Source organism: Nicotiana tomentosiformis, chromosome 2 (genome assembly GCF_000390325.3).
Source record: "Nicotiana tomentosiformis chromosome 2, ASM39032v3, whole genome shotgun sequence".
In the NCBI taxonomy this organism is placed as follows: Eukaryota; Viridiplantae; Streptophyta; class Magnoliopsida; order Solanales; family Solanaceae; genus Nicotiana; species Nicotiana tomentosiformis.
The window spans coordinates 119,369,817-119,441,905 of NC_090813.1; the positions used below are offsets into that span (position 1 = coordinate 119,369,817).

Genomic DNA, 72,089 nt, shown 5'->3' on the forward strand with positions numbered 1-72,089 from the left:
ATAGTCTCACTACAAAATTGTATGCACTCCAAAAGAAAGTGGCACCTACCATGGCTAATGAGCGGGGAGTAAAACCAAAAGTAATATTCGAGACCATATGAGTTGCACGAAAATTTGGCATGTGTGAGAACTCAGATAAGCTAAGTATACACGCAACAAAGGGCAAAAAGACCAGGAAAAGTAATTGCTTACATTTAAAGAAAGATGAGAAGGAACGGAAGAAATTATTCGATCAATAATCCAGAGTTAGTTACATTATGAACACACTTAAGATTTCGGAGTATTATCCATGCAGCATATATGTTGCCAATCATACAGCCATAGAAGACTTCGGTATAAGTTAAAAGAAAGAACATAGTCCAGGTCATAGACAAGGGATTGAATTGTTAAAAGATTATATCCTAGATATTCCATAGCGTCCATGAAAGGCTAAAGTAATACCATGAGCAGCAGATCGGAAGATAGCTTAAGCCTACATAAAGGCTAATCAGAAGGAAGAGGAAACTAAAGAGTTACATCAACGAAGTAAATCAGGAATCTGATTATTGGACCTAGAAAATTATAGACCTCGTGATTGAGAACATTACATGATCACTCTTAAATATCAGAGGTACAAGAGAGATAGTACAATAGCCATATTCTATAACGGCTCTACGATAAAGCCAGTCAGAAGAGTACCAGCCTCCTAAGAAGTTAGTATGAAGCTCTCACCGGATTGTGTATGCACCAGAGGTGCAAGTATTATAATAGAGCTTCAAGATATGGATGTAAATCATACCTATGTGGAAGGGAAGTTATGAAAGAGATAGACGAAGTGATGTGAGATTTTAAAGCAAGTAAGGTAAAGGTGAATAACGTACGAGATACTCAAGTGCAGAAGATGGTGAATAGTCCATACTGCAGATAAAAGTCTAGAAGCACGAGTATTCAGTACCTAGGAATGATAGTGTCATCGTTAGTAGCATATCTTCCAGCCTATGGTTTCTAGGTACCAAGAGACTTAGCCGAGAGAGTAAATAAGAGTTAGAGATAATGTGATGCCTCGCTTGATGTTCCAGAATAATACAAGGAAATCTATGGTGCAAGCAAGATTGCGAGCAGTATAAATGGATATATGTAGGTCGCAAGCTAAAGTATGGTAAAGCGACAAGGTTTTAGAATGACAGAAGTGAGGATAAGAAAGGGCAAGTGAGAAGGTGACGAAAATGGATAAGTCCTCAGGATTAAGCCCATGAAAACAAGAAGAGCTGATGGTTTCTATAAGTTATAGAAAGCTCAGTATAGCCTGAATGAACTCAAAGGAGTTGAAGACTAGTAACATTTAGAAGAGATGAAATGCTGCCCTGGTAGTAGAATGAGGGTGTAATTATGGTAAATGGTACAGGATTAAAATACCCACGTAAGGTGAATAACATGGGGATGCTATGAAATATGGTTATGGAAGCATGGTAATGCCCCCCCCCGCTCCCAGGTGGATCAGTCTAATCATTTCAGATGTTCCCCAATAAGACGTAAGCCCTAGTAATAATGTTTTACATGAGAAGTTTCAACTTATCAGTGGTAAATTGTAGATCAATATTGAGGTGAATCAATAATGGATGGACAAAAGTCAGAAATTATGAGATGAGATTAGGCCACCATTCTTAAGATGAACAGTAATGACGAAGCATTAAAGAACTTAGATTTATACATATAGGATAAACATGAGAGTAACCTGGAGTTTGGTAGTAGACCTCAGTAACGATAAATCAAAGTAAGAGTTATGGCAGTAAATTCATACGGATGGATAAACGGACCTATGAAATAAGGTATAACGATATTCGTAAGTTCAACAAAGTACCGAACAAAGAACTTCAGTATATTCATAGATGCCCAGAGGGACATCTTATCAAGCTCTGTATATGTTTACGAAGTGAAGCCTAAAGATTGGCTAAAAGCTGAAGGGAAGAGTCGCATAGGAGCACATGCAAAAAAAAAAAAAAAAGGTCCTACAGGCTGCATGGCAGAAGGTAGCAAGAGTTACGAGATTGGAAGAATTCCGACCACAAACCATGGTGTGAGAAAGAGGCCTAAAGGGGGGAATGCCTTGGCCACTGGATTTATTCAAAGAATATTTGCCTAAATGACAAAGAGAATATTAAAGTATTCGGAAGACATAAGTTATGAAAATGATAAGTGCATCAGTCAACATTCGAGGACGAATATTCCAAAGGGGGAATGATGTTACATCCCATATTTTCGTACTTGAAAGTACGCCATGAATAAATTGATGAAAGCTCGAAAATGAGATGTTACATCCCACATTTTTGTACGTTAAAAATTTCGTCATAAGTTAATCGACGTGAATTCGGGAATGAGGTTATTTTGAAATTATAATCATTATGCTATTTAAAACACGTGATGAGTAAATTCGTGAAGGAGAAAGGGTAAGCAAATCGCAGAAAAGGAATTTCATCAAAGTTTGACATTTTGGGATAAAATACCTGAGCTATAATACCCGATATTTGTGGGCTAGTACCATACAAGGTACCACATGGCCACGATAGTAAGGTATATAAAGTATGTTAAAAAGTGAGTAGTATTTTAAAGTAATTTGAGATGATTCTTAATTATATGGATAATTGGGTAATTATTGATTTTTGTGGGAGATTAATAATTAGTGAAGGATCTTGGATTGGATAAGCCTAAGAGGCAAAAACGTGGCAGCAAGTAAGGATTAAATAATGACTAAGCAAGTCTTGAATGTTAGGTGAAAAGATTTGAGAATTGTTTGGCCAAGTAATCCAAAAAGTAGGGCCCACTCAATTTGACAAAGAAATAACCTCTTTTCAATCATTAAATGGAAACGGGAAGTGCATATGTTTAGCAGCAAATCTTTAATAAGAATTCAACCAAAGTTGCTTATCATCTTAGCAACGTAGTTGCTTCAATATTCCATTCAAAACGGGAGATTTCATAGCATCTTCAAGCAATTCTTACAAGATTTCAACCAAACTTCTTGCAACCAAACAATTCCAGCGAGAACTGTTATAACCGTAGCATCGTAAAATTTTACGGTTCTAAAGGAGTATGGTGCAACCTATTCCAAGAATATCATATGGATTTTTCCCTACTCTAGGTATGTTAAGGCTATCCCTTCTTTCTTTTTGGCATGATCCGTACGATACAAATAAAACGAGCAAAATACGCAACTTTCATAAATGACTCTATTCATAGAAATACTAGGGGTGTCTATATTCTTGATTTCCCCATGTGAATTATTATTATATCCTCTGTTCATGGGTCTCATAAAAATACGTATTTGATAAAGTTTATCTGAAAGGCATATTGATTTTATGAGATTCGAGAAATCTTATTAACGTATTTCTTATACATTTGATGCATTTATACATGTACATTGACCCATGACCAGAATACATTATATACGCGTATATTATATGTATTTGGGATATGTGAAAAGGTTATAGCGTTATATACGCACCACCACCTAATCAGCTGGTATACATTGATGATTTGCCCACAGTGGCCGAAATGATATGATGGAATGCCCTCAGAGGCTTGATGATGTTATGAACACATATACCTATGCATGGTATGACATATATATGCATACGCATGATGTTATAAAAATGAAATGATTCACAGAGCTATGCAGATGTACATGTCGAGTCTTTTACTCCATGTTTCTCTCATGTCTATTATTTACTGATTTTCATTCCTTACATACTCGGTACATTATTTGTACTGACGTCCCTTTTACCTGGTCAAGAGTCCTCTAAGTAGGCGATCAGCTCAGCGGAAGATGTTGGTACACTCCATTTGTTCTGGAGTTTCATATGTGGTCAGTATGATTAGGACATGTACTGATTAGTATGGCGGGGCCCTATCACGACCTTTATGATATTTATGTACTCTTAAAGGCTTGTAGACATATGTCGTGTACGTGAAAGATTGTACAGCCTTGTCGGCCTATGTTTTGAGTTTATAAATGATGATGTTGGCCTATTAGGCCCGTATGTCATGTGTATATGATGATGTAATAAGAAAGATACATTACGTTGGTACTCGGTTGAGTAAGGTACCGGATGCCCGTCGCGGCCCATCGGTTTGGGTCATGACATGCTCGTCTTTGGTGTTGTACGGTATGCCCATAGCACTTCTAGCAGTAGTTCTGGCCAAAGTCACTTGGTGTTCTCAAGTTTTTTCCCCGTGATGTTCATTATTGATTTATTGGAGGATTCCACTCGGCCGTTACCTGCGGGGTGGTATAGGGTGGAGAGTATTTTTTTTATATGCCACTTCTTGAGAAATTCAGCGACCTTTTTTCCAGATAATTGGGGTCCGTTGTCGCAGCCGATCTCTTTGGGGAGGCCGAAACGGCACACGATGTTTTTCCAAATGAAGGTGATCACTTCTTGCTCGCGTATCTAAGCGAATGCTCCTGCTTCTACCCATTTTGAAAAATAATTAGTCAAAACCAATAGAAAGTGTACGTTACCTCATCCTGCAGGGAAGGAGCCGACGATGTCCATCCTTCACTTGATAAAGGGCCAAGGGGAAGTGACCGAATGGAGTTGCTCACCTGCTTGGTGGATCATTGGGACGTATTTTTGGCATTGTTCACATCATTTTATGAATTTTGCGGCCTCTTTTTTCATAGTGGTCCAGTAGTATCTTGCTCGTATGAGGCATCTGACCAGAGCTAGGTTATCCGAATGAGCACCGCAGTGGCCTTCGTGGACTTCTTCTAGTACATGACGAGTTTGATTCGGGCCTAAGCATTTTGCTAGGGGGTCGTCGTACGTCCTCTTGTATAGGGCATTCTGGATAATGTTGTACCTGGCTGATTAAATCCGCAGTTTCTTGGCTTCTTTCTTATCATCTGGGAGTACGCCGTCCTACAAGTATGAAATAATATGGTTGCGCCAGTCCCAAGTTAGGTTTATAGTCTTTACCTCAATTTGGTCTATTGACGAGTAGAGGGCGACTATGTTTCATTCGTCGGTTACCCTTTTGGTGGCAGCTGCTAATTTGGCGAGTCCGTCTGCTTTATTGTTTTATGCTCGAGGGATTTGGTCGAACCGGAATTCATCAAACTCAAGCAGTAATTTGCAAATTTCGGCTTGGTACTTTTGCAGCCTTTGCTTTTTGATCTGGAAAGTCCTTGTGACTTGGTTGACAATGAGCTGCGAGTCACAGTGTAGGATGACCAGCCTTGCTCCATACTTAAGTGCTAGCTTTAATTCTACAATCACTGCCTCATACTCGGCCTCATTGTTAGTCATGTCCGGACACCTTATGGATTGGAGAATTACTTTGCCTGTTGGGATCTCGAGTACGAGTCCGAATCCGGACCCTAATGCATTGGAAGCGACATCGGTGTATAAAATCCATTGATCTTGTGTTTGCGGGGAAGTTTCGACGACTTCTTTTGTTTACTTCAAGCATTATTTTTGCGCTGAAGTAGGTGACAAAGTAGGAGAGGACTTGTGATTTCATCGCAGTCTGTAGTTGATACGTGATATCATGCTCGCTCAATTCTATATCCAACTTAGCCAATCTTCCAGATAGCTCGGGCTTATGTAAAATACCTCTCAGGGGAAAAGTTGTGTGAGATGGGGTGACATTGGAAGTAGGGCCTAAGTTTTCGTGAAGCTACGACCAAAGCCAGTGCCAGTTTTTCGAGGTGGGGGTACCACGTCTTGGCGTCGATTAAGGTTTTGCTAATGTAGTAGATGGGGGATTATGTACCTTTGTCTTCTCGGACTAGGACTGCGCTTACTGCTACTTCGGATATGGCGAGGTAAATGAGGAGACGTTCTCCAGGTTCTGCTTTGGCTAACAAAGGTGGTGATGATAAATAAGCCTTTAACTCCTTTAGGGCTAGCACACACTCGGACATCCATAGAAAATCATTATCTTTTTTGAGTACGACAAAAATTTGTGACACCTATCAGACGATCGTGAGATGAATCTTGACAGGGCGACGATGCGGCCGATTAGCCTATGAACCTATTTTTTGCTGGTTAAGTGCTCTGGTATTCCTTCTATGGCCTTGATTTGATCAGGATTGACCTCGATGCCTCTTTGTGATACCAGTAAACCTAAAACTTTTCCCAAGGTGACGCCGAATGCACACTTCTCGGGATTTAGTTTCATACAGTATCGCCTGAGTATGTCGAAGGCCTCTTTCAGGTAGTCGATGTGGTCTTCTTTTCGTCTGGATTTGACTAACATGTCGTCTATGTTGACCTCCATGGTTTTGCCAAGTTGGTTTTTAAACATTCTTGTCACCAACCTCTGATAGATTGCCCCCGCATTTTTCAGTCCGAAGGGCATTACCCTGTAGTAATATATTCCTTGGTGGGTGATGAAGTTAGTTTTCTCCTGATCTTCCTCCTCCATGAGGATCTGGTTGTAGCCCAAGTATGCATCTAAGAAGCTCAGTAGTTCGTGCCCTGCTGTTGCATTAATGAGTTGGTCGATATGGGGTAGCGGTAATGAATCTTTGGGGCATACTTTGTTTAAAGCCGTAAAGTCTACGCACATCTGCCACTTTCCGTTCTTCTTTTTTACCATGACCACATTGGCAATCCACTATGGATATTTTGATTCCATGATGGAACCATTTTCTAACAATTTTTCAACCTCCTCGCGGACTGCATCGTTTATTGCGAAATTAAATTTTCGCCTAACTTGCCTCACCGGGGGGTGGAATGGGTCGACGTTCAACCTGTGTGTGGCGACCTCTTTCGGGATACCCGACATGTATGCATGGGAAAAAGCAAACAAGTCCGCGTTAGCAGTTAAGAAGTGACAGAATTTACCTGGTTCTTGAAGCTTGCGGTCGATGTAGGCTATCTTGCTGTGGTCGTTATCCTTAAGTTGGATGGAGTCGAGGTCTTCTACGGTTGATCCCATGGCGTCTACTGTTTCGGGATCTCTGATGACGCCCGCTTTCTCATCATAGCTCAACCTCGACATTGTTAATTGCTATGCATCCTCTGCTTTGCCCTTCATTTGTTGGGTGTATGTACAATCCTGGGTGATGCGATAGCATTCTTGAGATGTACGTTGTTCTCCTTGTATGTTGAATACTCCCATGGGGTTGGAAATTTGATGACTTGGTACAATTTGGAGGGGATAGCTTTCATGGCATGTAACCAAGGTCGACCTATTATGGTGTTGTACGTCGTATCCTGGTCCATGATGTGGAATGTGGTTTCAAGAGTGATGCCGCCGGCCAGGAAGGGGAGTGTGATTTCCCCAGATGTTAGTTCAACTGCATTGTTAAAACATGTCAGCGTGATGCAGCGCGGTACTATCTTATCCTCGAGTTTCATTTGCGTAAGTACTCGGGGATGGACAATGCACGTGCCGCTCCCATTGTCCACCATTATGCGTCTTACATCTGTATCTAATATCCGTAAAGTGATAACAAGGGCATCATAGTGAGGGAAAACCAAACCGTGGGTATCTGACTTATCGAAGATGATACTTTCTTCGAGTTCGTCGTATCGTTCATGAGTGATTATCTGATTGATCTTGTGAGTTGTGGTGAACTTTACGCTGTTGATCGAAACGTCGTCGCCGCCCCCGATGATCATTTGAATGGTGCGGGTCGGTGAGGGCAGTTTCAGTGGTCCCTGGTGTTGTTCATGTCCTCGAGCAAAGTTTGTCCTTCCTCGGTCGCTCAACAATTCTTTGAGGTGTCCTTGACGAAGCATGTTCACGACCTCCTGTCCTAGGGAAATGCATTCCTCGGTTTTATGACCTAACTCTTGGTGGAACTTGAAGAGGGCGTTTGATTTTCTAGTGCCGGAATCTGACCTCATCTTTTGTGGCCACTTTACTTTTTGTCCGAGCTTCTCGAGTGCATAGACTATTTTTGAAAGTGACACACAACAATTGTGAGCGGATAGTAAAGGGGGCATACCTCTCTCATTCCGGTGAGTCCCTGTCCTTGGCCTAGATGGGCCCTCCTCGTGGCGGGAGGGGGGCATGATGGCGTTTTTGACATAAGGCTAATGCATTTCTCGGTCGGATCGTGGAGCTGCAAGATCTCTCTTGGCATCATTTCTTCGATCCTTTCTCGTTTCGGCATGTACCGAGGTCAATTGATAGGTTGGCCCATTCAGGTCGTCTTTGTCAGCAGGGATCTCGGCAAAGTAGGCGTTGTGTATCTCATACCAAGTGGTTGGAGGATATTTCATAAGCCGACTTAATAGTTTTCTGGTCGCCCTTGAGCCATTCCTATTCAGCCCGTTCTGGAAAGCTGCTACAACCATTCCTTCTGATACATTCGGTAAGGTCATCCTTACCCTGTTGAATCGAGCGAGTAAGTCCCTCAATCCTTCTCGGGTTGATTGTATGATGGCAAATATATCGTTCACTCTTACTTCTGCCTTTTTAGCCCCAACATGGGCCGTTACAAACTTGTCGGTCACCTCTTCGAATGTTTCAATAGAGCGTGCGAGCAGCTGTGAATACCAAGTTAATTCTCCTCCGGTAACGGTCTCGCCGAACGTTTTCAACAAGATGGAGGAGACTTGTTCTTTGGCGAGATCATTGCTTTTTACCACAGTGACATAGTGAGGTACATGATCTTCGGGGTCAGTCGTACCATCGTAAATTTTCAGTTAAGGCGGCATCTTGAACATCTTGGGTATGACATGTGGGGCGGCTTCATCACTGTAGGGCTTCTCGACGAACCGACCAGCGTCTCTTTTTGGCAAGAGTTTTGGGGCACCCGGTATTTTGTCGACCCTTTCTTGGTGTTCTCTCATTTGATCCCGAAGCATTTTGTTTTCATTTTTCATTTCTTCTATTTTCCTCAGAATGGCCATGAGGGTATCGTTACCTGCATTATTAATATTGTGAGTGATACCTGCTACTGAAGGGGAAGGGTCGTGCTGCTCGGCCGCTGCTGGCGCAATGCAAGTCTCTGCATCTTCTCTATCTACCTCCTAAGTGGGCTTGTTTAGGATGTCGGTCAGCGTATTTGTCAGCAAGGCCTCGAGTAGCTTCTTCACCGCTAGTGGCGCCTCTTGCGCTGTGGACGAGGAAGCTTCTTTACCACGGGATGCTATGATACTGACGGGAGGGAGGGGTGATCTACTCCATCGGGGAGAGGTGATATGCGTTGTGTCTTTGCCTTCTATTTCGGAGACCTCATTGATGATGTTTAAGAAGTTGTTAGTGAGATCGGCCACTGCCTTCATCCTTTTTTCTCCTTTTTCTGTCATGTCAGGTCTCGGTGTACAAGGAAGTAGGATCCTCTCTCTTTTTTTGTGAATTATGTCAGTTTTAGATCTAGAAGAAACTAAAGATTCAACTAAAGTATCTTTAATCTCAACCGGAAATGAATTAGCATCGTTGTCATCCTTGTTTTCCCCAAATTACACTTGTAAAAAATTAATAGCGAAAGGGATATTTCTCGTAATACCTTCCTCTCCTCCATCTAATTGACATGGAGCTGCCATATACCTCAAGTTTTCAGTTTCAACATGTTATCGTAGCGATCACTCAACTTTTTTTAGCACTTGGCAAAATTGAATGACTTTTTGGTTATAAGAGTTTTTTTATTTTATATCGAGGTGTCCGGTCGAGTTTATATGTATCTCAATTAATTTTACGGGATACATGTCACCTTCCATCAGTAACAAGTATTAGGTAACTTTGTCTAGCAAAACTTGGATAGATGAAAAGAACTAACACACTGTTTTTTGTCTTTATTGGTTGTAAGAATTATTTAGTGACTTTTCGTGATACTTACCAAAATTGGGTGACTTTTTTTTCATACACCTAATTTAGTGGCTTCGGTTCAATAATATGTAACTTATTAAGTAATCATCTGTGAAATTAATTAACTGGCTCCCTTAGTCCCTTTATGTCATGAATTTTCCTTTTCATCTCTATCTAAGCAAAGCAAAAGCAATGTGAGCCCAAAAACATATTGTTTAGTTTGATTAGTTTGATTTGATCATATATTTTCCAAAGGATAAATACGAAAAATGAAATTTCAAGAAATATGCTTGAAGTTGACCCCTAATACATCTCATCAGGTATCAAAAGCTAGCCTTGGTTGGAAATTAGGGCCCCAACTTATTCTCCCTTTTATTAAAAATAATATCCTGAGAAAAGAAAAAGTTAAAGAGATCATATCACGCAACAAAAACTCTTTTTTTTAATTAGAAAAAGTTATTCTACCATTTGTTTTATTCTACCATTTGTTTTAGACAAGAGTAGGTTGTTACCGCGGGACCACCCTCCAATTCCAATCAAGAAGTTGTGAATTCGAGTCACCCCAAGAGCAAGGTGGAGAGTTTTTGAAGGGGGAAGCCGAGTTTCTATCGGAAATAGCCTCTCTACCCCAAGGTAAGGGTAAGGTCTGTGTACACACTATCCTTTCCAAACCTCACTAGTGAAATTATACGCGTTATTGTTGTTTTATTCTACCAAGTTATATGTGTTTGGCCTATACTATACTTGGCATGATATCATGCAGTTGCATAGCCATATACAGTGAAGGACGGTTACATGAATATCTTTCGTCCAAAATTTTATATATAAAAAATTATATTAAGTGTATATATAAAAAAAACCTTGACGAAATTTCTGTATTATCCTTTCTTTTTCTCTCTCTCCTCTTGTTTTGTGAAAACTATGTATACGAGTATCTTTTGGATGAAGCTCGGGATGGTTCCGATCCATAAACAAGGTATTCTCTATACGATTAGTATATCAACAGCCATTATTTAAGTATGATGAAGGAGGGAGACGTCACTCATTATCTCCATAATATCAGTGAACACTAAAAATTATACTACTATACTTTTAAACTTTTAGGCTCGTTTGATACTAGGATAAGGAATATTTAAGTTCAAAATTAAATTTAGCAAGAGTTTATCTCATGTTTGGTTGGTAGAAAAGTACAGTATAATTAGGGCGGCCCGACGAATTTTGTGGCCTAAAGCCAAATTTTATGAGGGGTCTTAATTTTTTTAATTTTTTTTTAATTTGAAGTCCATTTTTTTGTATGCTGAATACTCCCATGGGGTTGGAAATTTGATGACTTGGTACAATCTGGAAGGGATAGCTTTTATGGCGTGTATCCAAGGTCGACCTATTATGGTGTTGTACGTCGTATCCTGGTCCATGATGTGAAATGTGGTTTCAAGAGTGACGTCATTGGCCAGGACGGGGAGTGTGATTTCCCCAGATGTTAATTCAATTGCATTGTTAAAACATGTCAGCGTGATGCAGCGCGGTACTATCTTATCCTCGAGTTTCATTTGCGTACGTACTCGAGGATGGACAATGCACACGCCGCTCTCATCGTCCACCATTATGCGTCTTACATCTGTATCTAATATCCGTAAAGTGATAACAAGGGTATCATAGTAAGGAAAAACCAAACCGTGGGTATCTAACTTATCGAAGATAATACTTTCTTCGAGTTCGTCGTACCGTTTATGAGTGATTGTCCGTTTGATCTTGGGAGTTGTGGCGAACTTTACACTGTTGATCGAAACGTCGTCGCCGCCTCCGATGATCATTTGAACGGTACGGGTCGGTGAGGGCAGTTTCGGTGGTCCCTGGTGTTGTTCATGTCCTCGGGCAAAGTTGGTCCTTCCTTGGTCGCTCAACAATTCTTTGAGGTGTCCTTGACAAAGCATGTTCACGACCTCCTGTCTTAGGGCAATGCATTCCTCGGTTTTATGACCTAACTCTTGGTGGAACTCGCAGAGTGCATTTGATTTTCTAGTGCTGGGATCTGACCTCATCTTTTGTGGCCACTTTACTTTTTGTCCAAGCTTCTCCAGTGCATAGACTATTTCTGAAGGTGACACACAACAATTATGAGCGAATAGTAAAGGGGGCATACCTCTCTCGTTCCGGTGAGTCCCTGTCCTTGGCCTAGATGGGACCTCCTCATGGCGGGAGGGGGCATGCTGGCGTTTCTAACATAAGGCTAATGCATTTCTCGGTTGGATCGTGGAGCTGCAAGATCTCTCTTGGCATCATTTCTTCGATCCTTTCTCGTTTCGGCTTGTACTGAGGTCAATCGATGGGTTGGCCCATTCAGGTCGTCTTTGTCGACACGGATCTCGGCACAGTAGGCGTGGTGTATCTCATCCCAAGTGGTTGGAGGATATTTCATAAGCCGACTTAATAGTTTTCTGGTCGCCCTTGAGCCATTCCTGTTCAGCCCGTTCTGGAAAGCTGCTACAACCATTCCTTCTGATACATTCGGTAAGGTCATCCTTACCTTGTTGAATCGAGCGAGTAAGTCCCTCAATCCTTCTCGGGGTGATTGTATGATGGCAAATATATCGTTCACTCTTGCTTCCACCTTTTTAGCCCCAACATGGGCCGTTACGAACTTATCGGCCACCTCTTCGAATGTTTCAATAGAGCGTGCGAGCAACTGTGAATACCAAGTTAATGCTCCTCCGGTAAGGGCTCGCAGAACTTTTTCAATAAGATGGAGGAGACTTGTTCTTTGGCGAGATCATTGCCTTTTACCACAGTGACATAGTGAGGTACATGATCTTCTAGGGGTGGACATTCGGTATTTAAGAGTTTTGGTTCCGTATTTCGATATTCGGTTTATCAATTGTGTATACCAAATACCGTACTAAAGTATTTCGGTACGGTTCGGTATTTTTTATTTTGGTTCAGTACGATTTCGGTTTAATACATATTCATGTATCGTACTACTAAGTGCTAATAGCCTAAGCATTAAGCAAAAGGCAACAACACTAAATAATCAAATCCGCCATTCTACCTAACAAAAGGTGTGTAAGTAAAGCAGCACCACAACACTAAATAATCTGCCAACTGCCATTCTACCTAATAAAAGGCAGCAAGGCAGCAACACTAAATAATAAAATAAGCAAGCCAGAAACACTAAATAACAAAAGGCGTGTAAGAGCACATGATTATCACATTCACAGCAAGTACATGCCTGATTATCACATTCCTAACAAGTACTTGAAAGGGAAAAGAAGTGAATAAATATCACAGCAAGCTAAGATAGTAACAACTACTAACGAGTAGCAGCAACCAGCAGAATTAAACACAGTGCAACAAAAACATAGAGGGCATCCCTCTATTCAAGTTTACACTAATAGTCTTAAATCAACTTAGTCTTAATTCTTAAATACGGATTTCAGGAAGACGCTCAAGACAACGCCTAATATGCTTCCTTAAACAATATGTGCCATCCCTCTTTGGATGAGCATTAGGAGCACGGGTCATGATTGCACTTGAACCTTAAAAAAAAAGATAAATCATAAGTTAGAATATTATTTTTTTTGATGATAATAAAACAAAACTACAAAAGTATATCACCAAACAAATAGAGTATTAAACTTACCACTCAAGTTGCAAGTTGCAACTATACATCAAACAATACTAGTAGAGCTTCCATTATTTTCCATATCTAAAGATAATTCGACCAAATATGTCATATAAATAAACAAGTATGATATATTATTTTGAACTAAAATACACACAAAATATTAAAGCTTACCAAACTCGAGTTTCTCAAGATACTCCCAGTTTTCTTCAACACTAATAGGATTCTTCTCTTTGCTAAGCCAATCTTGAACACAAACAAGAGCTTGCACACATTTAGGAGTAATGAACTCCTAAATGAATCAAGAATACGGCCACCGGTACTAAACATACATTCCGACGCCACACTAGAAATTGGAATGGCCAACACATCACGAGCCAACTCTGAAAGAATAGAAAATCTAGGAGCATGTGTTTTCCACCAACTTAAAATATCAAATTCTCCACTAAAAGGCTCTTGTTCTTCAATAATGTATTTATCCAACTCCGATTTAGTACCCCCACTTACATTGTCTTCCTTTTGTTTCTTCAAGTGAAGCTTCGTCCTTATTAATGATGCAGTTAAAATACTCTCACTAGATGTATTAGATGTGTTAATAGATGAAGTAGAACTAGATAGAGATTGAGGACAAGATCCAGTTGAATACTTTTTTAGATACTCTTCAAACAAAGAATTCATATAAGCATACACCTCAGCATTTATTTTCTTCCCTTTTTCCTCCCCAAAAAATTCTTCAAGTGTAAGGCTAACATATTCAAATTTGTTACGTGGATCCAAGACGGAAGCAATAAAAATTATTTTATTCATCTTTTCAGGCTTACCCCAATACTTCTTGAACTTTTCTTGCATCCGCTCAACCATTTTTCTCAAATGCTCATCCTCACTAATTAAACACATTTTCAAATGACAATAAAGTTCAGATACTTCCTCAAAATGAGAATTACAAGTGACATAACGTGAACCTGAAACTTTTTTGGTGAGCTCGTGAAATCTTGCAAAAAACGCTATCACATTCCTCATATTCACCCAATCATCAGATTCAAGAGGACTTGCACTACTACCATCTTCACAAAGATGAGAACATAGATAAGCAGAAAATCCATCATCAAAAAGATGAAACTTGTCAAAGGCCTTTTCAAAGTTTTGTGCCGTATCCAACATAAAATAGGTGGAATTCCACCAAGTAGGAACATCCAAACATAATGTTTTGGTACATTCTACCTTTACATGTGCACAACACTGTTTAAACTTTAAGGTCCTTGCAGGCGAAGATCTCACATACCTCACAATATTTCTAAGGCGTGTGACAGAAGCATCAATTTCTTTCAAACCATCTTGCACAATTAGATTTAGTATATGAGCCATGCATCTCATATGAAGATGTTTACCACTCATCATATTAGTTTTCCACATATCTAATTTTTTTAGACAATTCTTTGACTGTGACATCATTTGAAGAAGCATTGTCCACGGTAATAGTGAACACCTTGTATAATTTCCATTCAAGCAAATAATTAGAAATAGCTTTAGCCATCTCTTCACCCTTATGACTAGTGATAGGGCAAAAAATTTAGTATTCTTTTATGCAACTTCTAATCTCTATCAATGAAGTGGGCTGTCAAACACATATAATTTATTCTTTGCAATGAAGTCCATATGTCTGTTGTGAGGCAAATTTTTGGTTGTGCTTCTCTAAAAGACCTTCTTAGATTTTGCTTCAATTCACCGTAAACTTCATAACAATCCCTTGTTATTGTTCTACGAGAAGGAAGACGAAATAATGGTTGAGTTATTCTCATAAATTTCATAAAGTCTTCCTTTTCTACAAAGCTAAATGATAGTTCATCAATAACTATCATCTCAATTAAGGCCCTCCTAACCACTTCTTGATCAAATTTCCAAAGCGATCCTCCATTATTTTGGCAAGATTGAAAATTTATCTTTGTTTGACTATTATCTTTATCAATGTAAGGTGGGTATTCTTTGCATCTAGCCAAATAATTTTTCAATCCTGTTGTTCTATTCCTAGACGTATTAGCAGCATAAGTTTGCTTACAATATCTACACTTTGCTTTACCGACCCCATTTACCTCAAATTTATCAAAATATTGCCAAACTTCGGATCGAGGTTGCATGGCTTTTCTTTTCTTAGAATCTTGAGTATCAATTGTGTTGGTGTTACTATCTTCAGTAATAGGTAAACTTTTAGTTGAACCGGCATCACTTACTCTACTTTCATCGGCCATCTATACAAAATTAAAATAAATATAAACACAAATTGAGACTAGAGTTGAGTTTAGATAATCAAAGTCTAAAATGGAGGTTGACAAGTATTTGACAAGGATATCTACGAGTTTCTGGGCTACTGTTTCCCTAACATAATTTTGTAATCTCACTAGAGATATATTTATGTGATTATCTTTCACTAGAAATACTAGTAATTGAGAGCAAGAAAAAATAATATTATGCAAAGAGTGGAATCTGGAAGTGAGTCTTCATGTCAAAGTTAGTAACCTTCTATAAGACAATTAATGTAGACGTTCAGTTTCCTTTTTTCTTTTACAAATATAGAATTTGTTAGCTGATTTTATTATTATATCAAATGAAGATAATCAAAATAAAGTACGCCACCTAACAAGAAAATGCATCTTTGCACGCCACCTAGTGAAAGATAATCACATAAATTCTTTTTGCTTGCCCACCCCTAGTTTTCACTCATTCAAATCTTGTAGTTTAATAACTCTACTAAAAAACTAATCCCACTCTTTACATGTCACTGGAATCTTTAGGTTCAAAGTGAAATTTTTCAGAACTTGTTTATGAAGAGATTAGCCATTAAAAAAAAAAAAGTGGCAAAATAAAGAGTTTTTCTTATTCCAAGAACTACCAATTAATCTACCATAAATTATTATAAAAAACTGAAGATTGAAGAATAAAAAATTATGATCCTTTTGAAGAGTTGAAGATTGAAGAATGAAGGTAAAAAATAAGGAAACCAGCAGTCACACTTGAGAGTCATCAGTGCCGAGGTCGTGAAGTCGCCGTGACGTCGTCTGACTCGTCTCTATCGCGCCGAGGTTCTCACTTTTCTGAGTTCTCTCTCACAGTCACAGCTCTTTGCCTCTTTGGCTATGTTTTTGTTTCTCCCTTTCTAATTTCCTGTAGTGAAGTAAAACTAGGGAAAGATTAAAGAGGGTAAGAGTTGGGCCTTATTGGATTGGGCTGGGCACTAGGGCAATGTAGAGAATTAGAGATACAACATATTGGGTTGGGCTGGGCAGTATAGGTCCAACATAAAATTCTTTAAAATTTGATATTTCGGTATACCGAAATTTCAAGATCCTAATATCGAAGACCGAACCATTATACCAAAATACCGAAAATGTAATACCGAATTATACCGAAATACCGAAAAAACCGAAACCAAAATACCAAATTAATTCGGTCCGATTTGAAATTTAATTTTTCGGATTTTATGCCCACCCCTATGATCTTCGGGGTCGGTCGTACCATCGTAAACTTGGGTATGGCATGTGGGGCGGCTTCATCACTGTAGGGCTGCTCGACGAACCGACCAGCGTCTCTTTTTGGCAAGAGTTTTGAGGCACCCGGTATTTTGTCGACCCTTTCTTGATGTTCTCTCATTTGATCCCGAAGCATTTTGTTTTCATTTTTCATTTCTTCCATTTTTCTCAGAATGGCCGTGAGGGTATCGTTACCTGCGTTATTAATATTGTGAGTGATACCTGCTACTAAAAGGGAAGGGTCATGCTGCTCGGCCGCTGCTGGTGCAATACAAGTCTCTGCATTTTCTCTATCTACCTCATGAGTGGGCTTGTTTAGGATGTCGGTCAGTGTATTTGTCAGCAAGGCCTCGAGTAGCTTCTTCACCGCTAGTGGCGCCTCTTCCGCTGTGGACGTGGAAGCTTCTTTACCACGGGATGCTGTGATACTGCCGTGAGGGAGGGGTGATCTACTCCATCGGAGAGAGGTGATATGCGTTGTGTCTTTGCCTTCTGTTTTGGAGACCTCATTGATGGTGTTTAAGAGGTTGGTAGTGAGATCGGCCACTGGCTTCGTCCTTTTTTCTCCTTTTTCTGCCATGTCATATTTCAGTGTACAAGGAAGTAGGATCCTCTCTCTTTTTTTTGTGAATTGTGTGAGTTATAGATCTAGAAGAAACTAAAGATTCAACTAGGATATCCCCACAGACGGCGACAAGTTATTTGACCAAAGAATGATTATTTTTGGCTAAACTAATTGAATATATTTGATTTGAGGTTAAGCCTAACTAATATTAATAACTTCATATATGAACTCAATATGCGATACCGATAAGGATAGAAGAAGATCTCGCATTCAAGTACTTCGAATGGCACTAAGGTAAATAAAGGGAATGATTCACCCAAAATCGAATAGGATAAAAACGGCCCTTCTTCTGGCCACGATGATTGATAGATAGATACAAGAATTTTTGAAGTCTTTCTTAGATTTTTTGTAAAAGATGTAGAAAGTTTTTTTGTCAAATAAGTTCTTGTCAGAGAGAGATCCCCTTCATCTGATCTCCCTCTTTCTATATACAGGGGCAGTCCCTCAATTAACCCTAAAAATACAAGTATAAAGAATAAATAACAGAATATTCTCTTAAAGGTTCTATTGCTGAACTGGCCATTAACTGCTATCTGATACTTAACCTCGGCCATAACTGGTTGCTCGGCCAAGAATCCTGTTAGTGATTTATCGACCTCGGCCAAATGACCTCGGCAGATTTTGACCCATATAATATGCTCTTTAAAAGAAGAAAAGTATCTTTAATCTCAACCGGAAATGAATTAGCATCGTTGTCATCCTTGTTTTCCCCAAATTACACTTGTAAAAAATTAATAGCGAAAGGGATATTTCTCGTAATACCTTCCTCTCCTCCATCTAATTAACATGGAGCTGCCATATACCTCAAGTTTTCCGTTTCAACATGTTATCTTAGCGATCCCTCAACTTTTTTTAGCACTTTTGGTTATAAGAGTTTTTTTATTTTAAATCGAGGTGTCCGATCGAGTTTATATGTATCTCGACTATTTTTACGGAATACGTGTCACCTTTCACCAGTAACAGGTATTAGATAACTTTGTCTAGCAAAACTTGGATAGATAAAAAGAACAAACACATTGTTTTTTGTCTTTATTGGTTGTAAGAATTGTTTAGTGACTTTTCGTGATACTTACCAAAATTGGGTGACTTTTTTTTCATACACCTAATTTAGTGGCTTCGGTTTAATAATATGTAACTTATTAAGTAATCATCCGTGAAATTAATTAACTGGCTCCCTTTATGTCATGAATTTTCCTTTTTATCTCTATCTAAGCAAAGCAAAAGCAATGTGAGCCCAAAAACATATTGTTTAGTTTGATTAGTTTGATTTGATCATATATTTTCCAAAGGATGAATACGAAAAATGAAATTTCAAGAAATATGCTTGAAGTTGACCCCTAATACATCTCATCAGGTATCAAAAGCTAGCCTTGGTCAAAAAGCAGATCACTGGCTTTTGGAAATTAGGGCCCCAACTTTTTCTCCCTTTTATTAAAAATAATATCCTGAGAAAAGAAAAAGTTAAAGAGATCACATCACGCAACAAAAACTCTTCTTTTTAATTAGAAAAAGTTATTCTACCAATTGTTTTATTCTACCATTTGTTTTAGACAAGAGTAAGTTGTTACCGCGGGACCACCTTCCAATTCGAGATTGTGAATTCGAGTACCCATAGAGTAAGGTGGAGAGTTTTTGGAGGGGGAATCGAGTTTCTATCGGAAATAGTCTCTCTACCCCAGGATAGGGGTAATGTCTGCGTACATACTATCCTCCCAAAACCCCACTAGTGAAATTATATTGGATTATGTTGTTTTATTCTACCAAGTTATATGTGTTTGGCCTATACTATACTTGGCATGATATTATGCAGTTGCATAGCCATATACAGTTAAGGACAGTTACATGAATATCTTTCGTCCAAAATTTTATATATAAAAAATTATATTAAGTGTATATATAAAAAACCTTGGCGAAATTTCTGTATTATCCTTTCTTTTTTTCTCTCTCTTCTCTTGTTTTGTGAAAACTAGTGCTATATAGAGTATCTTTTGGATGAAGCTCGGGATGGTTCCGATCCATAAACAAGGTATTCTCTATACGATAATTAATATGAATTATCTGTCCCTTTAATCTGCGTTTAATCCGCTAGAGAATCTTCCCTTTAAGCAATCTCATGACTCATAGGTAACACTCTCTTTAGGTAGTAAACAAATATTGTTTTGGATGTGGATGATTAGGTAAACCCCAATTAGTATATCAATAGCCATTATTTAACTATGATGAAAGAGGGAGACGTCACTCATTATCTCCATAATATCAGTGAACACTAAAAATTATATACTTTTAAACTTTTAGGCAGGTTTTGTATTGGGATAATGAATAATTAAATTTAGGATTAAATTTAAGAAAAATTTATCTCATGTTTGGTTGATAGAAAAGTGCAGTATAATTAGGGGCGGCCCGACGAATTTTGTGGCCTAAAGCAAAATTTTATGAGGGGCCTTAATTTTTTTTTAAATTTGAAGTCCATTTTTTTAAATTTTTTTAGATGCAAAATTATTAATAATTTTTTTATAATCAATTTTTTTCTAATAATTCTTTCTCAATTGATAATATAGCTAATTTATTTAACCTCTCTTCAGACATTATTGAGCTTTGTCAAGATTTTATCAATTTTAATTTCGAAAAACTTCTTTCTGCTGAAGCAACGGTAACATGAGTTATTAACATTATTCTATAAGCAATATAGGCATTTGGAAAAGAATCAAATCTTTTTATTTGATTGAGTATATCAATTAAACTATTATTTTCTAAAAGGGCAGCCCTGTGCACTAAGCTCCAACTATGCGTGGGGTCCAGAGAAGGGCCGGACCACAAGGATCTATTGTACGCAACCTTACCCTGCATTTTTTGCAAGAGGCTGTTTCCACGGCTCGAACCCGTGACCTCCTGGTCACATGGCAACAACTTAACCCATTACGCCAAGCCTCCCCTTCAAAACTATTATCTTCTAATTGTACTATTTTCTTTAACACTTTTAATTCAGAAAATAAATCTAAATTATCAATATCGGATTGATTATTATGCTTTAAGGAACACTCAAGATTAAGGCAGTATTTTTTCTAAATTTCTATTATCTAGTGATCTCAGTTTTTTTACGCTAAATAGAAAACAAAAAATATTTTTATATGCTTCGAATTGTTCAAATATATTTTGAAGTGAAAAAATAGTCTTGTCTACTATGTATAAATAGTAATTAACTCTGAAGGACTCTTCAAGAGATTTCAATATCAATATTCACGTCAAATTATTTTTTTCTATATATCACACGTTACTTACAAAGTTTGGATTTGATTTTCATTTCAGATGCAATTTTCTTGGCCGAAATCATACCAGTTGTAAATCCTTTTACCCCTTAACCTTTTAAGACACAAGTTTTATAAGTCTTTTTTTTTCTTAAACTCCGTGACGAGTCAAACAACATCATCTAAATTGAAACATAGAGAATATATAATATAATAGGTGTAATAAAAAATGGGACCAGTTGCTTTACCTGCTTTAGGGTAGGGCCGCCCCTGAGTATAATTAATCCCGAGATTAGTTATCTCAGAATTGTAGTATTTTTTTATCTCCATGAAAGGATAAAATAACTAATCTCGAAATAATTTGTCTCGGGATAACTTCTTTCCCACCAAATTACCCTTAGCATACTGGTAGTAAGTATCATATTATATGGCGTTGTCCATGGGACACATAATAATATGAATTATTTGCTATAAAGCATATCAAACCTTCAAAACATTAGGGACGGATGTAGGTAAGTTATCGGGTTCATTTGAACTCGGTACTTTTGATGCAAAATATAAATTTATATATAAAAAATTCACTAAAATTATTATGAAATAGTAGCTACAAACCGATATAACTTAAAAATATAATAGGTTCAGTGCTAAAATATCTAAAAGTTGAACCCATATAATTTAAATTCTGGATCCATCTCTGCAAAATAATAACATAGTATAGTTCCTTCACATATATCACCATCAATAAGTGAAAACATATAGGAGGGGACATGATAATTTACTTACTATACGTTTGTATAAACGAGAATGAAAATTAACATTTGTAAACCATATCTCATTGACAAATAAAGCTTTCTTTAAAATTTAAATAAACTTTGAATCACCTCATATTTTAACTTGCAACGTCCCTCTATACATATATTGTCCATCTTTCCAAGATTGCCCCTAGACGGAAAGAAGACTCATGCTTGACATATTGGAGAGCACTGTATAGACGATACACCGTTCTTCAGAAACAAAATATTTGGCAACCTTTAGAAATTAAAAAAAAATGGTAATAATTGTAAAGTAAATTTGGTGAGAAAACAATTTATAAAAGTCATGAGAGGAATGGTATAGATCCCATGTAATTTCTACTTTCGACATTGATAATGCAGTATTCAGTTTAAAGTAACCTTGACAAGGATTAAAGTTAATGGAGATAGAGAGAGAACTTGAGTGAGAACAAAAATAGAGATAGACAAGACTTATTAATCAAAGAATATAGTTTTGAAGATATCTTTTCAAACTGAACATAGTTTGAAAAGATTTTCCACGTAAAATCTATTTTATTTCCGTTGTTTGACTATGAATATTTATGCGATACACAGTTGGTCCCAACAATAATTTCTTTTGCCCTTTATAAAATTCACGTAAATCTTTTCCGATTTTAGTCCTATATACTTGATTTAAGAAGAGGGCCCAAGTAATACCAAATGAGCCAATTTTTATACTTTGTGTAAGTTTCACTCAATCCTAAATAATATAAAAGAGTGTACATAAATATATTTGGTTATCGAAATCAAACTTCAAAGAAAACGTGTGTTCAACAAATTATCCAAGAAATTAAATAAACATAAATTTGCTTACAAAAAGAGTAGCAAGCATTCTTCAAAGGATATATCCAGCTGCTGCTATTTCCTCATCCAACAATAATGGAGCTACAACTTTATTCCCTTGCTCTTGCCACTTCCCTCACATTACTTTTCCTTCTGATTGTGAAGTTATCTAAGAAATTAGCAAAAAACCCTAATCTAAACTTGCCTCCAGGTCCATGGAAATTGCCTCTCCTAGGTAGTATTCACCACTTAATAAGCATATTACCTCACCATACTCTGAGAGATTTAGCCAAAAAGCACGGCCCGTTAATGCACTTGCAGCTTGGTGAAATCTCTACAATAGTTATTTCGACTCCTCAAGCAGCCAAAGAGGTATTAAAAGTTCAAGACATCGCATTCACAAATCGCCCTGAGCTTTTAAGTGTCAAGATTTTGTGTTACAACTATTCGGATATTGCTTTTGCACCCTATGGAAATTACTGGAGACAAATGCGTAAGTTGTGCACGTTAGAACTCTTGAGTGCCAAGAATGTACAATCATTTGCCTCTATAAGGGAGGAAGAAGCATTCGACCTTGTTGAATATGTGAAATCAAAATCTGGATCCACTATTAACCTTACAGAAAAGTTGTATGCTCTTACAAATGCTGTAATTTGTAGAGCAGCATTTGGGAAGAGGAGAAAAGAAGAATCAGCATATTTTATGTCTTTGATAAAGGAAGTGTCTTTAATGGTAACAGGTTTGGATATAAGTGAAGTGTTTCCTTCACTCAAATTTTTGCATGCCATTACTGGGACAAAAGCAAAATTAGTGAAGCTTCACAAAAAGCTTGACAAGGTGCTTGACATGATAATTGAAGAGCATAAGGAGAACCTGCAATTAGTAAGCTTGAAAAAGAATGGTGAAGAAGAATCAATAAGAAAAGAAGATTTGGTGAATTTGCTATTGAGACTCCAAGAAAGTGGCACTCTTGAATTTCCCTTCACTGCAGACAATATCAAAGCAGTCATATCGGTGAGATGTCTTTAGTTTCTTTTTTCTGTTTTTTTACATTAGTCCATTCTAAATAAGTCGTATTATTATTCATTCTTCAAATGGCTGCATCTTATCTAAACTTCGGCTACTAAAGGGGTACGTGTTTGTTCATTATTAATAGAGATTTAAATTATATGTTACAATTTTTACAATGTGATAGCAAGTTATTTATTGTTTTACCAAATTATTAGTTTATGCTTATCGAAAAATATACATATACAATTTATTTAAAACCCTTTAGAGGAATTTATACATAATACAACTTCTTTAACATTTATTTATAAATTTACAACTGCTTTTAGAAAATTTCACAAAATACAATTTATTATAACTTTTTAACTTTTTAATTAGATTACTAAGTTCATAAACTCCTAAAATTTCTCCCCTAAACATGGGACACTGGCACAAATAAATTGTTAAGTGGTCGGTTACACATTACCTAATGTTTTAGACTCCTATAATATTTCAACCATCCCTGTATATTTCAACCATCCCTGTATTAATCATTAATACAATCAAAACAAATTCACTCTCAACAAAAATATGCCTTTTCAGTTTTAAATTATAGAAGGTTTTCATTTTTGTTTTCTCCCTTACAACCCCGACAAACCATACAAGGCTGGGGAATTTTGCAGCCGAAAGTGTTTGCTTTTCCCAAAGGCTTTTTGACAATGTATGATTTTATATTATATATACTATATATATATTATTATTATATATTTAATAATATATATATATTTTATTTGTTTCCCCAAGTTTGCTTTTTCTTTATCTCTCCATAGCAAAATGTCTTTACTTCCCCAAGTTCTTATATGATGTATTATTGTATATTATATATATATATATATATATATATATATATATATATATATATATATATATATATATATTGAACTGAAAAAAAGAAATATTATTAACAAATATACTATACTAGTATATACACACACACACTATGTATTACTGTATATATATATATATACAAACATTGAACTCAAAAAAAAAGAAATATTATTAACAAATATACTATACTAGTATATACGCACACTATGTATTACTGTATATTTTCTTTGGATAATGATTCCTTCAATGTATCCAATAAAACTTTGGGTCTTCTTAATTTGATTGATTAATTTTGCACAGTTAGAGAAACATGAGATTTCTTTTATGTATCAACGTGGTTATGAGATATTGTTATAATTTTCATCAATAATTAACAAAATGGAGAATGTTTAGGGGCTAATTATGGGATATGTTATTCCCCTTTAATAGGAAATTTGGTGTACTTGTAGGTATATTTTGGGAAAATGGTCGAATATACCCCTCTACTTTCATATATTATTTTTATTTAACCTCTGTTATACTATCAGGCTAAATTTACCCCTACCGCTATACTATCGGATCAAATTTACCCCTATAATCAGCAAACTTTTAAAAATACCCCTTGATATGTTAAGTAATATAAAATCTCCCAAATTTCTTTTATTTAAATCACTTGTTGTTGGTCTTCTTGGACCACTATTTTTCAAATAATTGACATTTACCTGCTTTCTGAATTATAGGAAAACAAATAAGAGAAAACTATCAAATAATACAACCGAATAAACAAAGTATAATAAATTAAAAAATCTAAATTAGGTAGCTTTTCTAAATTCTAAAAATATTTACAACATTCCAATTTTAATGAATTCATTACACCAAATGTGTGGAGACTTTGCAAGTATCAGCGATTGAACTTGAAGTTCCTAGGAGACTTTACATTGTCTAATTCAACTTTGCTTTAATTAAATGCATATACATTGTACACTCTTAAGTTAGTCGATCGAACTCTATACTAACCAGGCAATGACAAAATATATTTGCATATACATGTACATACATGATGATCAACTGCATATAATACATAATAAATAGACCCACTAAATTCTACGGTGTGTATATGATTAAAAATAAATAAATTCTATACCAATCTTATTTATTACAAGAAGAGAAATGGGTGCATTGCTAATTTAAAAAAATAAAAAATAATTTGTATAGTCTAGTAACTTTAGCATTCACATCAATAGTAAATTTTAAAAATAATGGAGCAAGAAGAACAACAAGTGATTTAAATAAAAAAAATTTGAGAGATTTTGGATTACTTAACAGATCAAGGGGTATTTTTAAAAGTTTGCTGATTATAAGGGTAAATCTGGCCCGATAGTATAAAGGTAGGGGTAAATTCGGCCCGATAGTATAACGAAGGTTAAATGTATACAATATATAAAATTAGAGGGGTATATTTGGCCCGTTTCCCGTATATTTTTATACATCTGTTGTAGAATATGTTATTCTATTATTAGTTGTAGATTAGGAAATATTTTATAAATTCCTAAGTAATTGTGAAAATTTCCCTTTTTTATCCCATTAATCATAGAACTTAAACTCTATTAATAGAAGCCTATTATCAATATTTTTTAAAACATTTACTAAAAGAATTGATAATCATCATTACTACTAATAGAAGTCCTCGGTTAAACCATAAAGTACTTTCTCTATTCCATTTTATGTGTGATTTTTTTTTTATTCGTTAAAAAAATGACGCATTCTATATTTGAAAATATTTAATTTTAACTTTCTCATTTTATTTTTAATTGCATTCTTTTATAGCCACATAAATTTTATGGAAGGTTTAAGACCATAGAGTTCAAAAGTTATTTTTCTAAATCTATTATATGCTGAATCAAACACCGTTACATAATTTGAAACCGTTGGATTATTTATGTAGGTCAAAGTTACAAGTTATTCATTTGATGAGTTACCCATAATTTGCAAGTTGCAAGTAGTAATAATTGTAAATGCATGCAGGACATGTTTGGAGACCTCATTGATGGTGTTTAAGAGGTTGGTAGTGAGATCGGCCACTGGCTTCGTCCTTTTTTCTCCTTTTTCTGCCATGTCATATTTCAGTGTACAAGGAAGTAGGATCCTCTCTCTTTTTTTGTGAATTGTGTCAGTTATAGATCTAGAAGAAACTAAAGATTCAACTAGGATATCCCCACAGACGGCGACAAGTTATTTGACCAAAGAATGATTATTTTTGGCTAAACTAATTGAATATATTTGATTTGAGGTTAAGCCTAGCTAATATTAATAACTTCATATATGAACTCAATATGCGATACCGATAAGGATAGAAGAAGATCTCGCATTCAAGTACTTCGAATGGCACTAAAGTAAATAAAGGGAATGATTCACCCAAAATCGAATAGGATAAAAACGGCCCTTCTTCTGGCCACGATGATTGATAGATAGATACAAGAATTTTTGAATTCTTTCTTAGATTTTTTGTAAAAGATGTAGAAAGTTTTTTTGTCAAATAAGTTCTTGTCAGAGAGAGATCCCCTTCATCTGATCTCCCTCTTTCTATATACAGGGGCAGTCCCTCAATTAACCCTAAAAATACAAGTATAAAGAATAAATAACAGAATATTCTCTTAAAGGTTCTATTGCTGAACTGGCCATTAACTGCTATCTGATACTTAACCTCGGCCATAACTGGTTGCTCGGCCAAGAATCCTGTTAGTGATTTATCGACCTCGGCCAAATGACCTCGGCAGATTTTGACCCATATAATATGCTCTTTAAAAGAAGAAAAGTATCTTTAATCTCAACCGGAAATGAATTAGCATCGTTGTCATCCTTGTTTTCCCCAAATTACACTTGTAAAAAATTAATAGCGAAAGGGATATTTCTCGTAATACCTTCCTCTCCTCCATCTAATTAACATGGAGCTGCCATATACCTCAAGTTTTCCGTTTCAACATGTTATCTTAGCGATCCCTCAACTTTTTTTAGCACTTTTGGTTATAAGAGTTTTTTTATTTTATATCGAGGTGTCCGATCGAGTTTATATGTATCTCGACTATTTTTACGGAATACGTGTCACCTTTCACCAGTAACAGGTATTAGATAACTTTGTCTAGCAAAACTTGGATAGATAAAAAGAACAAACACATTGTTTTTTGTCTTTATTGGTTGTAAGAATTGTTTAGTGACTTTTCGTGATACTTACCAAAATTGGGTGACTTTTTTTTCATACACCTAATTTAGTGGCTTCGGTTTAATAATATGTAACTTATTAAGTAATCATCCGTGAAATTAATTAACTGGCTCCCTTTATGTCATGAATTTTCCTTTTTATCTCTATCTAAGCAAAGCAAAAGCAATGTGAGCCCAAAAACATATTGTTTAGTTTGATTAGTTTGATTTGATCATATATTTTCCAAAGGATGAATACGAAAAATGAAATTTCAAGAAATATGCTTGAAGTTGACCCCTAATACATCTCATCAGGTATCAAAAGCTAGCCTTGGTCAAAAAGCAGATCACTGGCTTTTGGAAATTAGGGCCCTAACTTTTTCTCCCTTTTATTAAAAATAATATCCTGAGAAAAGAAAAAGTTAAAGAGATCACATCACGCAACAAAAACTCTTCTTTTTAATTAGAAAAAGTTATTCTACCATTTGTTTTATTCTACTATTTGTTTTAGACAAGAGTAAGTTGTTACCGCGGGACCACCTTCCAATTCGAGATTGTGAATTCGAGTACCCATAGAGTAAGGTGGAGAGTTTTTGGAGGGGGAATCGAGTTTCTATCGGAAATAGTCTCTCTACCCCAGGATAGGGGTAATGTCTGCGTACATACTATCCTCCCAAAACCCCACTAGTGAAATTATATTGGATTATGTTGTTTTATTCTACCAAGTTATATGTGTTTGGCCTATACTATACTTGGCATGATATTATGCAGTTGCATAGCCATATACAGTTAAGGACAGTTACATGAATATCTTTCGTCCAAAATTTTATATATAAAAAATTATATTAAGTGTATATATAAAAAACCTTGGCGAAATTTCTGTATTATCCTTTCTTTTTTTCTCTCTCTTCTCTTGTTTTGTGAAAACTAGTGCTATATAGAGTATCTTTTGGATGAAGCTCGGGATGGTTCCGATCCATAAACAAGGTATTCTCTATACGATAATTAATATGAATTATCTGTCCCTTTAATCTGCGTTTAATCCGCTAGAGAATCTTCCCTTTAAGCAATCTCATGACTCATAGGTAACACTCTCTTTAGGTAGTAAACAAATATTGTTTTGGATGTGGATGATTAGGTAAACCCCAATTAGTATATCAATAGCCATTATTTAACTATGATGAAAGAGGGAGACGTCACTCATTATCTCCATAATATCAGTGAACACTAAAAATTATATACTTTTAAACTTTTAGGCAGGTTTTGTATTGGGATAATGAATAATTAAATTTAGGATTAAATTTAAGAAAAATTTATCTCATGTTTGGTTGATAGAAAAGTGCAGTATAATTAGGGGCGGCCCGACGAATTTTGTGGCCTAAAGCAAAATTTTATGAGGGGCCTTAATTTTTTTTTAAATTTGAAGTCCATTTTTTTAAATTTTTTTAGATGCAAAATTATTAATAATTTTTTTATAATCAATTTTTTTCTAATAATTCTTTCTCAATTGATAATATAGCTAATTTATTTAACCTCTCTTCAGACATTATTGAGCTTTGTCAAGATTTTATCAATTTTAATTTCGAAAAACTTCTTTCTGCTGAAGCAACGGTAACATGAGTTATTAACATTATTCTATAAGCAATATAGGCATTTGGAAAAGAATCAAATCTTTTTATTTGATTGAGTATATCAATTAAACTATTATTTTCTAAAAGGGCAGCCCTGTGCACTAAGCTCCAACTATGCGTGGGGTCCAGAGAAGGGCCGGACCACAAGGATCTATTGTACGCAACCTTACCCTGCATTTTTTGCAAGAGGCTGTTTCCACGGCTCGAACCCGTGACCTCCTGGTCACATGGCAACAACTTAACCCATTACGCCAAGCCTCCCCTTCAAAACTATTATCTTCTAATTGTACTATTTTCTTTAACACTTTTAATTCAGAAAATAAATCTAAATTATCAATATCGGATTGATTATTATGCTTTAAGGAACACTCAAGATTAAGGCAGTATTTTTTCTAAATTTCTATTATCTAGTGATCTCAGTTTTTTTACGCTAAATAGAAAACAAAAAATATTTTTATATGCTTCGAATTGTTCAAATATATTTTGAAGTGAAAAAATAGTCTTGTCTACTATGTATAAATAGTAATTAACTCTGAAGGACTCTTCAAGAGATTTCAATATCAATATTCACGTCAAATTATTTTTTTCTATATATCACACGTTACTTACAAAGTTTGGATTTGATTTTCATTTCAGATGCAATTTTCTTGGCCGAAATCATACCAGTTGTAAATCCTTTTACCCCTTAACCTTTTAAGACACAAGTTTTATAAGTCTTTTTTTTTCTTAAACTCCGTGACGAGTCAAACAACATCATCTAAATTGAAACATAGAGAATATATAATATAATAGGTGTAATAAAAAATGGGACCAGTTGCTTTACCTGCTTTAGGGTAGGGCCGCCCCTGAGTATAATTAATCCCGAGATTAGTTATCTCAGAATTGTAGTATTTTTTTATCTCCATGAAAGGATAAAATAACTAATCTCGAAATAATTTGTCTCGGGATAACTTCTTTCCCACCAAATTACCCTTAGCATACTGGTAGTAAGTATCATATTATATGGCGTTGTCCATGGGACACATAATAATATGAATTATTTGCTATAAAGCATATCAAACCTTCAAAACATTAGGGACGGATGTAGGTAAGTTATCGGGTTCATTTGAACTCGGTACTTTTGATGCAAAATATAAATTTATATATAAAAAATTCACTAAAATTATTATGAAATAGTAGCTACAAACCGATATAACTTAAAAATATAATAGGTTCAGTGCTAAAATATCTAAAAGTTGAACCCATATAATTTAAATTCTGGATCCATCTCTGCAAAATAATAACATAGTATAGTTCCTTCACATATATCACCATCAATAAGTGAAAACATATAGGAGGGGACATGATAATTTACTTACTATACGTTTGTATAAACGAGAATGAAAATTAACATTTGTAAACCATATCTCATTGACAAATAAAGCTTTCTTTAAAATTTAAATAAACTTTGAATCACCTCATATTTTAACTTGCAACGTCCCTCTATACATATATTGTCCATCTTTCCAAGATTGCCCCTAGACGGAAAGAAGACTCATGCTTGACATATTGGAGAGCACTGTATAGACGATACACCGTTCTTCAGAAACAAAATATTTGGCAACCTTTAGAAATTAAAAAAAAATGGTAATAATTGTAAAGTAAATTTGGTGAGAAAACAATTTATAAAAGTCATGAGAGGAATGGTATAGATCCCATGTAATTTCTACTTTCGACATTGATAATGCAGTATTCAGTTTAAAGTAACCTTGACAAGGATTAAAGTTAATGGAGATAGAGAGAGAACTTGAGTGAGAACAAAAATAGAGATAGACAAGACTTATTAATCAAAGAATATAGTTTTGAAGATATCTTTTCAAACTGAACATAGTTTGAAAAGATTTTCCACGTAAAATCTATTTTATTTCCGTTGTTTGACTATGAATATTTATGCGATACACAGTTGGTCCCAACAATAATTTCTTTTGCCCTTTATAAAATTCACGTAAATCTTTTCCGATTTTAGTCCTATATACTTGATTTAAGAAGAGGGCCCAAGTAATACCAAATGAGCCAATTTTTATACTTTGTGTAAGTTTCACTCAATCCTAAATAATATAAAAGAGTGTACATAAATATATTTGGTTATCGAAATCAAACTTCAAAGAAAACGTGTGTTCAACAAATTATCCAAGAAATTAAATAAACATAAATTTGCTTACAAAAAGAGTAGCAAGCATTCTTCAAAGGATATATCCAGCTGCTGCTATTTCCTCATCCAACAATAATGGAGCTACAACTTTATTCCCTTGCTCTTGCCACTTCCCTCACATTACTTTTCCTTCTGATTGTGAAGTTATCTAAGAAATTAGCAAAAAACCCTAATCTAAACTTGCCTCCAGGTCCATGGAAATTGCCTCTCCTAGGTAGTATTCACCACTTAATAAGCATATTACCTCACCATACTCTGAGAGATTTAGCCAAAAAGCACGGCCCGTTAATGCACTTGCAGCTTGGTGAAATCTCTACAATAGTTATTTCGACTCCTCAAGCAGCCAAAGAGGTATTAAAAGTTCAAGACATCGCATTCACAAATCGCCCTGAGCTTTTAAGTGTCAAGATTTTGTGTTACAACTATTCGGATATTGCTTTTGCACCCTATGGAAATTACTGGAGACAAATGCGTAAGTTGTGCACGTTAGAACTCTTGAGTGCCAAGAATGTACAATCATTTGCCTCTATAAGGGAGGAAGAAGCATTCGACCTTGTTGAATATGTGAAATCAAAATCTGGATCCACTATTAACCTTACAGAAAAGTTGTATGCTCTTACAAATGCTGTAATTTGTAGAGCAGCATTTGGGAAGAGGAGAAAAGAAGAATCAGCATATTTTATGTCTTTGATAAAGGAAGTGTCTTTAATGGTAACAGGTTTGGATATAAGTGAAGTGTTTCCTTCACTCAAATTTTTGCATGCCATTACTGGGACAAAAGCAAAATTAGTGAAGCTTCACAAAAAGCTTGACAAGGTGCTTGACATGATAATTGAAGAGCATAAGGAGAACCTGCAATTAGTAAGCTTGAAAAAGAATGGTGAAGAAGAATCAATAAGAAAAGAAGATTTGGTGAATTTGCTATTGAGACTCCAAGAAAGTGGCACTCTTGAATTTCCCTTCACTGCAGACAATATCAAAGCAGTCATATCGGTGAGATGTCTTTAGTTTCTTTTTTCTGTTTTTTTACATTAGTCCATTCTAAATAAGTCGTATTATTATTCATTCTTCAAATGGCTGCATCTTATCTAAACTTCGGCTACTAAAGGGGTACGTGTTTGTTCATTATTAATAGAGATTTAAATTATATGTTACAATTTTTACAATGTGATAGCAAGTTATTTATTGTTTTACCAAATTATTAGTTTATGCTTATCGAAAAATATACATATACAATTTATTTAAAACCCTTTAGAGGAATTTATACATAATACAACTTCTTTAACATTTATTTATAAATTTACAACTGCTTTTAGAAAATTTCACAAAATACAATTTATTATAACTTTTTAACTTTTTAATTAGATTACTAAGTTCATAAACTCCTAAAATTTCTCCCCTAAACATGGGACACTGGCACAAATAAATTGTTAAGTGGTCGGTTACATATTACCTAATGTTTTAGACTCCTATAATATTTCAACCATCCCTGTATTAATCATTAATACAATCAAAACAAATTCACTCTCAACAAAAATATGCCTTTTCAGTTTTAAATTATAGAAGGTTTTCATTTTTGTTTTCTCCCTTACAACCCCGACAAACCATACAAGGCTGGGGAATTTTGCAGCCGAAAGTGTTTGCTTTTCCCAAAGGCTTTTTGACAATGTATGATTTTATATTATATATACTATATATATATTATTATTATATATTTAATAATATATATATTTTATTTGTTTCCCCAAGTTTGCTTTTTCTTTATCTCTCCATAGCAAAATGTCTTTACTTCCCCAAGTTCTTATATGATGTATTATTGTATATTATATATATATATATATATATATATATATATATATATATATATATATATATATAGTATACAAACATTGAACTCAAAAAAAAAAGAAGAAATATTATTAACAAATATACTATACTAGTATATACACACACTATGTATTACTGTATATTTTCTTTGGATAATGATTCCTTCAATGTATCCAATAAAATTATGGGTCTTCTTAATTTGATTGATTAATTTTGCACAGTTAGAGAAACATGAGATTTTTTTGATGTATCAACGTGGTTATGAGATATTGTTATAATTTTCATCAATAATTAACAAAATGGAGAATGTTTAGGGGCTAATTATGGGATATGTTATTCCCCTTTAATAGGAAATTTGGTGTACTTGTAGGTATATTTTGGGAAAAGGGTCAAATATACCCCTCTACTTTCATATATTATCTTTATTTAACCTCTGTTATACTATCAGGCTAAATTTACCCCTACCGCTATACTATCGGGTCAAATTTACCCTTATAATCAGCAAACTTTTAAAAATACCCCTTGATATGTTAAGTAATACAAAATCTCCCAAATTTCTTTTATTTAAATCACTTGTTGTTGGTATTCTTGGTCCACTATTTTTTAAATAATTGACATTTACCTGCTTTCTGAATTAGAGAAAAAAAAAGAGAAAACTATCAAATAATACAACCGAATAAACAAAGTATAATAAATTGAAAAATCTAAATTAGGTAGCTTTTCTAAATTCTAAAAGTATTTACAATATCCCAATTTTAATGAATTCGTTACACCAAATGTGTGGAGACTTTGCAAGTATCAGCGATTGAACTTGAAGTTCCTAGGAGACTTTACATTGTCTAATTCAACTTTGCTTTAATTAAATGCATATACATTGTACACTCTTAAGTTAGTCGATCGAACTCTATGCTAACCAGGCAATGACAAAATATATTTGCATATACATGTACATACATGATGATCAACTGCATATAATACATAATAAATAGACCCACTAAATTTTACGGTGTGTATATGATTAAAAATAAATAAATTCTAAACCAATTTTATTTATTACAAGAAGAGAAATGGGTGCATTGCTAATTTTAAAAAATAAAAAATAATTTGTATAGTCTAGTAACTTTAGCATTCACATCAATAGTAAATTTTAAAAATAATGGAGCAAGAAGAACAACAAGTGATTTAAATAAAAAGAATTTGGGAGATTTTGGATTACTTAACAGATCAAGGAGTATTTTTAAAAGTTTACTGATTATAAGAGTAAATTTGGCCCGATAGTATAAAGGTAGGGGTAAATTCGGCCCGATAGTATAACGGAGGTTAAATGTATACAATATATAAAATTAGAGGGGTATATTTGGCCCGTTTCCCGTATATTTTTATACATCTGTTGTAGAATATGTTATTCTATTATTAGTTGTAGATTAGGAAATATTTTATAAATTCCTAAGTAATTGTGAAAATTTCCCTTTTTTATCCCATTAATCATAGAACTTAAACTCTATTAATAGAAGCCTATTATCAATATTTTTTAAAACATTTACTAAAAGAATTGATAATCATCATTACTACTAATAGAAGTCCTCGGTTAAACCATAAAGTACTTTCTCTATTCCATTTTATGTGTGATTTTTTCTTTTTTATTCGTTAAAAAAATGACGTATTCTATATTTGAAAATATTTAATTTTAACTTTCTCATTTTATTTTTAATTGCATTCTTTTATAGCCACATAAATTTTATGGAAGGTTTAAGACCATAGAGTTCAAAAGTTATTTTTCTAAATCTATTATATGCTGAATCAAACACCGTTACATAATTTGAAACCGTTGGATTATTTATGTAGGTCAAAGTTACAAGTTATTCATTTGATGAGTTACCCATAATTTGCAAGTTGCAAGTAGTAATAATTGTAAATGCATGCAGGACATGTTTGTAGCCGGGACTGAGACTTCAGCTACCGTTCTTGATTGGGCAATGGTAGAAATGATGAGAAATCCCAAAGTCATGGAAAAGGCACAAATAGAATTGAGACAAATTCTCAAGGGAAAGAGAAGAGTAAAAGAGAATGATTTAAAAGAAGTGAGGTATCTAAAGTTAGTAATTAAAGAAACTCTAAGGTTACATCCACCACTTCCTTTGTTACTTCCAAGAGAATGCAGGGAGCAATGTGCAATTAATGGATATGATATTCCCATAAAAACAAAGGTAATTGTAAATGCATGGGCAATTAATAGAGATGTTGAGTTTTGGGAAGATGCTGAGAGATTTGTACCAGAGAGGTTCAATGATAGTAGAAATAATATGGAATTTATAGGACAAGAGTTTGAGTATTTACCATTTGGGGGAGGAAGAAGAATGTGCCCTGGAATTTCATTTGGTTTAGCCAACATTGAGCTGACTTTAGCTCAACTTCTTTATTATTTCAATTGGAAGCTGCCTAATGAGATGAAGCCTGAGGATCTTGATGTTACTGAAACACCTGGTTCTAGCTGCAGAAGGAAATGTAATTTGTATGTAATTGCAACACCTGTAATAATGGAATAATTGATAGCTAGAAATTGTGTAGCAGATGAATAAGAAGATGAAAGAAAATGTAAGGTACTTAATTGATAAGTATGATGAGATATCAGTAATTAATTACTGTTTTGTGATATTTTCCTTTTCAAAATTTAAATTCTTCTAGTTTGATGTACTTTTACAGATTTGAGCCCTTCCCACTCTGATATTTGATCAGATTGTTGGTTGCACCAGCTTGATTTCTTATCCATCTGGTACTTATGATCCAGTGTTAAGTTTTGAAACTTTGAATAATTATTTAAATATCATGATATATGGTTTGAAGCTATGATCATTTTCATTTTATACTAACACTTTCAAATAATCAATTTTGCTCTGAACATATTTTTGGAATTATTTCATGATTAACTATCATCGGGATTACTGGTATTAACTTCTCAATCAAAGTTTAGATGAGTTTTGAGTAAGGAGATTTCTCAATCAAAGGTAATACAAAATTGTCTGGCAGTATGAAAAATGGGATAATTAAGCAAGGTAAACTTGTATTTATCAACCATACATTACGTCTATAAATTAATCAACAGTATTTGATTAGCTCACGAGGATGGACCATTAATGAATTAATTATGTGTTAATAACATTAATTGTAGAGTAAACTCACCCTCTTCATGATTTTCAATTTCTTTTTTTATTTGGTGGCACTTTCATGGCGTCAACTAGTTATTATCAAACCATTTACAACTTCAAAATAATATTTCAACTCTTTTCATCCTTCACTCCTGTTTAAATAAGACTTTCTGATATTTAACAAAATAAACTTCAAAATCTTCCTTACATTTAGTATCCATACGAATACTGGCTAAGCAATATTTTAAATATATAATATTTCTTTTCCTAATTATCTAACTATGAGCAAATAATTTTCAATCTGGAAACAGTTTATAGGATAAATTTCCCTATTATAAAGTCTTTCTTGAAAAAATCAATCCCAAGTTAAAGACGTAACGTTTTGTAAATTTGGACTTTTAAGAAGTTGAAAGTGACAATATTTGTTTAAAATTTCGCTTTTTTATTAGCCTAAAAAAGTCCCATCGATAAACACATGATCCTCGCTAACTGATAATGAACATGATCGAACAAGTAATTGAAAGACCACCTCAATTTTTAGTCTCACTAATGAAATAAAGATAAAAGCGAAATCCTCATTAAGGTAGGAGGAGGAGTTGATGTTTTCTTAGGAAAAGGAGACGAAAAATAAGGAGTTGGGTTTTTATCATTGTCTTCCAAGAAGTAACCCGAAAGTGGATAGCTATGCCTAAGGTGTGATTAACATGGAGAAATCTGATATTAACAGGAACATAGCTATCAATATCAATGTTTTAAAAGGCATTTTCGGGGCGAGACACGGGGCGAGGCGCACCAAAAACGCTCCGAGGCGATGGTGTGGGGCGAAAGTCTCAAGAGACATAAGGGGTGTACGCACGGGCGTTTGAGACGCGTTTTTTAGTGAGGCGTAAGCCCAGAAACATTTTCAAATTAAAATAAAATTTGTTGAATAAATGTTTCATATAATATCCAAATTCTCAATTCAACTTGGTAATTATTCAAAAGTTTTAAAAAGAAACTAAAATGTATTAAATTTAAAAGTCAAGACCTTTTTTATTAATTGAAACCCTAATTCATGGTCTTTCCCAATTCTTTATCTTGTCCGCCAGTCTGCTAATATCTCCCAAAAGCAACGAATATTCAATTTTATTTACAAATACAAAGAGAACTTCATTCTCCTTCATATCACCAAGTTCAAAGTTCAAATTGCAGGTTAGTCATCCTTTTTGTTCCTTCACGTAGAAAACTTTATTCTTTTACTCAAGTTACTTGTCCTTCTAAATAGCGTATAATAGATTGTTTTGACTAGTTTTTTTTATGGGAATGGAGCACATCTATATATATAATTTTCAAATATTTATAGTTTTCTTTAATCTTTATATGAAATTTTACCTGTTTAAAAATATTTACTGTAATTATATTATTTTATAAAATATTAAAGATTAAATATCTATGGGGCTTACGCCCCGTGTCCCGGGGCTTACGCCCCGTGTCCCGGGGCTTACTCCTCACCGAGTACATATCTCGTCTTACGCCCGCGCATTTTAAAACACTAATCAGTATTTGGTGACCTACTTATCAAATCAATCGAATTTGATAACTCTGGTCCAGATCCTATATTTACCTTAAGATATCCATTATTTAGAATCCAATAATTTACGCGGACTAGAATCCCAAACTCATATCGGCTTGTGGCATTAAGTTCTTGCAATAACCTTAAAGGGAGTAATAGAGCGAGCAGGCACAGAGTCCTCTCTGTTTTATGACTATGAGGGTTATTGGAAAACCTTTTTAAGCGCTTAAATTTCGATTTTTATGCCCTATTAATTTTCTTGGCCTTTTTAATACTTAATCAAGTTTCAGGCTTTGTGGGGGGAAATGAATCGAGGTACTAAATTCGAAACGTGTCTCTGCATTTTACGGGGCCATGTTACTATATATTGAGCAATTTTATGAAAAGATCTCACTGCATATAGTGAATTTCATTTGATTAGTTAAGCAATTACTTGAATAGGTAGTCCGCAGTATAAGCCAGATTAATGTTCCTAATGAGATGCTCATATTACAGTTCTGTTTATCCGTAAAATGTTACAGTTGAATTTGTAACGTGGTTTATAGACAAGCGAATCGATTTGATTCCAAAACAATAGATAAATTAAATAAAATGCAACACTTAGCATTGAAATCGAGATACGATAGTGAGTAGCCTGGTTCCGGGAGCAAAGCTCCCGAAGGCGGTAATAGCAATGTTAATAAGCAAGAAATAAAACGTTATTGAGCTTTTAAATGGTATATAACATAAGTTTGTCAGAAAATTTGTCTGCTTCCAATGGTTGTTGAAGTCGTTATTTATAGTTGCACATAGGGAACAAGGTCCTAAGATCAAACCCCTCTTAAATGACAATTATGGGGGCTATTGAAGAATGTGTAACGACAAGCTATCAATGTCATATTCTTTATGACGGACTATATAGTTAACACGGCAGAATATTCCTCATTGAATGCTATCGGGTGACAGATATTCCTTTGTCTTCATAAGTAATATTCCCTTCGGGGGCTTCCCGGTGCAACCCGAAACTACTGTCCCCGGTCTTGATTTCTACCTATTTTTTATCTGTCTTCGGTTTCACGTGTCATTCTATTATGCGAGTATTTAATATGAACTAATTTTACCCAATACAGATAGTTCCCTTGCTTTTCGGTAGCACATTTTTGTGTCATCGGGAAGTTGGTAAAGATACCTTTCTTGACGGAAAATTTTCAGATCTTTTCTGAAAAATTTCTGACGCTTGATTAGATGCATGTCTCTCCGCATTTAATACCTTGAATACGTGTCACTCCACAATTCAGCAAAACGTTCGCCGGTTCTTGAGGTAATCATGACCGCAATTTTAGCCGCCTATTCCTTTACTTATACGCCTCATTCTCTTTCTTTTACACTTCATAATTGTTTGAACTCTCTCAAACTTTTCTTACTCAACTTTCTCTTGCTTTCATCTTTCTTTAAATTTTATCTTTAGAGAAATTCCCGCTTCCTTATACTAACCATGGCCTTGATAAGCGAAAATTTTGACTGTTTATTAACACACCTTTTTGCTTTTATTTTAGTCCGAAAGTATTGATTTATATTTTCGAAACTAATAAAATTGTACAAATTGCAAGAATGTTGGAAGTTTAGTCTACCATAATGAAATCCTACTCAAAAAGGAGTATTTCGAAGCATGAGGCATTAAAGGGCGCAAATGCAAAGAAGTGCAGTCTGCAGAAGAAATTGCGGACCGCAGAATTTCATCTGCGGCCGCAAACCAAGCAACAGAATCCTAGCATGATTTTGACTAATATGTGGTTGACCGCACATGAATTGTGGAGCCGCAGAACAGGGCTTTCACTGATAAAAAATTTAAAGTTTAGAGAATATGTAAAAAGACCAAGTCGTGACGCCTTGTTGAAGTGCGGACCGCACAAGAATTGTCTCTTGTGCGGCCGCAAAAGTTGCTTCGCAGCCGCAATCTAGAAATGTGCGACTGCAAAACCCATTCTCCTACCAGCTGAAGAAATCTGCGGACTGCACATGGAATTGTATGACCGCAAAACCTCCCAAGGGGCATTTTTGTTTGCGATTTTTGACCCACAATAAATAAATGAATTTCACAATTTTAGGTCAAGTTTTGAGGTAAAAAGCTATTGTAGCCGTTACCTTGTGCCATTTTAGGAAGTTTTTAATTATTTTAATGTTTAAACATTATACTTCATCAATTTAATCTATGATTATGGGTTTTATTTGAATTTCTTCTTTATTTTCTTCAATACCCACTATGAGTAGCTAGATTTTTACTAGGATTGTGATCCAACCCTAGTGTGTAACCTTATGGGTATTTAATTTAATATTTATTTATTATTGAGTGTTGATTATTTAGCCTAGTTCATGCTTCAATTTTAGAAATAATGGTTGCAAACATTGATTCATGCCTTTTTGACTTCGTCTCTATTTGAGAAAGAGGGACCTAGTCTAGGATAACTTGGCTAACAATAAATTGGGTTAATTGAGAATTCGATTAGCCTAATTAAAGGGTTCAAACTAGAGATAGTAAGAACCCAACTTGAGCTCATATCATCTATTTTGTTTGATACCCATTTGGGTTTGCGAAAGTCAAATTGGGCAAAACCACTCTTTGACCGAGAGGTATTGAGTGGGTAACGTAGAGTTGAGAGTTATAATACATCCAAATCAAACAAACAAGTGTTAACGTATTTAACCTATTAGGAAAACACCTAGGTCATGGTCACATACCTAGGCTTTTAAACTATTTGGAAAAATACCAAAAAACAATCATTCATTTCTAGTTTCTTTTACTTAGCTTACAATTGTTAGAGTGATAGTAGAAGTATAAATCAAGACTTTTTGTGGAAGTGAAAATTTAGTTAATCCACTCATTTTCTTCAAGTATATGCTCCTAACACCCCTTATAACTCTGTGTGGATTCGACCCCGACTCATAGTTGGGTAATTTATATTGTATACGACTGTATCATAACTCTTATTGAGGTGTGTTATGGACGTCATCAATTTTTGGCGTTATTGTCGGGGAGTTATAATGGTGTTAACTATATATTTAGATTTATTTTTGGAATATCTTATTTCCCTTCCGTGTTAGTAACTTATTTGAAATAATTTTAGGTACAATCATGGCAGCAAACAATGATCTCAGAAATATGTCTTTGGGGGATGTAAACATCGAGGATGAGTAAGTTGAGGAGGTACCTGTTGAACCTCAAGCCAATCGAAGAGGTCGGGCGCCTCATGACAATGTACCCAGTCCACCCCCACCTCTACCACGAGCGGGTCCACACTGGGTGTTACCCAATGAACAATATGCTAGTGCAATAGTCCCTCCCCGTATTAGGGCGAGCAACTTTAAAATCACCAATGTGATGCTCACTTTGCTTGAGCAACAAGATTTCTTCACCTGTGCTCCAACTCAAAATGCGTATAAATATTTGAAGGAGTTTGTGGATACTTGTTGGGGGAGCAAACAAACAAATGAATATGAGGATGCATTAAGGCTGATGCTTTTTCCTTTCTCTCTACAGGGGAAAGCTTTAGATTGGTTTGAACGATTACCGAACCATTTCATTCACACTTGGGATGAGTTGGTGGAAACATTTATTGCTAAGTTATTCTCTTCCGGGCTCGTGGCTACTCTTCGAGATGAGATTTAGGCATTCAAGCAAGAGCCAAATGAACCACTACATAAAATATGGGAGCGATCCTTGCCATTGTGTTTGCAATTGAAAAGTTTCGTCCGTACTTGATGGGTACAAAAGTCATTGTCCACACGGAGCATACGACGCTTCATTACCTTATGATAAAAAAGGACTCCAAATTTCGGTTGATGATATGGGTATTATTATTACAAGAATTTGATATTGACATCCACGATAGAAAAGGGTGTGAAAACCAAGTGGCGGACCACTTGTTTCATTTGGAGGAGGAAGGGAGGCCGCATGATGGCCTTGAAATCAATGACTCCTTCCCCGATGAGCAACTCTTGGCAATTTCAATGAAAGAGGTGCCATGGTTCGCAAATCTAGCAAATTTTCTTGTGTGTGGAATCATCCTGGATGACTTCTCTTCAAACCAAAGGAAGAAGCTCAAACGGGATTGTTAAGATTATTATTGGGATGAACTATACCTCTTATATATTTGCACGGATAGGGTGATTAGAAGATGTGTACCGGAAGAAAAGCAAGGTGAAATTTTTAGGGCTTGTCATTCTTCGACATATGGTGGTCATCATGGTAGAGCGAGAACAAAAACCAAAGTTCTTAGTTGTGGTTTCTATTGGCCCACTCTTTACAAGGATGCAAGTGAGTTAGTGAAAAGATGTGATGAATGTCAACGGGCCGGGAGAATCTCAAAGAAGAATGAAATGCCTCTCACTACTATTTTGGAGAATGATATTTTTGATGTGTGGGGTATTGACTTTATAGGCCCTTTTGTGAGTTCTTGTGGAAACACCTACATCTTGGTCGTCGTGGATTATATGTCCAAATGGGTTGAGGCCATTGCTTTACCCAACAATGAGGCAAAAAGTGTGGTGGCTTTCTTGAATAAGAATATTTTCAAAAGGTTTGGTACTCCGCGTGCAATTATAAGCGATGGGGAGTCAGGGGAGGGGTCATATTTTTGCAACAAGGATTTTGACACTTCACTTGAAAAGTATGGTGTTACTCACAAAGTCACGATCCCCTATCATCCACAAGCTAGCAGGCAAATGGAAGTCTCCAATCAAAAAATAAAGAGTATCTTGTCTAAAACGGTGAATGCTAATCGGACGGATTGGTCCAAGAAGCTTAATGATGAATTATGGGGTTATCGAATGACTTACAAAATACCTATCGGAATGTCACCATACCAGTTGGTGTTCGGGAAAGCTTGTCATCTTTCGGTGGAGCTAGAGCACAAGGCTATGTGGTCTCTAAAGAAGTTGAATCTTGATTGGGATGTAGCCGCTAACTTAAGGGTTGCACATTTGAATGAATTGGATGAGTTCCGGTACCATGCTTATGCAAGTTCGTCCTTGTACAAAGAAAAGATGAAATATCTTCATGACAAATACATTTGGAACAAAAAGTTCAAGGTGGGCAATCTTCTATTGTTGTTTAACTCAAGGTTGAGGATGTTTCCCGGGAAGCTAAAGTCTAAATGGAGTGGTCCCTTTGAAATTGTGGGTGTGACACCTTTTGGTTCATTAGACTTGAAAAAAGAAAACAATGAAGTATTCCGAGTCAATGGTCACCGGGTGAAGCGCTATTTGGGAAAGGTTGGAGATAACCACGCGCTAATGATCATTCATTTCACTTGAGGGTATTATGCGTCGTGCCATGATGTTAAATCAGGTGCTTCTTGGGAGGCAACCCATTTTTCTTATGTAGTTATGTATTATTTTTTGTTCTAACCTGATTTGAAGTGTGCTACAGGGGTGAGTGTGACTCACATGAATTGTGGACGAAATTATGGCTAAGAGTTCTAAGGAAAGCGGACCACATTTTAATTGTGTGGACCGTACATTTGTTGGTTCTATAGCAGAAGAGCATTGCGACCACACATTTATCTTGCGAACCACATAATAGAGATGATGAAAATACTAACTCTCTAAAGCTTTAGCATGTCAGTACGGAAGTTGATCTATGACCGCACATAAAATCTACGGCTGTACATGAAAATGTATGGACCGCATATGAAAATGTGCGGACCGTAGGTAAAAAGCTGAGATGAGGTCCCCCAGGTACCAGGGTGCGAACCGCACTCGTCCTTTTTCCCCTTAGCAAACAATTGGTGTAAATAGAGGAACAAGGCCATTTTTACGATTTTCACTCTCTGAATAAAAACAATTGTCCTCTGTTGAGTTTTCTTGGAAATTTCATCCGTACACACACACAACTACTTTGATCGTTCACTCATTACACTCACTTCATCTGGTACACTTCAATTTCAAGTTACTTTTTATTTGAGTTTAATTTGTAGATTTTTAGTTCTTTTTAGGCCATTTGTCATTAGGGTTCAATTGTATCTATGGGACTGGGTCAGTATAATTCACTATTTTTTACAAGGTTGTCATGTCTAATTGTGCATTAAATTGAAAACCTAGATAGAAAAGTTTGATATGTAGGTAAATTTTGAAATCTGCGGCCGCACTTGAAATTGTGCAGTCCGCAGATGTTGAATTTAGGGCAACTTAGTGAAGAAGGGATCTCCAGCCACAAGTTAAAATATGCGGACAGTGGAATTCCCATCGCGGCCACAGAACAACACATTTACTGTTATTAGAGAGTCCTTACTTTGAGACTCCAATGTGTGGCTGCAAGTTTAATTGTGCGGACTGCAGAAATCTTGTTGTGGCCGCACATTAGCCAATTCTCTGTCATTAGAGAGTTGGCATTTTTGGGCTTCAGAGGTGCTGGCGCAAGTCAAATTGTGCAAACCGCACTTCACTTCTGCGACCACAAAATAAAATTGTGTGGTCTGCAAGTCCCCATCTGCGAGCGTAAATGAAATTGTGCGGACCGCAGATCACTTTCTCTGCAAGCATGATCTAACTGTACACCCTCATTGTGTCCTATGGTTTATCCTTTACGTGTCCCTTGTGTATGTTTGAACATTAAATTGCAACTAACAATCGCCTTTGCTTGATACAAACATTGGTTCGATCTACAGGATGAGGCGACACTTCAAAAGGGAAAGGTGAACCTTCTCGGGGCCGAGGCAAAAGTGCCATGCCCTTTGGCCAGCAAAAGACAATGAAAAAGAAAGCACCAGCAGGCAGAGGGAGAGGCGCAGACCTCTCTAAGACCAGCTCATATGTCCCATCTAGGGAAGTGTCAGAGATAAACTCAACCTCTATCCAGGAGCAGCCGGCCATACCGTCGAGGCCATAAGGGAGATACCGGCTTAGGGATGAGCCGTCCTCATCTCATATCACTTCCGAGGGATTTGAGAGTGCTAGTCAGGCTTATGAGCCATCGGCTACACTAGATCCTGAGGCATATGTTTCTACACGAATTCATGATATCCGCGATGATGGCAGAGGGGGAGATGCTACAACTGCCGACCTTGAAAGATCAAAGAAGAAAGAGGTTTGGGAGGACCACTTTGTCAGTCTAGCCGCCTTCACCAGCTTCTGTATGTGATGGCCAGTGAGGTCGCTAACTCTTGAGCAACAATTTCGTTGAAGGATTTGGAGAGGTACAACCCAGCCATTTTGAGATAGTTCAGAGCATGCAAGGTGTGGATGTGGTTCACCCAGATGTGATGGATGCCAAATAATACCTCGTCCGTGAAATCTATGCCAATATGGCTCATATAAAAAAAGGGACAAAGGTGAACAAAGTACGTAACCTCAAGGTGAGGTTTGATCAGCATACACTCAACACATACTTGGGCTTTGAGGATGTTGAACCAAAGGAGTATCTAGAGAAGTGCTCCTTGGGGGACGAAGTTCGACCTTGGTCAACTGAGATTCTAGCACCATTGGGGCCACCACTACCATGGATTGCCTCCGGAGCTCCCATTCAGCAAAATACTCTAAGTTTTGAGGCAAAGGGGTGGCAGACATTTGTGTGCAACATGTTGGATTCGTGCCAGAACGAAACTCACCTTCCTATTCCTCAAGTAGTTCTTGTGGCATCTATTATGGCCGGGTACCCAATCAATGTAGGTGCTGTGATGTCGGCCAACATATCAGTGATCGCATGGTAGGAAGATGAATGTCTTACCTTTGACTCGCTCAAATGACCTTTTAATTTAGGAGGTGGGAACTAATTTATTTGCTTGAGGACAAGCAAAGACTTAAGTTTGGGGCAGTTGATAAGTGGGGATTTTGATGGCTTATTAACACCTTTTTGATTTTGTTTTAGTCCGAAAGTATTGATTTACTTTCTTGAAACTAATGAAATTTTGCAAATAGCAGGAATGTTGGAAGTTTGGTCTACTATGATGAAATCCGACTGAAAAAGGAGTATTCCTAAGCACAAGGCATTAAAGGGCAAAGAGGCAAAGAAGTGAGGTCCGCAAAAATATTTCTGCGGCCACAGAGGGATTTCTGCAGCCACAGAAGAAATTGTGAACCGCAGAATTCCATTTGCGGCCACAAACCAAGCAACATAACCAACAGGATTTTGACCAATATGCAGACCGCACATGAATTGTGCAACCGCAGAACCGGGCTTTCACTGACCAAAAAATCAAACTTTAGAGAACATGCATATAGACCAAGTCCTGATGCCTTGCTGAAGTGTGGACTGCACAAGAATTGTGCAACTCCAAAAGTTGCTTCGCAGCCGCAATCCAGAAATGTGTGGCTGCAAAACTCACGCTCCTGCTAGTTTAAGAAATCTGCATACCATACATGGAATTGTGCGGCCGCAGAACCTCCCGATGGGTATTTTTGTCAGTAATTTTGCCCCACTATAAATAGACGAGTTTCACAATTTTAGGTCAAGTTTTAAAGTAAAAAGTTGTTGTAGCCATTACCTTGTGCCATTTTAGGAGGTTTTTGATTATTTTAGTGTTTAAACATTACACTTCATCAATTTAATCTTTGATTATGGGTTTTATTTGCATTTCTTCTTTATTTTTTTCAATACCCACTATGAATAGCTAGAGTTTTACTAGGGTTGTAACCCAACCCTAGTTTGTAAATCTTATGGGTATTTAATTTAATTCTTCTTTATGATTGGGTGTTGATTATTTAGCCTAATTCATTGAAGAGCGCAAAACACACTTAAATTATGCTCGCTAGTCAAAGATAGTATAGTATAATATCGTATCCACATGGATTACAGTTAAACAATATTCTTGTAGTTTTTAGGTTGATTGTTATCCAGGAGGATTGATCGGGTCCAAGCATGCACTACTATTGAATAGCGAGGATGGTTGAAGCAGTTTTACCCAACAAGGTCGGGATCGAATCCACAGGGAGTTAATTTATTTGGAATTAGGTTTATATCTAAGTCTAGATGCGTGTTTTGTTCCTAATTGCACTTCCAAACATGAAGGTGTTGATTCTACTTCTATTTCTATTTCTATTATATGCTAAGATTAAAGCTAAGTACAATATTTTTGATGTTGGTTTTCCAGTGTTTAAAAGGACTAGGGTAGTGACTTTCACCTAGGTGGACATCTAACGGGTAGTAAGAATCTAGGGCAAACTTGATTAATTTGGGATCATAATATAGTTATCACACCCAAATACTCACTCTATATCTCTCGATAGTTTGAGTGAGTTTGCCCAATTTGGCTTTCTCAAGCCCAACTGGGTATTCATGCAAGTCATGTGATATTAGCTCAAGTCGGGTATTACTATCTCTAGGTTAACCCTTTAATTGGATCTATCAATTTCTTGAATTCACCCCAATTCCTTGTTATCCTAGTTTTCCGAGACTTAATCCCTCTTTCTCAAGAAGAGACCAAATCATAAAGGCATGAATCAGTGTTTGCAACCACTAATTCTATAATTCTAGCAAGAACTAGGCTAAATATCACTAACCCATAAACATTCAAGCCCTAAAATTCAAGACCCATTAAATACCCATACTAGGGTTGAGTCACAACCCTAGCTATGGGTCTAACTACTCATAATAATAGTAGAAATCAAAGATAAAGAGAAGATATAATCCATAATACTCAATTAAAAGATGAAAATCTAATGTTATAAGGTAAATCTTGTACAAAATTGCCCAAAAAGGAAAACCTAGCCGTCTCACGTACTCAGCAAAAACATAACATGACCTAAAATTGACAAAATGATCTATTTATACTAAGCTAAAATTTCTGGACAAAAATGCCCCTGCGGAAGTTTCGCGGCCGCGTAATTCTGACTGCGATCGCACACTTGCTTTTGCGACTGCGTAATTCTGTTCGCGGCGCGCATTTCTTCACATCTAGACCTGGGTTGAACCTTATTTCGCGAACCGCATAATTTTCACCGCGTCCGCGTGAGAGACTTCCGCGGTCGCGTAACTTTTACGCGGGCTGCCCTTCTCAGTTTTTCTTGAATCATGCACTCTCTGAACCTTAGCAACCACGGTCCGCGGAATTCCCATCGCGGCCGCATCTTCTTGTCGCGATCCGCATTCATGTTTGTGCTCAAAAGAACATCTCTCTGATTCTTCATATCGCGGACCACGAAATAATGGCCGCGTCCGCATTGATAGTTTCGCGGCTGCATAGTTTTGTCGCGGTCCGCATTCCACACCTCTTGGCCCAATCTTGGTTTTTTTGTTCAAGTTTTAACTCCTTTATGAGTTGATTATGGCTTCTTTGGCTCATTTTGAACAATCCCTGCAAGCAAGCATATCAAGTTAGTTTCCGGGGATACCTTCACGCATTTTTGTTTCCCAAAACACAAGTAAAAGAGAGCAATTAATAGGCTAAAATCCCTACTTATCAATTTCCCCAAACTTAAGCTTTTGCTTGTCCTCAAGCAAATAAGGTAATTTCCACCTCCACAAGAAAAAGAAAAGGATATTTCAGCTGGCCTAAGGTGACTTCATCAAGCATCAATTGGGACTAACAATTACCCTCAACACAAATGAATTATCAACAACGTCGTGCTATGCCCTTTTAAGTTCCATAGTTCTAATGTGACACTAGAGCATCAAGAGTTGGCTCAATTCATCAAGGAAACTCGCTCTCTCACATAGGTGATTGTGGATCCCAAACTCCTCCTCTTCTACTCTCCATAAGCAAATCTCGCTTTTTAGAATGTAACCCTCAAAACAAGGATTGTGAAGAAGTGCGCTCATCAATCTCAAAAGAATGACACAAGTCCGGCTCTAAGTACCATAAGCTTGTCCCTTATGTAAATCATCACTAATGTAAGCTCACTCAACTTGAAATCATATAGGGATTTATCAGGGATGTAATGAAGGCTTTTGGATCAAGGTAGGACATAACGAAATATGATGGTTTCATATTTCATTAAGCACTCAATTTTCTCATTTTGGCTCATACTTTCTTGACTCTTTGAGTCATTTTTCTTCTTCCTTAAGGGAACTAGAGAGACAAACCGTCACTCTTTCTTACTCATGACAATCATTTTTCTCCTTTTCTCATCATTCCTTGCCTTTCATAATTATGTTCTTTGAATCCCTTCAACCTTTTCTTTCTTTTTAACGTATTTCTTTTTGGCTTTTCTTCCTTTTCTTTACCTTTCCTTTTTCAACAATTCTTTTTTCTTCTTTGAACCTTTTATCACTTTTAAATTACTTGTCTCTCCCCCAAACTTATACTTTTGCCAATTGTTCATCATGAATGCTAAGGAAAGATTGGATGCCAAGAGAGGGTCATTATAGAACGGATAAAAGCTTGTAATGGGGCTATTGAATGAAAAAGGCTTAGGCTCAAAAGAGTTGACTAGGGATATCATATTGGTAGCTGTGGAAGCTTTCAAAGTACAAATTGGACCAAGGAGAGCCTACAATCATTTCTCAAGTCGAGCTACACTTAAAATTTTGCCTAGACAAACATTTAGGGCAAGTTCTAGACTTATTGGCACGGGACTTGGATTTGCAATTCAATACCTCGCCTCTCAAGCTGCTAGATCAAAGAAGAGAACAGAGTCGATGGCCCACAACAACCCTAGCTAAGATTGGAAATCACAAATGGTTCAAGGAAACCACTCGACTAAGATTTGCCAATCAACTTGTCTCTAACCATGAGGTCGAAGGTAAATGTGTTAGTACCAAGTGAAGCCTGCTTGACACACTTTTATTCATTACTACTACTATAAACACCAAAACAAAAAGAAAACGGACTCCATCCCTTAAAAAGGTTGTCACGCCATCCATCATTGGGAAGAGCCACCCGGTTCACACAACATCAAACTTTGGAAAGAACCGTGGAATTAAGAAAATCAAAGGCTTATTGATCATGCAGAATGTAAAAAGAAGCTAAAAACTCAAAAATAAGCTACTAAAGGAAATAAGAAGCTAAGCTTTTAAGGAAAAATACGAAAGAAGTTATGAAGTAAACTACAGAAAGTAAAATGAATATGTACAATAATGGAGTGAAACGAATATATACAAAGTGGAAATGAATATATACATCGAATGGTAAAGTTATATACATACTAAAAGTAAAAAATACGAAAGTGAAAATAACAATAAATAAAGGTAAATAAAAATAGTATCATAGTTATTACAAACCAATGTCATCAAATCATAACCATATCAAAATGGACCACCCCCTCAAATAAAAGATAGCATTGTCCTCAATGCTAATATCAAAATAAGATCAGGGAAGGGTTACAGAGTAGAGAAAACTCCCTATGTGGTCTCTGGCTGCATAGGATCATCAGCTCCCTTCGGTTCCTCTAACTGGATCTCCAAATCCTCTAACTAGGGGACCACAAATCCTCTAACTGGAGTTGTGTCTGCCTCATGCTCTTCTGCCTGTGCTTCTGGGGAATTCTCCTATATAAGCAAGTCAAGTGGGATATCTCCAGCATAAGTGAACTTCTCTTCCTCCATCTTCAGCTTGTCCACTGATTTCTTTGAAGCCTAAGTCTTTCTCATCTTCTTTACCTGCTTGCCCAGATCCTTGATCACCTTTCCATGAGTATCCAAAGTCTCCAGGATCTTCTTTTGGTTGTCCATGAGCTTCTTCTGGTTGTCCAGAAGCTCCTTCAATGAATCCTTCACTGATGGAGGTACCTGAAGCTATGTTGGAGCTGACTATGCTGCTACTGCACTGGATAAGACAGACAACTTTGATGTACCTGCCTGCATCCAGTTGTTGATGCTGGATAAGGTCTGAGAAACCCGTAGTGCAGTTTGGGGGTAAGTAGAAGATGAGGGCACAGATAGTGGCATAGTGATGGAAGTCCCGGATGAAGGAAAAGGCATGGCAGCTGAAGGTTCCGCTACTGTGGAAGGCTCTGACCCGGTGGCCACTACCCTTGGCTCGTCAGATTGGCCAGTGGAGGTATTGGCTTTACCCTTTGCTTTCGGGTTGTCCGGTCCTTGGAGGCTACACCAGAAGAAAGGTTTCTTCGGCTTCACCTTCGTGTCATAGTACCTCCCATCTACCCCTTGGTCCTCGAGATACATAGTGATGAAGTTGGGGTAGGGGTAGGACCTTTCTTCTTTTACTGTTCCTTTGGAGATGTGGTGGGACATGAGGTTCCCCACATTGATTGGATACCCCGCCATGATGGAAGCTATTAGTATCTCCTGGGAGAGTGGGATGGCACTATCATGATGGCTAGGATCAAGCCGGCTGCATACAAATGTGCACCACCCTTTGGCTTCAAAGCTGAGGGTGTTTCTGGCGATTGGGACTCCAACTGCGAGGCAGGCCGGTGTAATCCCTAGGATGGCTATTACTTCGCTAGCCAAGGTCGGGCTGCTTCATCTAGGGCCATCTTCTCCAAATACTGTACAGCTCCCACATCGTCAAAACTGGCATATGTGTTCATGGTGGCGCCATCAAACAGTATCTTCAAGTTCTGTACCTTTTTCATAGTGGTGCCCTTTTTGATGTGGGCAACATTTGCGTAGAAATCCTTGACAAGGTACTCATTTGCATCCGGAACCTTGCTGGTTAAGTACTTCCACCCTTTTCTCTCCTCAAACTGTCTCTTGACATTTGGATTGTGGGGAAGGAGATCTCTGTCTATAAACTGTCGCTGAAGGATGAGCGTCCTTTGGGGCCACCATTCCCGGAATTTGAAGTATGCTTTCTCGCTCACGAATCTATCCGCCCACACCTAGGGTTTCCTTGATCTAGCAAGACCACCCACATTGGTATCACCCCCTATCCCGTCATCCGGAACCTCTTCATCCTTATCTACATTTATGGGAGCAGCTGCTGAGGCCGGGTTGCAGCAGGTGGGGAATATGGCTTTGATACCTCACTACCTCCCTCTGAGTTGTCAGACGACCCAGAAGAGGAGGTAGCTTCATCGATTAGGCGAAAGGGTTGTGATTGGGCCTCTTGTCGAGGTTATGTAGATTCCCCCTCAGAAATTTCCCCGGATGGGAGATATTCACTTATGTCTGATCATTCGGCAGGAGGTCTAGTGAGGGTTTTCTTTTTGCTTATGATTCTTTGAGCTGCTAAGGGCAAAGCCTGCTTTCCTTTGCCCCGGCCTTGAGTATTTTTCCCTCCCTTTTTATTTATATGGTCCTCCACGAGATCGCACCATTTTCTGCATCACACAATTAGTGAAAGATAATTAGAATTGGGGTTCAATCATGCCTTAAAGCAGTACAGATTAAATGAACAACACTACTTCTCAAAATATGGCATCGCAGACCGCAAAAAAGTGGACGCGACCGTGGAATACCCATCGCGGACCGCAAAAAGTGAACACGGCCGTGCGAATTACTGACTCTCTGATCTTGGACACACGCGGACCGCAAAAAATTAGACACGGCCACGAATGACCAATCGCGGACCATGAAAGCAATTAACAGACTCTTTTAAGATTAGAAGTGAGGACAACAAAAACTTGAACGCATCCGCGAAGGACCAGCCGCAGACCATGTAAAAGTGATTGCGGCCATGAAGTCTTAGAAATCACTCAGTAACTAAAAGCTGGGGTAGCACGGACCGCGAAATAATAAACGTGTCGCCTATCCTATCGTGTGCCGCGTAAAATGGACCGCGGCCACAAAATTCAAACACGATCGGTACTAAGAACACTGATAACTAGGGCTTTCACTAAGTGTGCAAAAAAATAGTTCAATTAACCATGCAATGTTACTAACCCCAGCCCCCATTAGGCATGTAAACACTACTCACATGTATTTAAGTATCGATTAAGCATTAATTTGAGATCAATGGCATGCATTTAACCCTAACTAACAAAGACAAATTAACACAAAGAGAAAAGAAAAGAAAAAGATAAAATCACATCATGGAATTGAACATACTAGTTGTAAAATTGTAGTAGGAAATGAACTCTTAAGGTGAATGAAATGAAAATTGAGAGCAGGATGAGAGGATCACTGCTTTTTTGTGTGGTGAAATGTTAGGGTTCGAAAACTGTAAAATATTTAAAGATCCCTTATTTATACTAATCAACTGTGGAACCCACCGCCGCCTTACCTAAGCGTGGCCGCGAAATTCTATCGCGGTCCGCGCTATATTACCTTATGTAGACGCTTCAAGCACATGGGCGTGGTCCGAGGAATATTGTTCGCGGCTGCGAAATTCAATGCGGTCCGCGAAAATTAGAACGCGGCCGAGATCTCTGAAGAATTTTTTGACAGTCCCACTTCAGAGAGTTGGCATTTTTCTCTTTCCAGGAACGCGTCCGCGGACAAAATTGTGTTGCCGAGAAATGTTCACGCGGATCGCGAAATTTTGGGCGCGGTCCGCGAACTTCCAACACTTAGCCAAATTTTTCCCTATCAAAATCCTGCACTGCACAACCAGTTCCTACATACACTTCACAACCAGTTAATCCAAAATAATGCCTAATCTAAGAAGAAAATCAAAAGAAAGAAAAACACATTGGTTGCCACCCAAGAAGCGCCTGATTTAACGTCTCGGCACGACGCATGTTACCATCATTATTTGAAATGGATCAAGGCCACCATGTGGCTATCATCAATCTTGCCAAGGTAATGCTTCACTCGATGCCCATTGACTCTAAAGATTTCACCATTTTTGTTTTTCAAATCGAGAGCACCAAACAGAGTTACATGCATCACTTCAAAAGGTCCACTCCACTTTGACTTGAGTTTTCCCGAAAACATCCCTAACTGAGAGTGGAATAAAAGAACCAAGGCACCCTCCTTGAATTCTTTGTTCTGGATATATTTGTCATGTAAGTACTTCATCTTGTCCTTAAACAAGGACGAGCTAGATTAAGTATGGAACCGAAACTCATCAAGTTCATTTAATTGCTCTACCCAGAGATTGGCAGCTACATCCCATTCAAGGTTCAACTTCTTCAGCGTCCACATGGCCTTGTGCTCTAATTCAACCGGAAGATGGCATGCTTTCCCAAATACCAACCGGTACGGAGACATACTAATTGGAGTCTTGTAAGTTGAACGATAGGCCCATAAAGCATCGTCATGTTTCCTTGACCAATCAGTCCGGTTTGCAATAACAGTCTTGGATAATATGCTCTTCATCTCCCTGTTGGAGACCTCAACTTGTCCACTAGCCTGTGGGTGATAAGGGGCTGACACCTTATGATTGACATCATACTTAGAAAGTAAACTATCGAAGGCTTTATTGCAAAAATGACAACCCCATCACTAATGATAGCCCTTGGGGTGCCGAACCTTGTGAAGATATTTTTCTTTAAGAAAGCCACCACACTCCGTGCCTCATTGTTGGGCAAAGCTGCAGCTTCCACCCATTTGGAAACATAATCAACAGCAACCAGAATATAAGTGTTCCCACATGAACTCACAAATGGCCCCATAAAGTCGATGCCCCACACATCAAAAATATCAATCTAAAGAATAGTGGTGAGGGGAATTTTATTCTTCTTGGAAATTCCACCAACTCTTTGTCACTCACCACAACGCCTAACAAGCTCACTAGTGTCTTTGTACAAGGTAGGCCAATAGAATCCACGGCTTAGGACCTTTGTAGCAGTTCTCGCCCCACCATGTTGACCACCATAGGGCGAGGAGTGGAAAGCTTCAAGAATACTCAATTGCTCTTCTTCCGGAACACATCTCTGGATAACACCATTATTGCAAATTTTGAAAAGATATGGCTCGTCCCAATAATAATTCAAGCAGTCCCATTTGAGCTTCTTCCTTTGGTTTGAAGATATCTCATTCGGGATAATGCCGGTCACAAAAAGGTTAGCCACACCGGTGAACCATGGTATCTCTGTCACAGATACGGAGAGGAGTTGTTCATCCGTAAATGAATCATTAATCTCGAGGCCATCATGGGGCCGCCCCTCCTCTTCCAAGCGGGACAAATGATCCGCCACTTGATTTTCACTCCTTTTTCGGTCTATGATTTTAAGGTCAAACTCTTGTAGAAGAAGAACCCATCTCAGCAACCTAGCCTTGGAGTCCTTTTTACTCATCAAATAATGAAGTGCCGCGTGATTGGTGTGCACAATCACTTTGGTACCCATGATGTACGAGCGGAACTTTTCCATGATGAAGACAATGGCTAATAGCTATTTCTCGGTCACTGTATAGTTGACTTGGGCATCGTTCATTGTTTTGCTTGCATAATAGACCGGATGAAATATCTTGTTGATTCTTTACCCCAATACCGCTCCTATCGCAACATCGCTAGCATCGCACATGAGCTCAAATGGTAAGCTCCAATTGGGTGCAGTAATGATGGGACTGGTAGTCAACCTATACTTGAGTAGCTCAAAAGCTTTCATGCAGTCATCATTGAACACAAACTTGGCATCTTTTTCCAACAACTTGCACAAGGGGTTCACCACTTTTGAGAAATCCTTGATGAACCTACGGTAAAACCCTGCGTGACCAAGAAAGCTCCTCACTCCCTTGACGGAAGTTGGGGGAGGGAGTTTTGATATCACTTCAATTTTTTCTTTGTCCACTTCAATACCATTCTTGGAGATCTTATGGACGAGGATAATGCCCTCCTCAACCATAAAGTGGAATTTCTCCCAATTAAGCACTAAGTTGGTCTCCTCACATCGGGCCAACACTTTATCAAGATTATCCAAACATTCTTCAAAGGAATCCCCCACAACACTGAAATCATCCATGAACACCTCGAGGGAGTCCTCCACCATATCCGTAAATATTTCCATCATACACCGCTGAAATATAGTCGGTGCATTACACAAACCAAACGGCATCTGTGAGAATGCAAATGTGCCATACGGACAAGTGAAGGTGGTTTTCTCTTGGTCTTCAAGTGCAATGAGAATCTGGTTGTACCTGTAGTACCCATTCAAGAAGTAATAATAAGCACGCCCGGCAAGTCTATCCAACATTTGGTCAAGAAATGGCAATGGAAAATGGTCTTTGCGGGTCACTTTGTTTAGCTTTCTATAATCCATGCATACCCTCCAACCGGTGACAGTTCTTGTGGGGATCAATTCATTTCTATCATTTGTGATCACAGTCATACTCCCCTTCTTTGGGACACATTGTACCGGCGAAGTCTATGAACTATCAGAAATGGGGTACACAACCCCTGCATCTAGCCACTTGATGATCTCTTTCCTGACTACCTCTTGCATGTCCTCGTTCAACCTCCTTTGATGTTCCACGAAGGGTTTGGCATCTTCCTCCAATATGATTTTGTGCATGCAGTAGGTGGGGCTTATACCTCGAATATCTACCAATGTCCAACCTATTGCCTTCTTTCTTCTTTGAAGCACCACAAGGGTGGAATCTACTTGCACGTTAGTTAAGCACGAAGAAAGAATAACAGGTAATATGGAACAAGGGCCTAAGAACTCATACCTGAGGTGTGAAGGCAAGGGCTTCAACTCCAATACTGGTTGCTCCTCGATTGAGGGATTTGTTGGCGGAGTCCTCTGATTCTTAAGGTCCAAGAAAGGTTTACGGGGTCCATATGTGTAGGATCCTATTCCTTGTAAAGCATATGCACATTCTATCAAGCTTGCCTTCTCATCATCCTCATGATTCAACAACACAGCTTCCAGAGGGTCTTCCACATTGATCATAGCACTCGTGTCATCAACAATCACCTCCGTCACAAGATCCAAAAAAGAGCATACTTCATTGCTATTAGGTTGCCTCATTGACTTGCATACGTGGAACACAACTTTTTCATCGCCCACCAGGAAGGTGAGCTCGCCAATTTCCACATCAACCAATGCCTTCCTTGTTGCTAGAAAAGGTCTCCCCAATGATTGGCACCTCATATTCAACCTCACAGTCGAGTCTCACAAAATCTGTGGGAAGTATGAACTTATCGACCCGAACTAGCGCATTATCAATTATCCCCCAATGGCCTCTTCATTGTTCGGTCCGCCACTTGCAACCTCATGGAAGTAGGACTTGGTTGCCTAATCCCCAATGTCTTGAACACAGAATATGGCATCAAATTAATGTTCGCTCCCAAATTGCACAAGGCTTTGGCGAAATTGGCACTCCCAATAGTGCATGGAATTGTAAAGGCACCGGGATCTTCTAGCTTTGGAGCGATGGAATGCACAATGTAAAGGCACCGAGATCTTCTGAAAATCAAGTCCGATTGACCTCAAATTTTGCACACAAGTCATAAATGACATAACGAACCTATGAAAATTTTCAGAACTAGATTTTGACAGCAATATCAAAAAGTCAACTCCCAGGTCAAACTTCCAAACTTAAATTTTTATTTTAGCCATTTCAAGCCTAATTTAATTATGGACTTCCAAATAATTTTTCGAATACACTCCTAAGTCCAAAATCACCATACGGAGCTATTGGAATCATCAAAACTCTGTTCTGAGGTCAAATTCACAAAAGTCAAACTTAGTCAACTCTTCCAACTTAAAGCTTCCTAGTTGAGAATCGTTCTTCCAAATCAATTTTGAATAACCTGAAAATCAAACCGATGATTCACACAAGTCATAATACAACATACGGAGCTACTCATGCCCTCAAACTACCGAGCGAAGTGCAAATGCTCAAAACGACCGATCGCATCGTTACATTTAAGCATACTTACATCAAATGTTACCACTATCAATGAATATTTGCACAACAATGCAAGTATATTTGTTTTTCAATTCACTTGTCTCTTATTATTTTTTTTTCAAAACAGTGCACCTTTCACTTTATTTCATTAGTTCCACTCATAAGCCAACCAACAAAGTTCATAACAATTTCAAGTGCTCACGAGTGGTAAAATGAGTTAGGCTTGTAATTTGGTTGCCAAAGAAATAAGATTATAGGCTCAAAGGGGTTAACTAAGATACATAATAACTAGGTGGGTTCAACATATAACTGGCTCAACAAAAAAATGCCTATATCATTTCCAAGACTGAATAAAACTACTATTTCGCTGTGCAAACACACGGGGCAAGTTCTAGACATCAAATGAAATGCACAGAATACACAAAACCTCACATACACATGGCACATAACTCACTCAGGATCGGACTCATCAAGACACTCTAATAGAAGTAGTTAAGCAAAGTTAAGATCATACAATTTAAGGTGCTTATACATGAGTCAAAAACTGAGCCTAAGTGTCACAACTAAAGCACTTATTATTCTCAAAGAATAATAAAATTAAGAGATATTGCTTTCATTCAAAATCACAACACAAGATCTCCTACTCCTAAAATAAAATTAAAAACTAACTACACCTGGTTCAAACAAAACCCTTGAAAAAGAACTGTGCTACAAAGAAAAACCAAGGAAGAATTATTATACTACCTAAAGAAAATAATTTTTTTTTTCTTCGGCTTAATCCCTCAAGAAATCTGTCGAATGACATCCATCGTCGAGAAAAATCAGAAATTTTAAAATTTTCAATCAAATGAATTACAAAAATATGCATAAACATTTAAACATTCTATACATATATACATCCCCACACTTTAAATTGTGTCATGTACCTATGATACACAAATGAAAAGCAAGAGGTAAAGAAAATTCCCCCGAACATTTTCCGTTTATGAGAACTTGTGAACTCCAACCCTAATTCTGAATGCATTTTTCGCTTTCACTCCTCAGGATTTCTTATGGAACTCATCAAGCCAAATCCTTTAAGGATATTTACAATACCAGCTCTTTTCTTTCTTTCTTGGCCTCATTTTGAGTGGTGGATTGTTCTTGTAGGATATCCTCAACTTGTTTCTGCATTCATTCACAATATCAATCCCTGCATATTCCTGTAAATCCCCAAAAATAAAATCTACATGATCAAGGTTAGAATGAGAAAATAACGAAGAAAGGTTATGTGAGTACTCCTCTAGTAAGTCCAAGACCATTTGTTCCACATTCTCTTCTACTAATATTGCAATTGTGGATAGGTGGATAGGGGTTTGAACTCTTCTTGTATTGTTTCATAATCAACCAAAGCCTCATTTTTAATCATTTCAGTTGAAACACAGTCCTCTTGTAGAGTGAAAAACTCTCTCTATAGATGTTCATCATCTTGGGTAGGCTCATTTTCACACGGTATCTCTTCCATATATTCAGCATCGCAATGCAACAAGCTAAATCTATTTACTAATTGATTCACTTGCATTGTTAGGTTGTTAGTGGCTTCATCATCTTGTATAAATTTCTCTTCCTCCTTATTTATGAACTTATACATAAGCTCTTCTAAACTATCATTCTCCTCTTGAGGTGGTTGTTTTACTTCGCTTTCATTCCAGTCATAATAAGGGTATTCATCCCAACCAGAGTCATAATTGTACCCATATGAATCCTCATACCTGTACGGACTAGAGACAAAGTGAGAGTGTTCAAAAGATGAACCATAGGAAGAATATCTACTTGCTTGACAATCCACTGCATTTAAAACACGAGCACACCGCTGATAATATTCAGCTTCTAACTCTTCAACCGTTTTCTTAGGCTAGTTGTACTCCATCTTCACATCATTTAGAGTTCAATAACAAGAATATGTTCTTCAAGATTTCTTCAACAAAAATAAATCTTGAAGAGAAGTTAACCAAACTAACTAACTAAATTAATTAATTAAAAGCTAATTCCTGAAGTAGCACTACAAACTACTTCAAACACTATTGATATCCAATCCCCAGCAACGGCGCCAAAATTTGACGAGTGCAAAACACACACTTAAATTGTGCTCGCTAGGTAAAGATAGTATAGTATAATATCGTGTCCATAGGGATTGCAGTTAAACATTGTTCTCGTAGTTTCTAGCTTGATTCCTATCCAGGAGGATCAATAATTGAGATTTATATAATTAATAATCTAAAATCTACAGCTATTGACTAGTAACAGTCGCAACAAAGGTAATCAAGGAAGTTATTAGTGGGAGAAAATAGGGTTTTGACGGAATAAGTGCAAGATTATTTTCTGAGATTTAACTCTAGATAATTCACTTCTAATGTTCTAGTGAGTCTCTCGAATTCACTTAATTATCATTACAAATGTTCAGTAGAAACCACTCTCTGAATTAAGTTTTAACCTCACAATATAAACCAATTTAAGCCCTATGAAGATATGCAAGAATTCATAGTGGATTAGTCTTTAGGAGAACCTCTTCTGATTATCCTCGTAACTAGGTTTAATCAATGATTCAACTATCCTCTTTCGATTACTTAGAAGAATCTATGAACTTAACCAACCATATAGTGTAAAGATATCACAAGTTATGCCTCTTTCGATTACAAGAACAAGTGAATATAGATGAAACAATTAAATCTTCCAAAAATGATTCAAATAAATAAAAATATAGTTATAATCCACAAACAACCATAAATACACCAAATCCATCAAAATCCAAAAGGATCTACTCCATAGACATGGAGAAGTTTATCACAAATATAACAAAAATATAGGAAAACATAAATTCAATCCTACCCGGATCTTGAGTGAGGAAGGAATGATGAAATCTTTGTGCTTGTGTTCTTCCAACTCCTCCTTAGCCTCCTTAGGTCTAAATATGTCCAAAACTCCCGAAAATGGCATTTTCTTGTGTATTTAAGCTATCCCCCCATAAACCCCGGATGCAAATACCCTTTGTTAGCGAAAAACGGACGATACTCTATAATATTTGTACTATCAGGCCGCCCCATGAGGCGCGGCAGTGTAGTTTTCTTAGAGTAATTCATTTTTTCTAAGTTTTGACATCCAAACTTGATACTCGACCCCTGGACGCTATCCTGGTTTAATCCCTTGGGATTCTACTCAGATTTCAAACCTCCAAATAGCTCGAATTTGCTTTGTAACATCTAAATACCTCGGAATCATTCCTGCATGGCATAAAACACACAATAGGTGCAAAACACTACTAATTAAAGCTCAACATAAGTAAAGTGCGTTGAATTAGAGTGAAATAACTGACTAAAAGACGAGATTATAGTCTACCATCAATACCCCACACTTAAACCATTACTTGTCCTTGAGCAATCAAACTACACTTCACATAGACACGACCTTTTTAAGCAAATCTACTAACTCATCACACCAAGAATAATAGAACAAATTAAGCACAATACAGTAACATCCTCGCCTCAAAAAGTGACTCAACAACACAACGTATGTTTCATAACCTGCTCACTTACTCTAAAACAGAGGTCAATGATATTACCTTTCCTTCGTGAATCAAGTGCCCTCACACAACAATATAGAGTAGTTCCACACGTAATAAAGTTTAAGAACAATTAGGAACTCAAGTTAGGAAAAATTCGCTAACTCTCAGAAACAACATTCATATGCCACAAAAGACGTACCGTAAGCTTGCCCGTAATGTAATACTCTACTAATGCAGCTCATTCAGTTAATGATCAAGTAGGAATTTATTTGATTGTAATGTAAGCTGCGGGATGAGTAGAATATATTTGGATATAAGCATGACTACACCTCCTTAAGCACTTTAATACATACAATTGGCCGTTCAAAATCCCATACTTTTGTCAAACCATAACTCCACCTTTACATCAACTCCCCACTTCTTTAAACACACTTACATCAAAAGTTACCACTATCAATGAATATTTTCACAACAATGCAACTATAGTATTTTTCAATTCATGTGGTTGTTATTTTTATTTTTTCAAAACAGTGCACCTTCATCCTTATTTCATTAGTTCCACTCAAAAGCTAACCAACATCCCACACTTTAACTTTTACAAAATTCATAACAATTTCAAGTGCTCGCAAGACGTAAAATGGGTAAGGCTTGTAATATGGTTTCCAAATAAATAGGATTACAGGCTCAAAGGGGTTAACTAAGATATATAACAATTAGGTGGGTGAAACATATAACTGGGTCAACAAAGAAATGCCTATATCACTTCCAAGACTGAATAAAACTACTATTTCTCTTTGCAAACACACGGGGCAAGTTCTAGACATCAAATGCAATGCACAAAATACACAAAACCTCACAAACACATGGCACAAGACTCACTCAGGATCGGACTCATCAAGACACTCTAATCAAAGTAACTCACTCAGGATCGGACTCATCAAGACACTCTAATCAAAGTAGTTAAGCAAAGTTAAGATCATACAATTTAAGGTGCTTATACATGAGTCAAAAACTGAGCCTAAGCGTCACAACTAAAGCTATTACTATTCTCAAAGCATAATAAAATTCAGAGATATTGCTTTCATTTAAAATCACAGCATAAGATCTCCTACTCCTAAAAATAAATAAAAAACTAACTACACCCGGTTCAAACAAAGCCTTTGGAAAAGAACCGCGATACAAAGAAAATCCAAGGGGGAATTATTATACTACCGAAAGAAAATAATTTTTTTTTCTTCGACTTAATCCCTCAAAAAAACCCGTCGAATGACATCCATCGTCGGGAAAAATCAGAAATTTTAAAATTTTCAATCAAATGAATTAAAAAATACACATAAACAATTATACATTCTATACATCCCCATCCCACACTTTAAATTGTGTCATGTCTGTCACAACCCAAACTGATGGGCCGCGATGGGCACCCGACACCTTACTCAATCGAGCACCAACGTAACGTATCTTTTGTATCATTCTATCAAAGGTAAATGAACCGGAGTAAAGCATGAGGGAATACAAACTTATACATATGATATACTGGCCTATAAGCCCAAAATGATCACTCGTACACTGAACATAGGCCGACAAGGCTATACAATCTTTCACGTATACGACATATGTCTACAAGCCTCTAAGAATAGATAAATATCATAAAGTTCGGGATAGGGTCCCGCCATACTAATCAATACATGTCCTAATCATATTGACCACATAAGCAACTCCAGAGCAAATGGAGCGCACCAACACCTTCCGCTGAGCTGATAGCCTAGTTGGAGGACTCTCGACCTGTCTATCGAGACCTACGGGCATGAAACGCAGCATCCCCAGGCAAAAAGGATAGTACAAATAATGTACCGAGTATGTAAGGAATGAAAATCAGTAAATAATAGACATGAGAGAAAAATGGAGTAAAAGACTCAACATGTAAGTCTGTATAGCTCTGTGAATCATTTAATAGTATAATGTCATGCATATGCATATGAATTTCATACCATGCATAGGTATAGGTGTTCATAACATCATCAAGCCTCTGAGGGCATCCCATCATATCATCTCGACCACTGTGGGGTATACTAGCTGATCAGGTGGTAGTGCGTATATAACACCATAACCTTTTCCCATATTCCATATACATAAAATATACGCGTATATAACTCTATCTAGTCATGGGTCAATGTACATGTATAAATATATGAAATGCGTAAGAAATACGTTAATAAGATTTCTCAGAATGTCATAGAATCAATAGGCCTTTCGGATAAATTTGATCAAATACGTATTTTTCTGAGACCCATGAACAGAAGATATAATAATAATTCACATAGGGAATCAAGAATATAGGCACCCCTAGTACTTCTATGAATAGAGTCATTTATGAAAATTGTGCATTTACTCATTTTGTTTATATCGTATGGATCATGTCAAAAGAAAAAAATGATAGCCTTAACATACCTGAACCGATTCTCTTGACAATCCATCTAACACACGTTGATTGCGACAAAACATATAACGGCAGATAGAAGTAGGGAAAAATTTGTATGAAATGTTGAAGCAATTACGTTACGAGAATGATATCTCTCTTTGTGTGATACATGTCTTTGCTATTTCATTAAGGAGTTTCATGTGAATCCTTGTTTGAGACATCACCCCGTTGCTTAGCAACATACATGAACATCACGTTACACTAATCCAAAAGTAGAATTGTATGATTTTATAAGCTTTCTCTTTGTGGCTTCTCCTCCACCGTTTCTAATACATAAGTCCCTACTTAATAAGATATGAATGTCTTTTATCCTAGTGGTGTGGGCCCAACTTGTGATTACTAAGCCACACAAAAACATCCTCCAAAATGTGCTACCTTACCATATACTTAAGAGTCACGAATTTGTTCTTTATCCAATCTCATGGGCTGCCACGTTTGAACCCTTACTCTTATCCAAATATTCACCCTTTTTTTCCTTAATTAACTTTGTTAATTCCCCACTAATCTAATAATTATCCAATTACCCACATAAATAAGAATTATCTCAAATTACTTAAAATATTACTCACTTTTAACATACTTTATACATCTTACTATCATGGTCATGTGGTACCTTGTATGGCACTAGTCCATAAATACGGGGTATTATAGCTTGGGCCATATTTTATCTGAAAATGTCAAATTTCTACGAAATTCATTTTCTTCGATTTGCTTACCCTCTCACCTTCACGAATTTACTCATCACTTGTTCGAAGTAGCATAATACTTATAATATCAAAATAATCTCATTCCCGGACTTACGTCAATTAACTTACGACGAAACTTTAACATACGAAAATACGGGATGTAACCTCATTACCCCCTTTAGAACATTCGTCCTCGAATGTGGACTGATACGCTTATAATTATCATAATCTATAGTTCTTGCGAATGCTTTAGTACTCTTCTTGCCATCTAGGCAACTGTTCTGTGAATAAATCTAAGGGCCAAGGCATTCCCCCCTTTAGGCCTCTTTCTCACACCCTGACTTGTGGTCGGAATCCTTTCAATCTCGTAACTATTGTTACCTTTTATCATGCAGCATGTATGATTCTGACCTTGTAAATGTTCCTATGCGACTCTTCTCTCCGTTTTCCTCCAGCTTTTGGCCAATCTCTAGGCCTCACTTTGTAAATATTTACAGAGCTTGATAAGATGTCCTTCTGGGCATCTATAAGTACACTGAGGTTCTTCGCTAGGTACTTTGTCGAACTTTCGAATATTGTTATACCTTATTTCATAGATCCTTTTACCCATCCGTATGACTTTACTGCCATAACTCTTACTTTGATTTATCGTTACTGAGTTCTTCTACCAAACTCTAGGTTACTCTCGTTGCTTATCCTATATGCATACATCTAAGTCCTTTAAAGCTTTTTTATTACTGTTCATCTTAAGAATGGAAGCCTGATCTCATCTCATACTGTTGTAACTTTTGTCCATCAATTTTTGATTCACCTCAATGTTGATCTACAATCTACCACTGATAACTTGAAACTTCCTACTAATACTTTGCCACTGGGGCTTACGTTGCATCGAGGAATGTTTGAAGTGATTTTCCTGATCCACTTAGGGGCGATATTGTACTTCAATAATCGTATTTTATGTCATCCCAACGTGATTCACCTTACGTGGGTATTTTAATCCTGTACAATTCATGAAATCAAATCATTACTCAATCGAAGGCACAAACATCATCCTTTATCTATCACAATTACACCCCATTCTACTACCAGGGCAACATTCCATCTCTTCTAATTGCTATTAGTCTTAGACTCCCTTGAGTTCATTTAGGCTATACTGAGCTTTCGATAACTTAGAGAAACCACTAGCTCTCTTATTTTCATGGGCTTAATCCTGAGGACTTATTCATTCTCGTCACCTTCTCACTCGCCCTTTCTTATCCTTACTCCTATCTTCTAGAACCTTGTCGCTTTACCATACAATAGCTTGCGACCTACACCTATCTATTTATATTACTAAAAACCTTTCAACTTTCTTGCATCATAGATTTCCTTATGTCATTCTGGAACATCAAGTGAGACATCACGCCGTTTCTAACTCTTCTTTTCTCTCTTAATCAGGCTTCTCGATACCTAGAAACCATAGGATTGAAGACATGTTGCTGACAACGCCGCTATCATTCCTGGATATTGAATCCCTGCACTTCTAACCTTATATCCGAAGTAATGACTATTCACAACCTCCTACACTTGAGTATCCCGTACGTTGTCCACCTTTACCTTACTTATCTTAAAGTCTCACATCTTATCTTCTATCTATTTCATAACCCCCCTTTCACATAGGTATAATTCACATCCACAACTTGAATCTCTATTATAACACTTGCACCTCTGGTGCATACACAATCCGGTGGGAGCTTCATATTGACTTCTTATGAGGCTGGTACTCTTCTAACTGTCTTTATCATAGAGCCGTTATAGAATATAGCTGTTGTACTATCTCTCTTGTACCTCTGATATTAAGAGTGATTCCGCTATGTTCTCAATCATGATTTCTATAATTTTTTGGGTCCAATAATCAAACTCCCAATTTACTTAGTTGATGTAACTCTTTAGTTTCCTCTTCCTTCTGATCAACCTTTATGTAGGCTTAAGCTATCTTCCGATCTGCGGCTCTTGATATTAGTTATTACTTTAGCCTTTCATGGATGCTATGGAATATCCATGATACAATCTTCTAACGATTTAATCATTTGTCTATGAACTAAATTCTTTCTTTTAACTTATACTGGAGTCTTCTGCGGCTGTATGATTGTCAACATATATGTTGTATGGATACTACTCCTAAATATTAAGTGCATTCATAACGTAACTAACTTTGGGTCATTAATCGAATAATTCCTTTTGTTCCTTCTCATCTTTCTTTAAACATAAGCAATTACTTTTCCTGGTCTTTATGCCACTTGTTGCATGAATACTTGGCTTATCTTAGTGCCCACACATATTGCAATTCCATACAACCCATATGATCTTGAATATCACCTTTGATTTATTTCTTCTTCCCGTTCATTAGCCAAGATAGGTGCCACTTTCTTATGGGGTGCATACAATGTTATTGTGAGACTGTTGTTACAAGACCATTTCCTCTTTAGGTCACTGTGCTTAGGTTGAAGCCTTCTTCCTTATTTTCTCAGCTAGTCTTTCGTTGTAGTACTTAGGGAACACCCTCTGACTCTTGTAAAGCTGCGAGCTTATTACATCGTATACCCAATAAAAGTTTTGATGTTCGTACTCACTTATAATTATCCTTAGTTGCTTACCTCCATACGCATGTGCTCGTACGGTTGCTTCTGAACTGAAGTTTTGACTGTCTTCTCAATGGGGCTTTCTTTTATTTCCATAACACTCATACAGTACCTTTAACTTCCCCAACTCCTATCTTACACGATCTGCTGATTCATCTGTAACCTCTTGTCTAGCCATAACTAGGCTCTTCCTGAATCAACTACTAACTACTCATTGACCCATTCTCATATCAATATTCTGCGTAATCTTTCTTGGGTTATTTCCTTGTCTTAACTCGCATCCCGCACTGGCTCCTTATCTACCAATAACATCTCGGGCAGGAACCCTTACGTACTTTCTTTGACGTCGTGTTTGGATAATATTCTAGAATCGTAGCATATCTGTAGGATTTGAATATGTGCAATCTTATCCCTTTCTCTTTTTTATCGCATTCTTCCTTTACCATTCCATAGTTACTAGAACCACTTAATTCTGACTTAATGCCACATCACTCCATATTCCACCCTTTAGGGGAGTACTAAGATTTAGTGCTACGATGATCTACATATAGATGTTTTACCTCTTTATCTTTGGCGTCTTTCCACATCATCGATGATCCTTACTCGCCTCTCGGTAATCCTTCTGTACCAAGGATAACAAATTTCCTTACTCGCGAGGGTGACACTTAGTATAACTGGCACATACAGTCCCTTAAGCATAACTTTGCTCACATTGTTTGCTTTAGGTAAGCATCTTCCTGAATGACCATTCTCTGAATTTCTCATGAATGTTCTTCTGTTGTCAATTCTATTATTGCCGGAATGAAATATGAAATTCTCATGATGTCGACCATTATCAAATCATTGAGTCCCTAACTCATGTTTACTTTATCTTGTTCACCAGCCCATACTGATTTCTATTACTCTGGAGTCTAACTTTTCCTTCTGGTAGTCGCGTTGGAGTCATGAACTTATTTCTTGAAATGAGGATATGACTTTATGGCCTATACTCTTTTGTTTTCTCAAGGCCAGTCACCTCTCATATTTTCCTTCACTTGACTATAGACTCTGTAATATTGTCATCTATTTTATCTACGGTTGTCATCCATGTATCACATCTTACTCATAATGCTTCATTATCTCTCTTCTTATTTTCCTGCTAATATTTATGTCTAATCACTTTATTCTGAAAACTCGAACAAGACATTCTTTTGCTTTTAGCTCCCCTTGCTCCATCCATTGGCTATTTGGTTTGCCTAACATTCTCTCTTTACTAGGGATGGGAGCCATACTAAGGTAATATTTATCCCTTCAGGATTTCAGTGCCTATCTTTAAACATTCTAGTATTCATATCTAGTTGTACTATTCTAGAGTGCATCATCTGAGTGTCTCACAAGGAGATCTATTATCACATTTACAATATCCTTCAGAAATGTCAACTAACGCTAACAATTCATCCACCATTTTGGGTTACCCTAACCCCAGCTAGATCCTGATATCCTGCCTTCTCTTATACTACTTCTGTTAGCCCCCATAGGGCATAAATGAGATGGGTGTACAATTCATGGGTATGGCCAATTGTACATATCTTTGTTATTGTTGAAGGTAACTCAAAAGGCTTATATTCCTCTGCGATAATCTTCATAAGCTGGGTAGCTCGTACCCTTTTTCATCTTGTTTCTTTTACTTGCTGAACTTGTATCTATCTATCTTCCGATTCTCTTATTCCTTTTTACCGTAAGAGTGGATAGACATTCTTGCCTTAGGGATCCTTATTAAGAAGTTTACACATCTTAGTACACACATGATCTGCTGAATACCTCATATTTATCCATCATAAGCATCAAGAAAAATCGAGTTCCTCTGATTAAACTGTTCCATAGCTATATCTCGCACCAACCATCTTTCTGGATATAGGCATCGTCGTATTATGAATAAGATAGAGTTTAGGAAATTGAGTTCTTACAAATAAGATCTACCACACGATCTAGAGTAAGAAGAAAGAGTGACATTCCTAAATGCTATGTAGCCTCCTGCTTATAAGTGTGGTGCACAACACATCATAAACAAGACTCTACTAGACACGACTTGTAGACTCCCTAGAACAGAACTGGTCTGATACCACTTTTGTCACGACCCAAATTGATGGGTTGCGATGGGCACCTGGTACCTTACTTAACTGAGTACCAACATAACGTATCATTCGTATCATTCTATCATAGGTAAATGAACTGGAGTAAAGCATGAAGGAATACAAACTTATACATATAACATACTGTCCTATAAGACCAAAATAATCACTCGTACACTAAACATGGGCCGACAAGGCTGTACAATCTTTCACGTACATGACATATGTCTACAACCCTCCAAGAAAATATAAATATTATAAAGGTCGGGACAGGGCCCCTCCATACTAATCAATACATGTCCTAATCATGCTAACCACATAAGCAACTCTGAAGTAAATGGAGCGCACCAACACCTTCTGCTGAGCTGATAGCCAACTTGGTGGACTCTTGACATGTCTATCGGGACCTGCGGGCATGAAACGCAACGTCCCCAGGCAAAAGGTACGTCAGTACAAATAATATACCGAGTATGTAAGGAATGAAAATTAGTAATTAATAGACATGAGAGAAACATGAAGTAAAAGACTCAACATGTAGGTATGCATAGCTCTGTAAATCATTTAATACTTTAATGTCATGTATATGCATATAAATGTCATACTATGCATAGGTATAGGTGTTCATAACATCATCAAGCCTCTTAGGACATCCCATCATATCATGTCGGCCACTGTGGGCAAAATCATTAATGTATACCAGCTGATCAGGTGGTGGTGCGTATATAACGCCATAACATTTTTCCATATCCCATATACATATAATATAAGCGTATATAACGCCATCTGGTCATGGGTCAATGTACATGTATAAATGAATGAAATACGTAAGAAATACGTTAATAAGATTTCTTTGAATGTCATTGAATCAATATGTCTTTCGGATAAACTTAATCAAATACGTATTTTTCTGAGACCCATGAACAGAAGATATAAAAATAATTCACATGGGGAATCAAGAATATAGACACCCCTAGTACTTCAATGAATAGAGTCATTTATGAAAATTGTGCGTTTACTCATTTTGTTTGTATCGTATGGATCATGCCAAAAGAAAGAAGTGATAGCCTTAACATACCTGAACCGATTCTCTTGACAATCCCTCTAACACACGTTGATTGCGACAAAACATGTAATGGCCGATCGAAGTAGGGAAAAAATCGTATGAAATGTTGAAACAATTACGTTACGAGAATGATATCTCTCTTTGTGTTATACCTCTCTTTGCTATTTTATTAAGGAGTTTCATGTGAATCCTTTTTTGAGACATCACCCCATTCCTTAGCAACACACATGGACATCACGTTACACTAAATTAAAAGTAGAATCGTATGATTTTATAAATTTTCTCTTTGTGGCTCCTCCTCCACCGTTTCTAATACATAAGTCCCTACTTAATAAGATATGAATAACTTTTATCCTAGTGGTGTGGGCCCCACTTGTGATGACTAATCCAAAAACACAATCCTCCAAAATATGCCACCTTACCATATACTTAAGAGTCATGAATTGGTTCTATATCCAATCTCATGGGCTTCCACGTTGGAACCCTTACACTTATCCAAATATTCACCCATTTTTTCTTAATCAACTTTGTTAATTCCCCACTAATCCAATAATTAACCAATTACCCATATAAATAAGAATTATCTCAAATTACTTAAAATACTACTCACTTTAACCATACTTTATACGCCTTACTATCATGGTCATGTGGTACCTTGTATGGCACTAGTCCATAAATACGGGGTATTATAGCTTGGCTTTTATCTCAAAATATCAAATTTCGATGAAATTCATTTTCTTCGATTTGCTTACCCTCTCACCTTCACGGATTTACTCATCACTTGTTCGAAGTAGCATAATGCTTATAATCTCAAAATAATCTCATTCCCGAACTTACGTCGATTAACATACGATGAAACTTTAACAAACGAAAATACGAGATGTAATAATGTCCTTATGACACATAAATAAAAAGTACGAGGTAAAGAAAACTCCCTTGGACTTTTTCCATTTCTGAGTACTTGTGAACTCCACCCCTAATTCGAAATGCATTTTTCGCTTTCGCTCCTCAGGATTCTTTATGGAGCTCATCAGGCCAAAGTCCTTTAAGGATATTTGCAAGACCCGCTCTTTTGTTTCTTTCTTGGCCTCATTTTGAGTTGTGGGTTGTTCTTTAGGATCATCCTCAACTTGTTTCTGCATTCATTCACAAGATCAATTCCTACATATTCCTATAAATCCCCCAAAATAAAATCCATATGATGAAGGTTAGATTGAGAAAATGAAGAAGATAGGTCATGTGAGTACTCCCCTGGTAAGTCCAAGACAATTTGTTCCTCATTCTCTTCTACTAAAAATTGTAATTGTGGATAGGTGGATGGGGGTTTGAACTCTTCTTGTATTGCTTCATAATCAACCAAAGCCTCATTTTTAATCATTTCAATTAAAACAGAGTCCTCTTGCAGAGTGAAAAACTCTCTCTATAGATGTTCATCATCTTGGGTATGCTCATTTTCACACGGTAGCTCTTCCATATATTCACCATCACAACGCAACGAGCTAAGTCTATTTACTAATTGATTCACTTGTATTGTTAGGTTGTTAGTGGCTTCATCATCTTGTATAAATTTCTCTTCCATCTTATTTATGAACTTATACATAAGCTCTACTAAACTACCATTCTCCTTTTGAGGTGGTTGTTTCACTTCGCTTTCATTCCAGTCATAATAAGGGTATTCATCCCAACCAGAGTCATAATTGTACCCATATGAATCCTCATACCTGTACGGACTAGAGACAAAGAGAGAGTATTCAAAAGATGAACCATAGGAAGAATACCTATCTGCTTAACAATCAACCCATAGATGATTTCCACCGTATTTTAAACACGTAGCACACCGCTGATAATATTTAGTTGCTAACTCTTCAACCATTTTTTTTAGGCTGGTTATACTCCATCTTTACATTATTTAGAGTTCAATAACAAGAATATGCTCTTCAAGATTTCTCCAACAAAAATAAATCTTGAAGAGAAGTTAACCTACAAACTAAAAAAAATTAAAAGCTAATTCCTGAATTAACACTACAAACTACTTCAAACACTATTGATATCCAATATTCGGCAACGTCGCCAAATTTTGATAAGCGCAAAACACACATTTAAATTGTGCTCACTGGTTAAAGATAGTATAATATAATATCGTGTTCACAGGGATTGGAGTTAAACAGAGTTCTCGAAGTGTCTAGCTTGCTTGCTATTTAGGAGGATGAACAATTGAGATTTATATAATTAATAATCTGACTAATGACAGTCGCAACAAAGGTAATCAAGGAAGTTATCAA

The 72,089-nt window shown here is 36.8% G+C and overlaps 3 protein-coding genes across 3 annotated transcripts; 2 read left to right on the forward strand and 1 right to left on the reverse strand.

The window, feature by feature from the left end:
* Positions 1-13,161: 13,161 nt before the first annotated feature.
* On the reverse strand, positions 13,162-14,776 carry LOC138905493 (zinc finger BED domain-containing protein RICESLEEPER 2-like). Its single transcript, XM_070194016.1, has 3 exons — positions 13,696-14,776; positions 13,538-13,609; positions 13,162-13,277 (listed from the first exon to the last, which is right to left on the reverse strand). Exons 1-3 carry the CDS (start codon positions 14,774-14,776, stop codon positions 13,162-13,164), a joined length of 1,269 nt encoding a protein of 422 aa, XP_070050117.1.
* Positions 14,777-22,227: 7,451 nt separating this feature from the next.
* Positions 22,228-26,472, forward strand: LOC138906664 (premnaspirodiene oxygenase-like). Its single transcript, XM_070196023.1, has 2 exons — positions 22,228-23,366; positions 26,232-26,472. The coding sequence occupies exons 1-2, from the start codon at positions 22,449-22,451 to the stop codon at positions 26,262-26,264; spliced, it is 951 nt and encodes a 316-aa protein (XP_070052124.1). The 5' UTR covers positions 22,228-22,448; the 3' UTR covers positions 26,265-26,472.
* Positions 26,473-31,087: 4,615 nt separating this feature from the next.
* On the forward strand, positions 31,088-35,708 carry LOC104110142 (premnaspirodiene oxygenase-like). The gene is made up of 2 exons (XM_009619582.4): positions 31,088-32,219; positions 34,979-35,708. Exons 1-2 carry the CDS (start codon positions 31,302-31,304, stop codon positions 35,597-35,599), a joined length of 1,539 nt encoding a protein of 512 aa, XP_009617877.1. The 5' UTR covers positions 31,088-31,301; the 3' UTR covers positions 35,600-35,708.
* Positions 35,709-72,089: the final 36,381 nt, after the last annotated feature.

Excerpts from the sequence above, each read along its gene's own strand:
- LOC138905493 (XM_070194016.1), bottom strand. The coding sequence starts at position 14,776 with ATGTGGAAAACTAATATGATGAGTGGTAAACATCTTCATATGAGATGC. Across the intron at positions 13,610-13,695 it reads TTCTAGTGTGGCGTCGGAAT|ATTGGCTTAGCAAAGAGAAG; the intron begins GTATGTTTAGTA and ends TTTGTGTTCAAG. Across the intron at positions 13,278-13,537 it reads TCTTGAGAAACTCGAGTTTG|GTTCAAGTGCAATCATGACC; the intron begins GTAAGCTTTAAT and ends TTTTTTTTTAAG.
- LOC138906664 (XM_070196023.1), top strand. The coding sequence starts at position 22,449 with ATGGAGCTACAACTTTATTCCCTTGCTCTTGCCACTTCCCTCACATTA. Across the intron at positions 23,367-26,231 it reads ATATCAAAGCAGTCATATCG|GACATGTTTGGAGACCTCAT; the intron begins GTGAGATGTCTT and ends AAATGCATGCAG.
- LOC104110142 (XM_009619582.4), top strand. The coding sequence starts at position 31,302 with ATGGAGCTACAACTTTATTCCCTTGCTCTTGCCACTTCCCTCACATTA. Across the intron at positions 32,220-34,978 it reads ATATCAAAGCAGTCATATCG|GACATGTTTGTAGCCGGGAC; the intron begins GTGAGATGTCTT and ends AAATGCATGCAG.